Source organism: Dasypus novemcinctus, chromosome X (genome assembly GCF_030445035.2).
Source record: "Dasypus novemcinctus isolate mDasNov1 chromosome X, mDasNov1.1.hap2, whole genome shotgun sequence".
NCBI classification, from domain to species: domain Eukaryota; kingdom Metazoa; phylum Chordata; class Mammalia; order Cingulata; family Dasypodidae; genus Dasypus; species Dasypus novemcinctus.
This window is the reverse complement of record NC_080704.1, coordinates 18,218,577-18,290,154: the sequence shown is the minus strand read 5'-3', so window position 1 is coordinate 18,290,154 and position 71,578 is coordinate 18,218,577. Positions and strand designations below refer to the sequence as shown.

The following is a 71,578-nucleotide window of genomic DNA, read 5'->3' as shown; positions in this document are numbered from 1 at the left end:
TGACTCATATTTTTGCTGCTCTGATTGAACCCAGATTGATTCAGATCTCCTAGAGGTGATTTCACTTCTTCTCATTAAAGACTTCAGCAAGTCTGCTGGTACATTATTTGGAATAGAATCATGAACATTTTATATATTTTGTGCTGTAAGTTAAACATCAACATTAAAATTGGTTGACTCTTCTTGAGGAGAATCTCTTTCCTTCTCAGGTGCTCAGGAATTATTTTTTTTTCTGAGGGAAAATGGTCTCCTGAATGGAAGCCACTGAAATTGTTGATTTTTTAAAAAATTTATGCCTCTCCCCTCCCCCACCTGTTGTCTTCTCCCTGTGTCCATTCGGTGGGTGTCCTTCTGTGACCGCTTCTATCCTTATGAGCTGCACCAGGAATGTTTCTTTTTATTGTGTCATCTTGTGTCAGCTCTCCGTGTGTGCGTGGCGCCATTCTTGGGCACACTGCAATTTCTTTCACGCTGGGCGGCTCTCCTTCCGGGGCGCACTCCTTGCCATGCGGCTCCCCTACGCGGGGAACACCCCTGCGTGGCAGGGCACTCCTTGCGCGCATAAGCACTGTGCATGGGCCAGCTCCACACGGGTCAAGGAAGCCCGGGGTTTGAACCTTGGGCCTCCCATGTGGCACGCGGATGCCCTATCCATTGGGCCTAGTCCGCTTCCCTGAAATTGTTGATGCTGTGTGTTGATTCAGCAACTCTAATAATCAGATTTTGGTGAAATTATTACACAACTGTCTCGGGAAACCCTTGGTCAAATTGCCTCTTGTGGGAATTTAAATTGTCCTGAAACGTCCTGATTTTCCTGAGCACTTAATATACAATATACACAGATGAGGGATTCGGTGAAAGGTTTCTCTCAGCCCAGAGATGGTGCAAGGTTGCTGTATGATGTTGGCTTCATTAATACCTTAGAGAAGGCCCTACCAATTCGAACTCTCCCATATGAGAATAGAATGGTATTTGGCTGAGAAAGTAGCCCATACTTTCTTCTCCCTCTACTCTTGGAGGAAGTCATCCTCTCATGGGTAGAACTCTCTGGGTTCATCATGTGCCAGAGGGTCTCCACCTCCGCACCATCGACAACTATCCTGGTTGGGTGAGTCTGCCTGTGTATTGTGGGATGTTTAGCCGCATCCTTGGCCTCTTCCCCTGGATGGCAGCAGTACTCTCCCCCATCTACACCCCTCCCCAAGTTGTAACAGCCCCCGAATATCTCAAGGCATTGTCAAATGTCCCTGGGGTACAAAATCCCTCCCGGGAGACATCCTGAGCATTTCATTTCTGCCAGTGAACCAAGTGAAAGATTCAGATGCATTGGGAAATGGGGGGGGGGGGGGGCTCCCAAATGGAGGGCTTAAGTCCCAGGGGAGCAGTCTTAACTCCGTTTACTATTAATTTATTAGGGGAAGAGAATGAAGAGACAGTAGGGGCTCTCTCTAGAGAGACTGCTCTACCAAGTCAGTGCTGTAATCTTCATTATTGCCACGCGAGGTGGGCCAGTAGGCCGTGGGACTAATAAGTACTGGTGTACTTAGGATTCTCTCTGTTTCTCTGCCTCAGCTTCTCCAGGAAATAAATAAGCTAGGACCTGAGGGTTGCTAATTATATTCATTGACTACATGACGCGTGTCACAACAAAAAAGAAGCCAAGTACAAAGTAATTATACAAAAATATTGCCTTTGAATTTTGGTTTCCAATAATAGAGATTGGCCCTCTGCGGTCACCCCTCGGGCTGAAGTGTGGTTTGCTGGCCTGGCGGGGGAGCAGCCGCGGCAGGCCAAGCCGCTGCCCCCATAATAGGGTGGCTGGTCGGACTCACCGCCACCCCTGAAGGGAGCTCGGCATGGGCGCAGAGTGCCCTCGGGTCTCCCCTTCTCGGCAGCCATGCTTCCACGGCCTCCCCTCCTCCCGGATGGCGCCACACGATGCCTGTGGGGCGGCACCCTTCTTCTTCTTTCTCCCTGCGCAGGCGCAGGGCGGAAAATTCCAGTCTGCCCTTTTCCCCTCCCCCGACAGCAGCAACAGCCAGGCGTGGGCGGAGAAATCCAGTCTGCCCTTTTCCCCTCCCCCGACAGCAGCAACAGCCAGGCGTGGGCGGAAAAATCCAGTCTGCCCTCCACCCCAGCAACAGCAGCCACCAATCCCTAAAACCTGCCCCTTCCCCCAGCAACAGTGACAGCCAATCCCTAACCACCACCCCTCCCCCATCCAGTACCGCCCACTGACCTTTCGCCGGCAACCAATCAGAACAGGGTGTGGCTTCGACCAATCAGCCTTCCCCAGCCCCTATAAAACTGTTGCCTCTCCCTCAGTAAAGTGGACTTGCGTGTTTACCTTGTCTCCGCGGTAGTTCTTCTGCCGTGCGCCCTCCAGTCCTGAGAGCCCCCGACAAGGGCCTGGCCTCCCTTGTCCCCAGTTCCTCGCCTGCTTCTCCAGGCGACCCCTTCATCGCCTGCTTCGCCGGGCGACCCCTTCGTCGCCGGCTTCGCCGGGCGACCCCGTCAGCCGAACCGCGCAACCCCTTGTGAGACCGATCCCCCGTCTGCTGCCGGACCGAACCCTCGTCCCAAGCGGGACCGACCCCTCGTCCAGAGCTGGACCGACCCCTCATCCAGAGCTGGACCGACCCCTCGTCCGCAGCCAGACCCCACCTCTACCGACCGAGCAAGCCGCCGCAGCCCTCCTGCTGAAAACAACTAAAAATATTGGATTACATTTTTTTTTAAAAAAATTGATATCTGGCAAGAAAGCAAGAAACACACAGGTAAAGAGATTACGTGAAGATGGAAGCCCAGAGAAGTAAGCAGCGCACTCACAAAGCCGGATTTGACACTGAGGATGCTGGCCAAATACATGTGACCTTGAACTTCAGTGTCTCTCTACTGCACGACATGGATTCAGGAGAAGAAACCCAGGGTCTGCCCAAGGGGAAGAGTCTAACAAGAGCTTCATCACCCATAAACCCTTGGCCCCCAAAGGGCTATAATGTCAGGGACTGCAATGAAAATTGCTCTTGAACCTTTGCAAGCTAAGAAGAGTGGGATGAGGTCCTCTGGATGTTGTAACCATAAGCAGGCTCTTTAGTGTACTGGCAGCCCAACTTCACAGTTCTTGGGTGTTCAAAAACCAAACACCTGGGAAGCAGCTGTGGCTCAATCATTAATCAACTGGGCTCCCGCCTACCATATGGGAGGCCCTGGGTTCGTGTCCCGGGGACTTGTTGTGAAGACAGGCTTGCAGCACGCTGTGGGGTGCCGCCCAGCCGACAAGCGCTGCGGAGAGCCGACTCAGCAAGGTGACGCAACAAAAAGGCAGATAAGCAAAATTGCAGATGAGCAGGCAGCAAATGGACACTGAGAGCAGACAGCAAGCAAGCTGCAAGGGGTAGGGGGTAATAAAAAACAAATAAGCAACAAGAAAGAAACCAAACACCTGGAAGCAATACTCTAGTGGTTTTAGATGGACTTGCTAAGTGTCTACAGTTGGCAGACAGAAGCAAAAACCAGCTCTCTCGAGATTAAAAACTTCATCCCAGTCTCCTGGGATTCCAGCAACTACAACTTTCAAGGACTACGAGTACCAGGCAGAGAAATCACAAAAAATACAAGAAAATAAGGTACCACAGGTGAGAAATATCAGAAAAATAAGACGAAAGACAAAGAGGCCTACAAAGATGTCATATATTTGTCATGGACTATAAAATAGCTAATCATTACCATATTTAAAGAAATAACAGAAAACTTTAAAAAAGACAAGCAGTGGACAAGGACCCATGAAAAGTGGCCAAATAGATTTGAAATCGAGCTTCTAAAACATAAAAAGGAAAATAAAAACTCAAAGGAGAGGTTTAGCAGGAAATTAGACCCAGCTGAGGAAAAAAACACGCAAAAAAAACTGGAAAATTAATCTGAAGAAATTAACCAAAATGCATCAGAAAGAGACAAACACATGTAAAATATGAAAAAGAAGTTAAAAGTCATGTAGAATAGCAGAAGTCAACCAACACATTAAATCAGAATTAAAGGTGGCAGAGAGAGAATGTGCACATGTAATATTCAAAGACACAGTATAAGAAAATAACATCACAGGACAATCTCATTCCAGAAAATAGATACAAAATATTAAATAAGAAATGTTGGGTTTAATGCAGAAACGCAAGATTGTTTTAGTATTTAGAAATCAGTGTAATCCACCACATTAACAATAAAACATTAAAATGTGTGTTAACTCGCTAGATGCAGAAAAGACATTTGGAAAAAAATCAGCATCATTCATGATTTTTAAAAATTACCTTAAACCTTTAAAATATATTGGAATAGAAGGGAACTATGTTTAACTGATAAAGGCATCTATTCAGTAGAAACATGTGAAATTGCTGTTTTTGGAAGTAAAAAATTGTCGAATGACACCAACTGTCTATCATTCAACTTAATGTATAAAAAAAGCTACAGCAAGCATCATAGCCAACGGTGAAAATCTGAAAGCCTTCCCTCTGAGTTCAAACACAACATAATGAGCTCACGAATCATTTCCATTCACATCGTGCTGATGTCCTTGTCAGTGCAGTAGACAAGAAAAAGAACTAGAAGGAAGAAGAATTCTAAAGAAGAAACAAATATCATTATTCACAAATGATGTGATTATGTTTTTAGAAAAGCCTAACCCATGTACATATGTACATATGAATGGAAATTCATGAAAAAAAGGAAAAATGAAAAAAATTACTGTTTAATAAGGCTACTTGATACTCTATATTACATTCAGTTTTTAAAATGTTTAAATTTTTTTAATTTAAATTTTAAAAAAATTTATTTAAAAATACATTCACGTGGACGTGTTAGTACAAGACTGCAGGATGGGGAGAGGATAGATTTTCCCATAATTGGTGTTGAGTATGGATAAAAAAGAAATCTACACATTTCTCATAACTTCCACAAAGACCTCTGCCAATTGAATTAAAGACCTCAGGTGAAGGGCAAAATGAGAAAACTTTTGGTAGAAAGTAAGAGCAAATATTAGCATCTCAGGGGAGGGTTGGGGAGTTGAATTAAGGTGTTCTTAGTTGCTGTGCACATTCCTGTGGGTGTGAACTCAGGTGTAAGAGGCACCTCTGGAAGAGGCTGTTTTTGGTTAGGGTGTGGCCAGCTGCATCAGGGTGGGTCTTGACCTCCCTTCCTGGACACCTTAGAAAGAGGACAAAGCGGGAGCCGGAGAAAGCCACAGGGAGGAGCCCGAAGCCCGAGGTCAGAGGAACCGGGAAGAGCTGACAGAGGAAACGAGATGGCTGTGACTGGAGCCGGGACACCTGCCAAGGAGCTGCGGCAGGCCCGCACCACAGCGCCCCAAGACCTGTGGGGAAGAGCATAGTCTTGCCTATGCCTTGAACTTGGACTTCTAGCCTTCCAAACCGGGAGCCAATAAACTCGTGTTGTTAAGCCGACTCATTGTGTGGCTTTTGTCTCAGCAGTCAGGCACACTGAGAGAGTAGGGCAGGATTTCTGAAATAAGAAATAAAAATCACAGCGCTTTGAGGAAAACATGGATAAATTTGCCAGAACGTCTTTAGGAACTCACCACAAAAATTATGAGAAGACAAGTCATAGAGACCACGTTTACAAAAACAAATGAACTGTCTGAGGATTATATACGGAAGATACAAAGAACTCAAATAAGAGAACAGACGAATGGCACAGCGTTTAGTTTAATCTTTTGCTTAGCAAAAATAATTCCATATTCTATTTGGGGACCCCTGGGGTCTGACTCGCCCCTCCCTGGCCCTGAACCCCCAGCCCAGCCCACCCAGGCCAAGATCCCACAGCAGGGGGCGCGGCGGCGGGGGCGCGCCAGGCCCCTCAGGAGGCCCTCTGACGCCCCCAGACCCCAAAGTCCCATGGAGCCGGATTTTCTTGCCGCTCCGTGCCCAGCACCCCAAGCGCCCTCATTGCTCGTGGAGCCGAGCCCCGGCTCCCCAGCAGCCTTGTCTCCCGAGATGCTCCCTCCCAGCCCCTCCCCCTGAACTCTTTCCCAGGAGGGCACTCCGGGCGAGGGCAGGGCACAGAGGTCTGGCTGTGCCCGGGGGCGAGCGGGAGGTGGTCGTGCCGACCGAGTCAGGCGCTCCAGGGGCCGAAAGTGGCCGCAGAGACCCTGGGCAGCGACGCGTCGCCCCAGCAAGGATGGGACGGCCGGGGCCCTGAGACCCGGGGTCCGCGACACCGGCTTATATCCCCGAAGGCCCTGCAGTTGGGGGGTCGCCGATGGGCGGCGGCCCCGGACCTGCCCGGGACCAGGAGGGCGCTCCGGGCCGCGGCGTCCTGCAGGCGGCGGCGCGCTCGTGCGCGGGCACGGCCAGGCCTGCTGGCTGCGCTGCTCTGCCGCCCCAGGCGCTCGGGGACGCCGCGTGCACCTGCCGCGCCGCCAGGCAGGCGGGTCCCGCGACGGGCCCCAGGGCCTGGGCGCCCTCGGGCAGCAGCACGGCGCCCTCGGCGCGCCGGGACAGCGCCCGGGGCCGCGGCTGGCCCAGCACGTGGCCCTCGGGGTGGCGGGTGAGGGCGCTGCCGCGGCGCAGGCCACGGGCTGGCGCCAGGGCGGCTCCTCCCCGCCGGCGCTGGCAGAGCGGCGTGTCTCACCGCTGCTCCCGTGGCGCTCCTCGCCGGCGGGGCTGGCTCCCCGACCGCACACAGATTTGTACAATTTAGTCTTTATTATTTTCTTATCGTTTTTTTTTAAAGATATAGATCACACACACAAATTATATAAAAAGTATAAGAAGCAGAAGCAGCTGCGGCTCCCGTCCACCGTATGGTGGGCCCTGGGTTCCTGTCCGGGGCCTCCTTGTGAAGGCAGGCTCGCCCCCACCCGGGGAGAGCTGAAGGCGCAGGCCCGCAGAGAGCAGGCATAGCAAAATGACGCCAGGAAGGGAGACGAGCAGACAAGCAGAAGAACGCCCAGCGAATGGACTCAGCAGACAGCAAGGAAGCTGTAAGGCGGGGAAGCATAAATAAAAATAAATCTGAAAGAAACAATGTATAAGAGGTTCCCATATACCCCACACCCCACCCCATCCCTCTCCTCCAACATCAACAACCTGCCCTACTATCGTGGCACACTCATTGCACGTGGGGAATACGTCTTGGAGCACTGTGCACTGCAAGGATTATAGCTTACGTTGTAGTTGACACTCTCCCCAGGCCATTCCGTGGGTATGGCAGGATAGATACTGTCCTGCACGTGTCCCTGCAATATCATTTATGTGCACACAGATTTTAAACAGCTATCTCAGGAAAGAGGATACCCAAGTGGTCAACAACATATGCAGAGGCCCTTCAGCCTCATCAGGAAACAGGGGAATGCCGAGTAAAACTCCCTGAGATGCCCCTGCACACCAAGTGCACCAAACTTTTATAGCCGAAAACACCCAGCGCCGGTGAACGGTAGGGAACGCCATGTTCCTCCCACTGCTGGGGAAAATCAGTACGACGCTTTGGCAAGAGCCTTGCCTAGTGAAGTCGGACCTGTGCGTGCCCTGTGTTGCTGCAATTCCACTCCTACATGGGACACCTAGACAGCCTCTTGCACGTTCGTCCCGGCAGTGCTGCGAGATGGGGAAGCTGCTGCACCAGGCAGGGCCCAGGACAGGAGGCTGGGGAGAGAAAGCAGCGCATCGCTGCCGCCTCCTCGCCTGCCACACTTAGGTTCTTTTTTTATTAAGATTTATTTATTTCTCTGCCCCACCCCCCAATTGTCTGCTCTCTGTGTCCATTTGCTGTGTGTTCTTCTGTGTCCACTCGTATTCTCATCAGGCAGCACTGGGGATCTGCGTCTTTTCTTGTTGCATCATCTTGCTGTGTCAGCTCTCTGTGTGCGTGGCACCACTCCTGGGAGGGCTGCCGTTTCACGCCAGCCCCGGCTGGCTCTCCTTTGCAGTGGCCTCTCCTTGCGTGGGAGGCAGCCTTATGCAGGGGCATCCTTGCGGGACCCAGCACTCCTTGCATGCACCAACACTGCGTGTGGGCCAGCTCACCACACGAGCCAGGAGGCCCTGGGTGTCGAACCCTTAGACCTCCTATATGGTAGGCGGGCGCTCTATCTGTTGAGCTACATCTGCTTCCCCACACTTAGGGTCTTATGCAAGCTGGGTTCTAATAGATTCTCTTTCTACGGAGAACAGGCGGAAGTAAATTTTTGTGAGTCCCCAGGCTTTGGGGTGGTCTGACACTGCATATAGTTGATGATATTGTCACCAAGCGTTATATGTTTATTTTTCCTCCTTCTCATTTATTTAGGTACTCTTCTCGTTCTGGCCCTATAGTCCAAACCAGTAGTTTGGGCACAGATTCCCTTTTATTGCCTGGGATACATTTTGGAGTAATGGGAAGAAAAGTGAATTAAGAGACACGAGTCTGCCTACGGCTGGGAGGGGCAGAACAGTGAGGGCTCTAGCGGATGCAGATTAGGTTAGTCCCAGGCCTGTCACTTAGCAGCCATGTGACTCAAGACGCTTACCAAACTTTGTGAGGCTCAGTTTCTGCATCTGTGAAGTGGGTTTGACGAGCTGGTCTTATGGGACTGTTGGAGTGCATGTAGTGTAGCACACTAGGCCCAGGGGCTGCACTGCATTGAGATTTAAAGAATGGCTGCTATTTCTATCATTCATGTGACCCCAGAGGATACTACACAGCAGACTCGAAAAAAAAATTTTGTTTTTAATTCAGGAGAAGTCAGAGAATGTGCAGCATTCTAGAACATAGAGAACGGAATCAGCCCAAACTCTGCTTAGCAAGTCCAACTAACATTTTCCCAGGAGATGAAGTCATTTCATGAGAATACGAGGTAGACTTCCCGAGCTAGAGACAATGTAAATCTGCTACAGTGTGTGTCAATGGCTGTGGCAGTTTGAGGCTTTTGTACTCCCCAGAAAATGATGGTCTCAAATTAATCCATTCCTGTGGCTATGAACCTACTGGAGGTGGGACCTTTTGTGTCGATTCACTTAAGGGCCATGTGATTGAATCACTTCCATAGGGCATGGCCGAGGGTGGGTCTTTTTTTTTTTAATTTACTTTTTACTTCTCTCCCATTTCCCGCCCCAACGACCCACACCCCCATTTGCCTGCTCTCTGTGTCCATTTGCTGTGTGTTCTTCTGTGTCCGCTTATATTCTGGACCTCCCATGTGGTAGGTGGACGCTCTATCCATTGAGCCAAATCCACTGCCCCTACGGTGGGTCTTAATCCTCTTACCCCACGGAGTCCTTTACAAACAGGATGAATATATAAAAAAGCTGCAGAGAAAGAGAGAGAAAGCCACAGGAGCACAGAGAATGCCATCAGAGCAAGAGGCTGAAATCAACAGAACCCAGGAGAGAGGAAGCCAGAAGCTCAAAGCAATGAGACCTAGAGAAGGAGGGGAGCCCCAGCAGGTGCCTCCGTGTGCTTAGCCAAGTGACCGGAGACTCTGGCGGCCAGTTTTCTGATGATGCCCTCATTTGGACATTTTCATGGGCTCAGAACTCTAAGTTTTTTGTTTTGTTTTGTTCTTTAGGCACCAGGGGCCTGGGATAGACTCGAAACCTCATACGCAGGAAGCAGGCACTCAATCACTCAGCCACATCAGCTCCCCTGAGTTGGACTGATCATTTGTTGTGCTTGTTGTTTGTTTTTAGTTTTTCAGGAGGCACTGGGAACCATAGCCAGGACCTCCCGTGTGGGAGGCGGGCACTCAACGGCTTGAGCCGACTCCACTCCCAAACTGGAAGTTTTTAAGTTAATAAATCCCCACTGTAAAAACCAACTGCCTTGGTAGCCTTTAGCAAATGAAAACAATGACCAACAGCGTCCCTCCCTCCCGTCTGCTCTTCCTCTAAACCGCCCATTTTCATTCATTTAACCACCACTAAAAATCTAACCCTTGCTCAGATGTTGCCAAAGGACACACAAGACAGGCGAATCTGCAGCCCCTTTTAATGGAGTGGGCCCCCACTGCCCCAGACCAAGGAAGGGAGCCCTCCCAGTGGCTGCTGTGCACCCCACCTCCGGGAAGCGTCCCCCTTGCGTCCCTGGAACTCTCTGCTCACGATGTGCATACACGCCCGCTGTGCTCACTGTGTTCACCAGCATAGGGGACAGGAACCAGGACCCCTCCCAAGCTGCCACAGGGGGACTTCTCGGGTTGACCCACCATCCCTCAGTAGCCCTTAAGAGCAGTTTCCACCCCAGGCTTAGCCCGGGAACACGGAGCCTCAGCAGCCCGGTGGCCTCATCTAGCTCACCACAGCACCTAACCACTAACTGCCTCCCAAAGCCCCAGACTGCCCCGTGGGAGGGCACTGCCCACCCCACCCCTTAGTGTTCTCTAGGCCTCGGAGCCGATCTCCCATCTTCCTTTCATGATCGCTGCTCTTAGGCTCTGGAATGCTAGGAGCAGGCGTGCGTCTTCTTTGTCTCAACATGCCCAGTCCTGGCACGAAGCCTCCAAAGGGCACATGCTCAATGGACGTCCGAGGAACAAAAGAGCCAGTTGACAAGAGGTCAAATTCAACAGGGTTTAATCTCTTGCCCATTCGTGAATAAGCTCAGCCAATCCAGGCGTGTATCTTTTAATGTTACAAATGAAAGACTGAAAGGAATAAGGAAATCCAAGAACAGACCAAAAGACTAACAGGAATCAAGGAAGCCAAGGTTGCTCTATCCCGTGATCCTCACAATTGTCCAATGGGGGCCTTGTACGTTTCCAAGCACAACCACAACAGCACCGTGCCATCTTGGTTTGGCTCGCTAAGAAGGATTCAAGGATTTTCATTTGTTTTACAAAACCTCAAACTAGTATGCAAAAAGCTGACAAAGGGCAGTAAATGTGTGAGTCATTTCATGCATCAACTTCAACTGCGAATCTAAATGAACAAATCTCTATGCTACTTATGTATACCCGCAACACAAGGAAGCTAGGCGCGGGGCCTGTTCCAGCCAGGGCACTGCTTGCAGCTTCGCAGGCTGGCAGCCCCAGTCAACCTGAGTGAAAACCTGCCTCAGACCTGAGGGTGGCAGGAGCTGCTGGCGGCCTGGCTGGGCTGGGCCTGGGCCATGGCCTTGGCGGTAGCACCAGCCCTGGCCGCAGCGCGGGCTTGGGCCCTCTCTTCCTCGTCCTTCAGAGCCTCTTCGTAATGGGAGTGGAAGGCACTGGGCACGGTATCGTTGACCTTGGCCAAAAACTCTAGCACTTTCATCTTGCTGGTCACAGCGTGGGCCCTGGGGCCCCACAGGAACTCATAGCGTGGAGGGCTGCTCTGAGCCACCTGCCGGTACTCCACGTAGTTTTCGCGCACCAAATCTCGGGTGATGAGCTTCCAGGGATCCCCGAAGATGAAGTGCCTCCTCCCCTTGTAGATGCCCAGCAAACTCAGGAACTGCCAGATCTCCTCCTCGGGGGCGCAGTTGCCGTTCAAGAAGATCACCCCCAGGAGCGGCAGCAGGAGGCCGTTCCTCGGCAAGCCCCAGCCGCCGCTCAGATTGGTTTCGCTGGGATCCAGCTTGCTGACCAGGAGGTAGGACTGCGCGCTGGCGTCGTGCTCCTTCAGGTCGAGGCCAAACACCAGCTCCAGGCGCTCAGAGCACATCCTGAGGATCTCCGGAAACTGCTCCTTGTACTTCCTGCGGATGAGCTTCAGCATGTCGGCCTTCAGGATGGGCTGCTTCAGCTTGTACTTGTTCAGCAGGAACTGCAGCACCAAGGCGGCCTTCCTGGAGAGCGGGTCTCGGCGAGAGTGGCGGGTAGCGCCCCACGTCTGGAGGGGGCTGCACGTCTGGGGAGAGCTCCACGTCTGGAGGGAGCGCCACATCTGGGGGGCGCTGCACGTCTGGAAGGAGCCCGTGGCCTCGGGGGAGCCCAGGGCCTCAGGGGAGCTCAGGCCCTCAGGGGAGCCTGGGGCTTCAGGGGAGCCCGTGGCCTCGGGGGAGCCCGGGGCCTCAGGGGACCCCGGGGCCTCAGGGGAGCCCAGGGCCTCAGGGGAGCCCGGGGACTGAGGGACGCCCGGGGACTGAGGAGAGCCCGGGGCCTCGGGGGACCCCGGGGACTGAGGGGAGCCTGGGGCCTCGGGGGAGCTGGGCCTCTCAGCCTCTTCCTCAGCTCTGGGACCAGAGACCACCGCAGCCAGGGTGAGGGGCGACAGGGACCTCGGAGGCTCCTCAGGATGGCCAGCAGCAGGGGAGCTCTGCGGGGACCCCCCAGAAACGGCAGAGGGGGAGGATGGAGCCTCCTCTTTCACCTCCACAGAGGCCTGAGCCCCGTGGGGACCCTGGGTCTCCTCTCGGGCCTGGCGGCATTTCTCCCGGTAGCGGAGCTTACTCTTCTGACTGCGAGGCATGATGGGCCTGGTCAGGGACAGCAGCAGGAGGGAAGGAAGAAGGAAGATGAGGCTGGCCCTGGAGGAGGGAGGACGAGAGGGTGAGAGCCCCTCCGGCAGGGACAGACCCGCAGGGCTTGAAGTCTGGAGGGAATGCGCCGGCGGGACCCTGCAGAGGAAGCTCGAGTGTGCCTGAGGCTCGGCCTGTCTGCCCTGTTGGGGACTTACGGGGGTGACCACGGGGCTGGCAACGGGGACCCTTGTTTTAGGGTGGGGGAGGGCCCCTGCCTTCCCATCCAGCCCCAGCAGATGGACTGTGGGCAGCTGGGCCCTGCCCACCCTGCTGCTCTCAAGCTGACACCTCTCAGCTTGGGACCCGCCAGAGAGAAGGGAAGGGATGCCCCAGGCCCCACGCGGGCCGCGCTGCCCAGGGCTGACGCTCCGTGGGGCCCCTTCTGCCCTGGGCTCTTGGGTTCCTCGGTAGTCACTCAGGGCCTCCCCTTAGTGCCTCACTTCTTAGACCCCCTGAGGAAGAAGGGAAGGGCGGGGCAGCCCGAGGCCTCTGCGGGGCCTCCGATGCGGGCCACAGGGAGGGGTGCGGTGGGTGCCTGCTGCCCTGGGGAGGGCGGTCCCCCACCCTTCAGGGTCATTGCCCTGACTCCCGGCACATGCTGGGAATCCTCAGCTCCTGGTCTGGGGCCCTCCCATCCCAAACAGGTCCTCACCTCCCTGAGACCTCAGAGGAGGAAGGAAGCGCCAGCTGCGCCCGGCCACCCCTGTTCCTGGACTCCCTGGACTGGGAGCAGGGGTTGGACTCCCCAGGCACCCACTGTCCTGGGATTGGGGCTCCTTTAGTCCTGCCCTCGGGGACGATCTGGGACTCCTCCTGCAGCCCACCTGAGGCTTCCCGCCTGGGACCATGACCCTCACCTCCCTGAGTGGCCAGGCCTGGAAGTTAGAAGTAAACCCCACTGGCTGTCCCAGCTGGGCTTCCCAGGGCTGCGAGGGGGCAGCACTTTGTGGGGCCGTCTATGCTGGAGGGAGGCCAGGGGGCTCTGCTCATTCTACTCAGAAGCCCTAAGTTGCCTCATCTGGCCACATCTGCTCCTGGCCTCCCAAGGCTGACAGGAGAGGGAGGGATCTGTGGCTCCCACTGTTACGGGCTCGGTGGTCTCCTCAGTCGTCAGCGTCCTCACCTGGCCTCCAGCAAGCTCTGAAAGCCCCCCTTCTGCTGACCTGAGGCTGCCCCCTTCCACCAGGCTCCCCACCTCCCTGAGATGGCCGCGGAGACGTGCGCGAGACTCATCCTGTCCACACGCCCGGGTCTGCCCGGCCGACGGCAGGGGCGGGCTCCGCACAGCCTGCATGGCCACGCTGCCCTCTCCCGCGGGCCTGGTATGGACTAGGCCCCTCCCTCTGCTGATCGGGGCCTCTCTCTCTAGTCCTGGCGCTTCTCATCTCTGGGACGCCTCTGCCCCCGCGAATGACCGGCACCTCAGCCTGACGGCCTTGGCTCCCAGGGCCAGGAGCAGAGGCAGAGCTTGGTACCTCGTCCTCTGTGCTGGGCTGGGGGATCCCTCATTCCTCATATAGCCTTTCCTCCTTCATCCAGCCAGGGCCTGGGGCTCCCCACTCTGCTCAACTGGGCGTCCAGCCCTTAAACGCGGCCTTGATCTCCCTGAGACCGTCCGGGCTGAAGTCAGGGTCAGGGGAGCCCTTCCACTTCTCGCCGGGTCTCCCGGGACTAAAGCAGAAGAGGGGCTCAGAGCCGCCCTCTCCACTGTGGGGTGGGCGAGTGGCTCCCATTTCCTCACTCAGTGTCCCACCCTGACACCTCATCGGTTCTGGGGCTCCATCCTAGGCTGTCGAGGCCATGCTCCTCGCACCAAGCGTCTCACATCCGGGGCCTTAGAGCCGGAAGTCGGGAAAAGCCACACTTCCTGCCAGGGCTGCTTGGGGCCCACGAGGCCCGACGGCAGGGGTGAGGCCCGGGGCACCCACAGTTCCCCAGCAGGTGCTCCCCTCAGCCCTGACTCAAGGTTCTGATCTTGGCCCCGCGTAGGGCATGGAATTCCTCACTACTGAAGGCCTCAGAGGAAGGCCTGCCTCCTCGAGCCCCGAGCGGGGGAAGGCGGGACGCCATGCTGCACGCCATGTGGCACCGCCATTGTCTGGGGCCTGCCAAGCCGAGCAGTAGGGGCCGGGTTCTGGGAAGTCGCCTCCTTAGCACTCACGACCCTCGCCAGGGCCCCAATTAGGGTCGACGCCCCCTCCCTCTGCAGACTCGGGCGACTCTTCCAAGGCCCACCCTTCCCTGCGGCCTCCAGTCAGGAGTCGCCCCCCGGCGAGCGCTGCTGGGGTCCCCCGGGGTCCACCAAAGAGGCAGGACTTTGTGGGCCCCTTTGTTGTGGGTGGGGTGATCCCTTCCCACTTTCAGGGTCCTCACCTTGGCACCTGATGCGTCGTGAACCGCCACCCTCCGCTGACGTGAGGCCGCAGTCAGACGCCCCACTTTCTGGACCCTCCCAAGCGGAAGCAGGGGGGCCACATCCGGCTTAGGGGGTTCGGGTCCTCCCAGGGCTGACAGCGGGGACGGGGTTTTGCACAGCGCCCTCTTGTGGACGGGCTCCCTCGTTAGCGCTCAGGGGTCTCATCTGCAGGTCCTTTCGGTCCTCGGTCTCCCCCCCCCCAACACACACACAGAACTGGGGCCGTTTCCACGAGACTAAGATCCCCCCTTCCTGTAGAGACCGTCCAGGGGAAGGATAGGGACAAAGACTCAAGACAGAAGAGGTAGACCTTAGACCCCGACGTGCCCGTTCCCGTGACCCCTAAGGCAGGGGGGGCGGTGCTCCCCTGACAGCCCTGTCTCGGGCTCTCCAGGCCTGAGAGCTTCCCTTTCCTTTGGGGGGTAAGTCTCCCCACTCCTCCTGCCTGGGGTCCTCATCTACGCTCCTCTCTCTCTCTTTGAAATAAAGACTTTATTAAAGGGATCTCAACTGGTGGCGCAGTTTATGTAAAGCTGGTGCTTCCACACTTGGGGGGGACCTTGCTCCCGTCTCTCTGATGCAAAGCTTCCTGGGAAAGGCCCCATCGCTCCCGACTCTTGACCACTCTCCCTCCTGCCCAGGGTGCAGATGACAGGTTATGTCCCAGGACTGCTGTGAGATGGGCCAGGACAGGAGCGGGGTAGGGTGGGGGGCTAGTGGGGAGAGTCGCCCATCACTGCCTCCCTCCTCACTCCTCACCAGCCAGACTTAGGTTCTACTACAAGTTGGCTTCTAAGAGATCAACTTTCTACAGGGAATGGGCGGAGCCAGGCGGGTTTGTGAGCCCCGGGCCCTTGGCGGCTGGGTGACACTGTGTAAGGTAGAGGATCATATTGTCACCAAGTAGTAGCTTCCTTTTCCTTATTCATATATCTTCTTGATTGCTCTGGCTGCGGATGCCAGAGATTCCTTATGGGGTCGTGGGGAGAAGAGTGAGTTAAGAGGCACAAGTCTGCCTCGGCCTGGGAGGAGTGGAATGTTGGGGGCAGAGTTTGCTTCTAAATAAGCAATCTTTGGGGCTTATCGTGAAATGCTCCCCTTTTGGTTTTTACATGGCTTTCCTCAGCTTACTTGCCAATTCGAATGCATCACATGCATCAGTGCTTACAGGCTGGGGTCCGGGGGCCTTTTTCTCTTGTCTAGTGTGGGGTAATTTTTTAATGATGGTTAATTATGTCACCACTACTGGGTGCTGCTCATCAGCATACTTTCCCACAGTCGGAGCTCGTACATTGGACAGCTACCTCCCATAGACACCGGCCTTGATGCAAATGCTCGCACCGTATTACCCTTCTCAAGCCGCTCACCAGCCCGCAGCCAGGGAGAAGGATATCGAGGCACAACTGGGAAAATTAGTCCTGGCGTGGGAATGCATATCAGTGTTGATGGGTGACTCTGTGCGTCACAAATGGAGGTCGCTTGACAGTTCTATTGGAAGTGGTATACAGGTAAATATTCATAGGTGCTTAAAAGGCAGACTTGATGGGCTAATTCATTCCCTGCTTCTCTTTGGCTACCCATGCTCCAGGCCGTGGTTGTGAGCGACAGATAACCTAGGGCTCCAGAAAGGGAATTTTGTGTTTTCCGCATTGATTCAGGCCCTGAAATAGGCAAAATATAAGTAAGAGAAGGGAAGGAGGGAGGGAGGGAGTAGAGAAGTAAGGAAGGAGGGAGGGAGAGACAGAAAGAAAGAGAGAGAGAAAAACAGGAAAGGTTCCCATGCCCAGAGAACTTTATTAGTCTCATGCAGGGGTCAGGAAACTACAGCTCCCAGGTGAAATCCAGCATCTGTTTTTGCAAATACAGATTTATGAGAACACAGCCATATTCAGCAAGTATTTTCTATGGTTGCTTTCATTCTGCAGGGGCAGAATTGAGTAGTCGTGGTGGAGACTGGATGGCATTACTTTCTGGCCCTTGACAGAAAATGTTTGTCAACCCCTTTCCTGGGGGAAAACCCAGCATTCATACATCAAAATATAATTCAAGGCAGCATAGGATAAAAGCCAGGACCCTTAGAGAAAGAATAATCGATTGCATGGTGAGAATGAACAGGACGCTGGGTTGATCTGGGTGAGCAGTCCTGCAAGGCTAATGTCATGGGATCTTGCACTGCCAGTCCAGGGACACTAGGGGACTTTGCCACTCTAGGTGGCCTGAGCTTGTGTTCACCACATGGGCTACACCAGAAAAGGGATTCCAAGGCCCTCGACCCAGAATGCCTCGGGGAACGTGTAGACGCTACTGGACGGCAGAGAGATGGTACAGGGCCCTAAAATGAATTTCATCACAGCAAACGATGTCCTAGGTCAGTGACCACAAACTTAATATGCATAAGAATCACTCAGTGATCTGTTAAAGTGCTGATTATAATGACGTAGGAGGCACAACTTGTGCATTTCTAATCAGCTCTCAGGTGATGTCAACACAGCTGGTCCAGGGACCACACTTTGAGCACGAGGTCCTCAGTGATTCCCCAAGGCTGGGCACAGCAACGTAGACTGTTCCAGAGCACACTGGAGAGTCAGAGCTAGTTCAGTCCATCTGAGAAGCACCGAGGACCACTGGACTGTTGTGGAAGGCAGGAAGGGGCAGTGGGGAAAAGCTCTGAGAAGTCAACATTCACGTGTGATCTGGAGCAAAACCCTTGATCTCTTGGACCTGGCTGGGGGGTAGATCAGAAACTCATTTTTATAATATTGAACACAGTGCAGTTCGTAGCAGAGGGATAGGAGACCCTTGACAAATGCTAGCCCACCTCTTTTGTATTAGAACCCGCAGTTTACCAATATTGTGCCCAATGAATGGAAAATTCTCTCCCTGGCAGGCTGCAGGACGGACCTGTGTGGATTGGCCCTCCTCCCCAGCAGAAGGGCCTGAGAAACCTCTGTTCACCTCCCCCCGTGTCGTCTCCATGCCAATGAATCTTCTTCATTCTCCTAAAGGCTGATGGCCATTTGGAAACAGAAATCATGCAAGTTTCTTTTCAATTCCTCGTTTGTGAAATGTGAGGGTGTGTCTGGGCATCCTCTGGGGTGTCTTCCAACTCCAACAATCCAATGGTTCTAAGACAATGTTAAGCTTTTTATATTACTGTCTGTGCAGGAATAGTGCTTGCCTTTCTGACACTGTAGGCAGCGTGCTTCCAAAGAGCAGGTCCCAGCTTTCTAATAGGAAATGTCCCCTGGGCTTTGGGTGCCGCTCTGAGCAATTAAAACGGATCAACCTTAAATGTCATTTGACCTTTTTATGCCTGGTTGTCTCTGACACTTTAGTTTTAGTCTGTCCATCTTTCCACCTACCTCAGGAAATCTATAGATACAGGGTCTAGCATGGGCACACTGATGAATGATTCACTTTTAGCTATTTAAAGTGATGACACTTGCGGAGACGCTTTACAGTTTAACTGCAGTCAGTACGGGCCGCCCATCGAGTGAGTGGGGTGTATGGCAGGGGAAGTGGTGGGAGATCTGCAGAGAAGAGAGCTTTCTTCCAAGATGGCACCATGGAGGTGGTTGCACTCATGCCCACATTTGGGGGCCCCTTCCCATGGCTGTCAGCATGGCGTGTGAAGAATTTGCTGACTGCATCCGCTGACTGCATCCAACCCTGGGGTTAGCTCTTCTAACCTGGGGTGCAGGGAGATTCGACAGCCTCTGTTTGCATCCACTGTGCCTGGGTCACTCCATTGCTGTCAGCCTCCTTCCTTTACAACTTTGGGATTGTGGGCGTCTCTCTTACTCCCTTACCGTTGCTGTTGAATATTTTAAATATTCCCAAAAACTTGAGCACTGGCTAAGCCAACGAGTGCACCAGCTTCACAAGAATGGCATTGGTGAAAAAGGAGAAAGAATTTGTTCCCTGACAATTAGCCCTGTAGGAATGGATGAAACAATTCATGAACTAAATGCCAACCATCCTCGCTGTCTTTGGAAATTCAACCTTAGAATCTATTAACGTTTCTACATAGACACACACACAGACTCTCCTAGAGGGAAAGAAAGAAAAGGTAGACTTCAGTCAAGTGGTAGGGTAGACAGCCTGAATTTTCAGCTAAATTTTCTTGTTTCAATTCATAATTCTCAAGGGTTTTCCTGCTCTGTGATGTTTAGGATTATCACTGAAAGCAGTGGCTCTTAAACCTCAGTATTCAAACCCTAAAGAGAGCAATTTGGAATAACTGTTACAAAGATAAAGTTATATGCATTGTGTTTCTGCCATTTCACACTTAGGATTTTTTTCTACAGCGACTCCAGGTCATGCAAGAAACAATCTCTGTTCTTCATTGCAGCAGGGATCATGATAGCAAAAAATTGGAAACAACTTACGTGTCCATCAGTGGGGGCCTGGGTAAAGAAATCAGGGACTGCTCTGCTAATTCTAAGAAAGAATTAGGACACACTTTATATACTGACCGGGAAAGACGTCCAAGATAGTGAAGTAAGCAAGGGGCTAAACAGTGTATACAGTAGACTACCATTTCTGTAACATGGTGGTGAATGCAGGAAAAATACCTATTTGTATTTACTTGTCTATGCGTAAATATGTGCAGCAGTCCACGCAAGAAACTGATAACTGCCACCAGTTAGACGGGGGTAAAGAGGAGAGGGAACAGTGGCAGCAGAGTGACTTTTCACAGAATACCTTTCTATTTTGAACCATGAGAATGGCTTAGTTAAATACATATTTTAAAAATGAAATAAAACACTCCAAATCTCTACTGTTCTGAAGAATCACCCAAGGTGCTTGTTATAAAAATGCAGCCTTTTGCGTGTGTGTGAACCTGTAACTTATCTAATGCAGGTTTTCAGGCCATTCTCCCGGGAGTCCTAAGTCAATGGGGGACTGGAGGAATCCGCATTTTGCAGCAAGCAGGATTCTGGATGATTCAGCTGTGGGTAGGTCCAAGGAACTCAGGAACCGTGGGGCAGCAGCCAAGGATAACTTTTATGCAACAGCGTTTGTTTTTTATTTAACAGTAAATACATGGATCTGTCCATTGCATAAATTCTGCTTTATCATATTAAGGAATAAAACCCATTTCTTCTCTTCTACAACGTAAATAATCAGCTTAGCACAGAGCATTTAACAATGCCACACAGATTGCCATATATCGTGATAGAGGCATTTGATGACATTTCTTCAAAAAGAAGAATTCAATTGAAGAGCACGCTTCACAGATAATTCTACAAGGCCACATGTTGAAGTTTGCACATTTAAAAGGAGGTGAATCACTCATATTAATACTGGGAATTTTTTATGAATAATTCATTATTCTGAGGAGCCTAGGCAAAGCCAAGCCAAGACATTATTTATGCTGAGGACCACACCTGGAACTTGTTCCAAATTACTTAACACAGAGCACATTTTTTAATGCAATAAATATTTACAGTTAATAGTAATGAGCACATTTATAATTTACAAAACATGAGTATAATATTTAAAACAGCACACAGAATGACATGGAGTTTGGTGCCATGTATTTTTATACCCCACTGCACGATTGTTTCAATAAATTTCATTGCACAAAACTCTGCTGACTTGAAGACAAGGGAGGTCATATTTGAATCAGTTAAGCCTAAATTACAGATACAATTTCTTTTTCAAAGAAAATTAGCTCGACTTTCTTAATGTTGTACGAGTAGTATCCAAATCAATAGCTACAATTGAAGCAAAGTGATGAGAACATTTGGATTCACAGCAGGCCCAAATGATAGAATGTGCCTTAAACATTGGCATCCGGAGTTACACCAAAATGTTCACGCTTGTCTGGGAATTAATGACGTCTTGAATGAACGGGTTTTACTGGACGTTCAAATGATCCTTTTTCAAGGCCACAAAATTAGGTAAGCCCGACCCTGTCATTGCATGCCTCTCTCTGGGAGTGAATTTCAGATTTGGAATAAAAGGAAAGTAATCTCATCTTCTAGAATCGTGGGCTCAGAGAGGGTCATGTCTGAGTTTGTAACAGGGCACTCAGATACCTAAATCCATGCTGAGCTCCTACCTGCCCCCTTAGTCCAGCGGCTACTTCCCTCCTCATGCCTCTTCACGTTGCCCGGGGCCTCAGCCTCCAGGAAACCAGCCATTGCCATGTCTTAGTCTTTATGGGGGTTCTGGGGAGCTGTGGGGAAAGGGTGGTTCCACCTCTTCCCAACGCTTTTTTCCTCCAATTAATCTGAATTCAAAGAAGCTTACCTGGATGGACTGTTCTCGCTTGGGTCCTCTTTTTTTGCACCTGGCCCTTGCCAAGACTTTCCTCTCCTGGTTTAGACAGAGAACCAGATGGGAAAAGTTCCCTGAGATTCTGGTTGAAACTGAATTGTGTCTCTGGGGACAAGTGAACCACGGAACCTCCCTGCCCATCCAATATATGCTGCATTTCAGCCTCTGTTTGTGAGTCTTAACCTACATACTTGGAATCATCTTCAAAGACCTTTGTGCATATTTATTTTTATTTATTTCTAGTTTTTATTAGAGAAATTGTGAGCTCACAAAGCAATCATGCATCATGGGCAGAATTCCCACACCTCAGCCCTCCATCAATGCCTTGCATTGTTGTGGAACATTTGTTACAGACTGGGAAAGCACATCATCAGACTATTGCCATTAACTGTGGTCCAGAGCTTACATTGGATATATTTTTCCATACACCCCCTAAGATTAACACCATGTATTAGTATTGTACATTTGTTATAGTTCATGAGAGAACACTCTCATATTTATACTGTTAACTACAACCACAGTCCATCTTCCACCCCATGGTTCACTGGTATATAGTCCCATGACTTGTACGATCTATCCAAAGTGTACACTCAGTGGCTCTCACTTTCATGAGAGTTGTGCAGTCATCACCTCAGTAAATGTTCGAACGTTTTCCTTAGTAAAAAAATTAAAAATCCCATATGCCCCTATTATTGACCATTAGTGTTGCTAGAGTACCTTCTTTGACATTGATGCAAGAATATTACAATATTACTAACTATAGTCCATAAGTTACATTAATTGTATTTTACCCATGCATCACTGTATACTTACCACCTTGTAATAGTGATGTACATTTCTTCTAGTTCATACATGAATATTCTTGTATTTGTACTATTAACCGCAATCCTCATCCACCTGCAGGCTCACTATATTATTCAGTCCCTAGATTATTCCCGAGCTTTCTTTCAATTGACAGTACATCCCTAAGTTTCCCCTTTAAGCCACAATCTTGTTTATAAGCCAGTCATGTTAGTTATAGTCACTATGGTATGTTACCATCAATTCTATCCAGTTCTACACTTGTAAAGTCAAGCTAATTAAAAATTCTACATACAATGAGCCAATACAATATTTGTCCTTTTGTGTCAGCTTATTTCTCATAGCATCATGTTCACAAGGTTCATCCGTGTTTTCATATGTGTCCCAATTTCGTTTCTTCTTACACCAGCATAGTATTCCATCAATGTATATACTACATTTTGTTTATCCATTCATTGGTTGATGGGCACTTGTGTTGATTCCCATCTTTTGGTAATTGGGAATAATGCTGCTATGAACATGGATGTGCAAATGTCTATTTGTGACACTGTTTTCAGTTCTTCTGCATTTATTCCTAGTAGAGGGATTGCCAGATCATACGGCAATTCTGTATTTAGCTTCCTGAGGAACTACCAAACTGCCTTCCACAGAGGTTGCACCATTCTACATTCCCACCAACAGTGAAAGAATATTCCTATTTCTCCACATCCTCCCCAGCACTTGTTTCCTCTTTTGTTTTTTAATAATGGCCATTCTATGAGGTGTGAAATGATATTTCGTTATAGTTTTGATTTGCATTTCCCGAATAACTAATGATATTGAACATTTTTCCATGTGCTTGTTCACCATTTGTTTACCTTTGGAGAAATGTCTGTATAAGTCTTTCACATTTTTAAATTGGATCGCTTGCTCTTTTATTGTTGAGTCGTATGATCTCTTTAACTAGAATGGAACTCAAACACTTATGAGATATGTGGTTTCCAAATATTTCCTTCCACTGAGTGGGCTGCCTTTTCACCTTCTTGATAAAGTCCTTTGAATCACAAAAGAGTTTAAGTTTGAGAAGGTCCCATTTATTCCTTTTTTCTTTGGTTGCTTGTGCTTTCAGTATAAGGTTTAAGAAACCACTGTCTACCATCAGGTCTTGAAGAAGTTTCCCTATAGTTTCTTCTAGGAACTTTATGGTTATGGAATTTATATTTTGGTCTTTGATCCATTTTGAGTTAATTTTTGTATAAGGTAAGAGATAGGGACCCTCTTTCTTTTCGATATGGAGTTCCAGTTCTTCTGGTACCATTTGTTGAATAGACTGTTCTGCCGTAGTTGGTGGGCTTGACAGCCTTTTCAAAAATCACTTAACCCTAGATGTAAGAATCTGTTTCTGAACCATCAGTTAGGTTCCATTGATCTATGTGTCTATCTTTGTGCTAGTACCATGCTCTTTTTAACTATTGTAGCTAGGTAATGTGATTTAAAATCCAGAAATGAGAGTCGTCCAAATTCATTCCTCCTTTTGAAAAGATGTTTCTGGCTATTCGGGGCCCCTTACCGTATCAAATAAATTTGCTAATTGTGTTTTCCAGTTCTTTAAAAAATGGTGAGATTTTTGTCAAGATAGCATTAAATCTGTATATCAATTTGGGTAGAATTGACATCTTATTGATATTAGTCTTCTAATTCTTGAATGTGGAATGTTCTTCCATTTATTTAGGTCTTGTATGATTTCTTTTAGCAGTGCATTGTAAATTTCTGAATAGAGATCGTTTACATCCTTGGTTAAGTTTATTCCTAAATATTTGTTTCTTTTAGTTGCTATTTTAAATGGAGTTTTTCCCTGAATTCCTCCTCAGATGGCTCATTAGTCGTGTATAAAAACACCACTGATTTTTGTATATTAATCTTGTATCCTGCCACTCTGCTGAGCTTATTTATTAGCTCCAGTAGTTTGTTGTAATCTTTTCAGTACTTTCTAGGTATAGGTTCATACCATCTGTGAGTAACAAAAGTTTTGCTTCTTCCTTTCTAATTTGCACATCTTTTATTTCTTTTTCTGCTCTAGCTAGAACACCTATCATAATATTGAACAACAGTGGTGACAGTGGGCATCTTTGTCTTGTTCTCCATCTCAAAGGTAAATCTTTCAGTCTTTCAACATTGAGTACAATGTTAGCTGTGGGTTTTTCATTTATGCCCTTCATTATGTTGAGAAAGCGTCCTTCAATTCCTATCTTTTGGAGTGTTTTTATCAAGAAAGAAATGCTAGATTTTGTCAAATGCCTTTTCTGCATCAATGAAGATGATCATGTTATTTTTATTCTTCAATTTACCAATGTGATGTTTTGCACTGTGTGAATTTCTTGTGTTGAACCACCCTTGCATGCCTGGTATAAAACCCACTTTATCGTGATGAATAATAATGCTTTTAATGTGTTGCTGGATTCAATTAGCAAGTTGTTGAGAATTTTTGCATCTATTATCATTAGGGAAATGTGTCATAATTTTCCTTTTTCATAATATCTTTGTTTGGCTTTGGTATGAGGGTGATGTTGGCTTTATAGAGTGAGTTTGGTAGCATTCCTTCGTGTTCAATTTTTTGGAAGAGTTAGAGTAAGATAGGTATTAAATCTTCTTCGAATGCTTGGTAGAATTCACCTGTGAAGCCATCTAGTCCAAGGCTTTTCATTTTGGGGAATTTTTGATGACTGTTTGAATCTCTTTATGGTGATTGTTTTCTTGCGGTCTTCTATTCCTTCTAGGGTCAGTGTAGTTTGTATGTTCCTAAGAAGTTGTCTATTGCATCTATATTGTCTAGTTTATTGGTGTACTGTTGTTATAGTATCATCTTACAATCTCTTTTATATCTGTGGGGTCAGTAGATATGTCCCCATTTCACTTCTCATTTTATTTATTTGCATCTTCTCTCATTTTTTCTTTGTTAGACTAGCTACGAGTCTGTCAATTTTTTGCTCTTAAAGAACCAAATATTAGTTTTGTTAATTCTTTGTTGTTGTTCTCAATTTGACTTATTTTTGCTCTGATCTTTGTTGTTTCATTCTTTCTGCTTGCTTTGGTAATAGTTTGCTGTTCTTTTCTAGTTCTTCCAGACATATAGCTAGGTTTTTTATTTTACCTCTTTCTTCTTTTTTAATATAAGTATTAAGGGCTATAAATTTCCCTCTCAGCACTGCCTTTGCTATATTCCCTAGGTGTTTTTTTTTTCTGCCTGGTTGCATCATCATCTTTTTGGTGGATTGCTTCTCTGTGAGGGGGCCTGCACCTCTCTGCACTGTGCAGCAGCCTGCACCTGATTGTCCAGGTCTGGGATGCCTTTTCTTTTTTTTATCAGGAGGTCCTGGGAATCAAACCCAGGTCCTCCATATGGCAAATGGGAGCTCAATTGCTTGAGCCACAGCTACTTCCTCCCATAGGTTTTGATACATTGTGCTTACATATTCATTTGTCTCAAGATATTTATTTCTCTTGCAATTTCTTCTTTGACCCACTGATTATTTAAGAGTGTGTTGTTTAATCTCTCTCTATATATGTGTTTTTCCCTTTCTCTGGCTGTTGTTGATTTCTAGCTTTCCGTTATGATCAGAGAAAGTGCTTTGTATAATTTTGATCTTTTAAAATTTACTGAGATCTGTTTTGTGACCCAACATATGGTCTATTCTGGAGAAAGATCCATGAGCACTTTAGAAGAATGTCTATCCTGCTATTTTGGCATGCAGTGTTCTATATATGTCTGTTAGGTTTAGTTCATTTATCATATTATTCAGGTTCTCCATTTCTTTAGAGATCCTCCAACAAGACATTCTATTTGATGATGAGGGTATGTACCAAATTGTCCAACTATTATTGTAGAGACATCTATTTCTCTCTTCAGTTTTGCCAGTGTTCACCTCATGTAGTTTGGGGCACCCTGGTTAGGTGCATATAAGTTATGATTGTTATTTCTTCCTGGTTAATTGCCCCTTTTATTAATATACAATGTCCTTCCATGTCTCTAATAATGGCTTTGCTTTTAAAGTCTATTTCATACACTATAAGTATAGTTACTCCAGCTTTTTTTGGTTACTGCATGCTTGGAATATCTTTTTTCAGCCTCTCATTTTCAATTTCTATGTATCCTTGTGTTTAAGGTGAGTCGAGTCTCGTAGACAGCATATAGATGGCTCATATTTTCTTATCCATTCAGCCAGTCCATGTCTTTTGATTGGGGAGTTTAATCCATTAACATTCCATGTTATTACTGTAAAGGCAGTTCTTCACCCATTTTGACCTTTGGATTTTATCTGTCATATTTTATTTTTACCACTCTTTTTACACTTTTAGCTACTTTTACTAATAAAAACTTCATTTCTGGACTCTCTTCCAAGCCTCTCTTCTGTCTTTTCTTTTCAGGCCATAACACCTGTTTTAGTTTTTCCTGTAAAGCCAGTCTCTTGGTTACAAACTCCATTTCTGTTTATCTATGAATATTCTAAACTAGCCCTCATTTTTGAAAGACAATCTTGCCAAGTATTAGATTCTTCGCTTTCAGTTTTTCTCTTGCAGTATCTCAAATATATCCTACAACTGCCTTCTTGCCTCCATGGTTTCTGATGAGAAGTCAGCAGTTAATCTTATTGGGCACCCCTTGTATGTGATGCATTGCTTTTCTCTTGCTGCTCTCAGGATTCTCTATCTTTGGCATTTAACATTCTGATTGGTATGTGTCTCAGAGTAGGTGTTTTCAGATTTATTTAATGGGAGTACCTTGTGCTTCTTGGACACAGATATCTATGTCCTTCAATAGGGTTGGGAAATTTTCTACCATTATTACTTCAAATACTCCTTCTTCCCCTTTTCCCTTCTCTTCTTCTGTGACACACATGACATGTATGCTTGCATGTCTCTTGCTATCATTTAGTTCCCTGGGACCTTGTTCAATTTTTTCCATTTTTTTTTCTTTATCTGTACATTTGTATGTTTGCTTTTGGAGGCCCTGTCTTCAAACTCACTGATCCTTTCTTCTGTCTCTTCAAATCTGCTGTCATATGCCTTCTGTGTATGTTTAATTTCATTTATTGTGACTTTCATTCCCATAATGCTATTTTTCTATGTATGCCTTCAAATTCTTCTTTGTGCTCACCCAGGGTTTTCTTTTTTTCTCTCTCTCTTTCATTCTTTTTCTTTATTTTCTTTTAAATGTTACATTAAAAAAATATGAGGTCCCCATATACCCCTCATCCCCCTTACCCCACTCCTCCCACATCAACAACCTCTTCCATCGTCACGGCACATTCACTGCACCTGGTAGATACATTTTGGAGCACTGCTGCACCACATGGATAGTGGTCTACATTGTAGTCTACATGCTCCCCCAGTCCACACTGCTGCACCACATGGATAGTGGTCTACATTGTAGTCTACACGCTCCCCCAGTCCACCCAGTGGACCATGGCAGGACACACAATGTCCAACATCTGTCCCTGCAGCACCACCCAGGACAACTCCAAATCCTGAAAATGCCCCCACATCATTTCTCTTCTTCCCTCTCCCTACGATCAGAGCTACTGTTGCCACCTTCTCCACAATAATTTCTCCCCAGGGTCTTCTCAATATCCCTAATTTCTTTAGCCCTCTCACTGAATTTATTAAGGACATTTATTTGGACATCTGTAATTAGTTGTCTCAACTCCATGCCCCTTCCTCCCCTGCCTAGGGCAGGGATGGAGCCTCAGGTGTGGGCCAAAAACCAAGTTGTGTGGGTCAAAACTGACCACAGTTGCCCAGATAGACTGATGAAGCACTGGCCCGCCTTCTTCCCTGCTAGGGTTGGGGATGAAGCCATAGTTATGCGCAACAGTCTTGTCCTTATAGGCCAAAGGCAAATGCAGGTACCTGGAGAGGCTGAGGAAGCACTACCCCTCCTCCTGCTCTGTCAGAGTTGGGGATGGAGCCACAGATGTGTCCAGCAGTCTAGTCCATGCAAGGCTGAAGGCACCTGTAGTTGCCTAGAGAGGTTGGGGGAAACACCCTTCTCCCTCCTATCCTGTGGGGGGGAGGGCATGGAGCCACAGGTGCCCAACATTCTAGTCTGTGTGGGCTGAAAGTGCCTGCAGTTTCCCAGAGAGGCTGGTGCAGATCCCTCCAGCTTCCTCCCTGCAAGAAGTGGGGTTGGAGCCTAGGCTAGGACAGCAATCTGAGCTGGGTGGAAAGAAACCAGTCCCTACTGTTGCTGTGATTTTCAATTAGCTCTGCTTCCCCTCATGCCAGGGGTGGAGTTAAAATGGAGACTCAAACTTTAGTTATTCTTAGAATTGGACTTTAGCCAGCCAAATTTACTAATCAGTAGCTGAAGTCAGTGCTCAACCATCTCTTCCTCCCTCATTTTTGGGAAATGGAACTTCCAACTCCAGCCGGGGAATAGTTCTTCAAGCATCTTGCACTGTCAATGGGGTTGGGCACCAACCTCCCTGGCATGGAGTGCCCTACTCATGAATCTTTACTGCAGATGGGCAGTCTCCTCCTTCTGTCTTCCATAGATGTTGCAGGATTCTCTTCTGGTCTCCTGGGCCCCCCAAACCTGTGCTTTAGATAGCTCTCGGTGATTACTAACTGCCCTGTAGGATGAGCTGACTCTTGGAGCTCCTTACTCTGCTTCCATCTTGCCCCTCCATTACCTCCTGTATATATATTTTTACTCTATCACTAGTTTAGGCCTTTGGACAAAATCTAGAGTAGGGAAGAAGGCTTTGTATTATGTATGGTGAACTTAATTTCTCACATGGCCTGGTTTTGGGAAGCCATGCTGAGCAGTGGGACAGACCAGGACTTCAGAGAGACCCAGATGCAAATGTTAATTTTGCAATTTAACTGTCCCATGTGATCTTGGACTCATTATGGAATTTCCCCTAACTGCAGCCTCATCATCTGAGCATTTTTGTTGAGATTGACATAAATGTGCCCAGTAGTGCCCTTCGCACAATGCCAGTGCTTGGTGATGTTGAGTCCCTTCCTTTCTAGCCCTCGCAAGAACTACTCCATTCAATTTCAGACAAATTCAGGATTCAGAGAAAATCCAAGTGCTGGCCATTGGTCAAGTGGCTACAGCAACGTTGTCCTCCTAAGTGTGCTGTGTTTCACGGCCTGTGGTTTTACTCCCATCAGTCCTGTCCTTCCTTGTCATCACCCTCCACTTTGTTGTGACATGGAGTATTGTTCCTGCTAATATGCCTCTCCTGGGGCAGCCAACAATGACCTCATTCATCTTCTGGTGCCAAGTCACTTTGGGGCAACAGAATATCCTAGAAAATGGGGAAGCAAGGATCTGCTTTGCCCTTCAGTATCATAGAACATGCCATGAGAATGAAGCATGGTTAATTCACGGAGGACCCAAATTAAATCAGATAAAGCCGAGCCATATGAAATCATCTTTTTGCAAGTCAACTATGGCCCAATATTGGCAGTTTCATGTATGTAAGCCTCATGGGTCTTTTAATCTAATAGTAGATGGTCGATAGTTAGTGAATTTGACATTTATAAATTTCCACAGTAAAGAACGTAAAGTAGCAAACTGGCCAGCAGGGAAGTCTTGGATTAAATGAAGCAATGAGTATAAAAGCGATTTATAGACTGTGAACACTAGGTAAAGGCAAAGTATTTTTTTATTTTGGCTATATCATCCACATAGAATATTCTAACCCAGGGGTTCTTAAATGTAATACATGTACATCGTTGGAACTTGTTGTAAATTTAGATAAATTCCGTTGAATGCATTTCTAATGTGAGGTTTCACAAGACAAAAGTCTGTTTTTGGTATGCTTTTGGTCGATTGCTCTGGATATATCAAGTTGGAGTTTATGATTAGTGCCTGCCCCTGCCCCTCTATACCCCCACCCCCACCAAAGGGCATCTTTGAAGGGGAAATCCAGTATCCATGTGGAATCTAAGCCCCCTATTGACATAGATGTGGAATGGACACAACCAATCCAAGGTCCACAGGATGGAGGAATACAGTAAGGATTAGAGTGGACTTACTGATATTCTATTCATGAACTATTGTGGTTAGTAATCAAGAAAATGTGGCATTGGTGTGGAAAAAGTGACCATGGTGGCTGCTGGGTGCGGGGAATGGGAGGAAGAGATGAGATGTGGAGGCATTTTCGGGACTTGGAGTTGTCCTGGGTGGTGCTGCAGGGACAACTACCAGACATTGTAGATCCTCCCATGGCCCACTGGATGGAACGTGGGAAAGTGTGGGCTATGATGTGGACCATTGACCATGAGATGCAGCGATGCCCAGAGATGTATTCACCAAATGCAATGGATGCCATGATGATGGGGGAGAGTGTTGCTGTGGGGGGAGTGGTTGGATGGGGGGGTGAATGGGGACCTCATATTTTTGAATGTAATATTTTTTAAAAATGAATTAAAAAATTAAATTAAAAATAATAAAAGTAATGGAGAAAGTAAAAAAAAAAGTTATTGGGTGTTTGCATTGGGGGGGGCAGTGCAGGGGCAGTGGGAGCAGTGACTCTCCAGATACAGAATAAAGTGAGAGCTTGTTAAGACTTGGTTTAATTGAAGAGCTCGCACAAAGCCTGGTCCCAGAAGAGTGAAGAGTTCCTTTGTTTTCAGCTGTCAATCTGTTTCATGCAAATGCTGCCAAATAGCAGACAAATGCTCGAAATGTGTTCCGTTCCTCCCAACAGCCCAGGGCTAATTGGAAGCTACTCTGTAACCAGGCTTCTCTAGGGGTGTGGATGTGAAGGCCATAAATTGTGAGAAAGTTTGCAACCCGCCCATCCCCGCCCCAAGACAAGTGTGTGTCCTATTCATTCAGTTTCCCAGGGAAGTGGCTTCTATCTGCCTTCTGGGAAAAGCGATTTAGCCACCTTGTAGTCCACAGATTGAGGATGCCATCTAACTTGAAGTCCCCAAACAAAGCTAATCTCTGTTACCAGAAGCTATTTGGTGCATGGCAAGACTCTGAAACCGATAAATCTATTGCTACCTTTGGCATAAACAAGTACTTTCTAACTCAAGGATGCCTGTGTGCTACAGGCAAGTTCATTGATTTCTGTTCATTGTGCATGTCCATTAACAAGCTGAGCTTGGTTCATCTACAGCAGTTTCTAAAAAGTTTATTTACCTAGGGGTTCTCCGTCCTCCACGATGAAACCAAATTGGGGTGGGGGTGAGCCAAGAAGGAAAGCCAGGGCTTGTAATGAGCTGGAGTGAGCGCAGCCAGAAGGACAGGGTTCATCCAACCACGTTTATGGGGAATCCTCAACTCAACGAGAGGAGGAGGGGATGGGGTGCTCTCCTCCCGAGTTGGCACCAAGCAGGGAGGATCATCTTACTGCCGAATGTCACCGTTAACAGCAGCGGCACCTTTCCTGCCAGCAGCAACCGTTGAGGGGAAGATCGCTTTGTTGATTGCTTAATATATCACTGTTGAGCTGCCTGCCTCAGGGAGGCTCAATTTAAGATAGATTGAAAGGTAGTGTCTGTCAATTGAATAAACACAGATGGTTTTCCACAGCAAAAATTGATTTTTTTTCCCTCGCCAAAGACATAAGCACTAAACGTGATTATCTTTGGAAGCCAGGCGTGAAATGTCTCAGCTCCAGCCCCTGCTGCACTCGGCCTTGGCAGATAGGTGATATAACACCCACGTGGTGGCTTGGTTCCCTCTCGCCATGATTTTAGGTTCTTGAAGTGCAACGAGGATTTGACTTCCCTAGAGAAGGGCCCGACTAAGTCCTTCCCTGTCTGTGACAACCCATCAGTTCGTTTACAAAATAGTTTTACCCGTCCTAAGTCCCTGGCTGGCAAAATCCTCCTCTATCCCTTTTATTTAAGAGGTTCCCAAGAGCAATAAGATTTGCCCAAGGACACAGCTGGACCTAGACCTTGATCTCCTCCCTCTGTGTCCAGAAGTGAGGAAGGATACCAGACATAATCGATGCCACAATGTTCAGAGAGGTTTAAACAAGCCAGGCCTGGCCTCTAGAAGGCTGTACACCTTAGCAACTAACTATGCATGAAGCAATTTCTGCTCCAAGGCTTTGAAGCAAGCCTAAGGGAGAAACTGGAAGCCAAGGTAACAACTGTGGGAAGCCTGTTCAAGTTAACAAGCGCACGGAGGCTGAAGTGGGGGAAGGAGGAGGTGTCCCTTCTGAACAACGAGGGGGCTGAGCAGGACATTTTCTTACGTCTCTCACAAGTTTAATCCCCAAATGTAGCAAGCTAATAGAACACCATTCATACAAATGGTGCCATGGAGGCCCTGGAAGCAATAGAATATTCAGTTTCCTTTCATACCCTTCATATGCATGTGAACATCGAAAGGCAATTGAAGAGATTTCCAAAGAGTTGTTGTTGCAAGCATAGCTAGCAGAAGTGGGACAACCCTGAGCAAGTAGGCTACATAAATGCTTTAAAGACAGGATTAGAAACAATGAAGAGACTCAGAGAATTTTAGAGGTAGAGGGGGCTCTAGCACTGTCCTCTCATCCTAGAGATGAAAAAAAAAAAGGACCCAGAGAGGGGAAATTGATAGTCAAGGTCATACAGCTAAAGGCAGAGTTGGGGTGTCGAGCTAGAAATCTGGGTTCTTTCCCCTATACCACCTATCTTATTTTCAAACTGTGTAACTTAATTATGGGCCGCCAGGAGAGCCGGTGTGTACAGTGCATAAGAACATGTAGCAGGCGGAGGTGAAGAGGCTTTGCTCCAGCTAATACAGCTGTGAACACGGAGCTTTACAACTGTCTTGAACCTAATTCTGAAAGCTCTGCTGACATTTTATAATTTGTCCGATTATACATTTTGAAGTGACATGAAACCTTTAAAATTTGAAAGGGTCTTTAAAGTGAATACTTCCTCAGATCAAGAAGCAAAACTCTTTTCATGTGTGCCATGTGGTAAAAAGAGTTGACTGTGCCACCTCCCCTGGAGAGAGAAAACCAGAACTAAGGTTATTTTGAGATGGAAGGGATACACATCAGGGCACATTGTCAGAATTTGGATTTATCTAAAAGTGGGTGTTATGGGAGGACTTGTAACCCCTAAAAGGATCTGTTGACGCTCTAAGCCCCTATATCTCAGAATGGGACCTTATTTGGAAATAGGGTCATTGCAGACGGAATGAGTTACAACGAGGTCACACTGGAGTAGTGTGGGCCCTTAACCCCCTATGACTGCTGTCCTTCTATGAAGGGGAGACAGCACACAGGCAGACACAAGAGAAGATGGCCACGTGTGGAGGGAGGCAGAGACTGAAGTGCTGCAGCTGCAAGCTCAGCAACCAAGGGATTGGTGGCCACTGCCAGAAGCTAAAAAGGCAAGGAAGGATTCTCCCCTGCAGGTTTCCAATGGACCTTGCTGACACCTTGATTTCAGACTTTCAGCTTCCAGAACTGTGAGATAATACATTTCCATTGTTTTAAGCCACCAGGTTGGGGGTTATTTGTTCCTGCAGCCCTAGGTGACTAAGACAGTGGGTTGGCATGTTTGTAATTGGTCAGAATTGGCCTGTCCTCAAGTCAGGGAAAATTTGTTTCAGGGTTTCTAAAATAAGGTAGTCAAGCTGCTTAGAGTCAACTTTCCTCACTTAGAAAAATATTTCCGCCCGTCTTTCTCTGCACGTGGGCCATTTTCTAAGTACTCTTCTTCAGTAGAAATAAAATAGGTGTGTGGCTGTTTTTCAATCAGTTCCTAAAGTTAAGCACCCTGGAACTTTCTCATACATATTCAGACAGAAATCCATATTACTAGAAATTTAATAAAGGGGTTCTTTAAAATTCTCAAGGCAAAGCAAACATTAAGTACAAGCAGTTTTCATATTTCATATTTCCAATTGAATATGATCCCTTCCTTCTCATGTATTGGAGGAACTGCTTCAATGTTGCAGGCAAGAATGACCAAATCTAAGTATTAAAATTATGTACTGAGTGTTCCCCTGATGTCCTCAGTAACATCTTTTAAAAAATCAAATCAGAGCACAGGGCTTTGTTTTTCATTCAGGTGGCTTTCAGGGGTATAATTTAGGGTACGGTTTGTCTTGCACACCACTGGCTTTTCATGTCAGCAGTGGAAATAAAAGTTGGTCCTTGGTTTCTGGATTATAGCTAGCCCTGAAAAATGAGACAGATTATGTTTTAAAAGCACTAGTTTCTGCTTAAAGAAATGGCGGGGTAAAGTCTTTCACAAAGCAGTTATGCAAAATACCACGTCTCTTCTCTATCAACCTGACTTTTCACGGATTTTCCATGACTTCAATGGCCATGGTTGTATATCCGGCCTTGACACTTAAAGTAAGAATTCCCACTTTGTTCCTTTTTCTAAAGAAGGGTAAGTTTGTCCTGTATCAGAACAGGCATTCACAGGTTGAAAGGCAAAACATAAACCTAGGGAGCACATTTGAAACACAATAGTGATCCATTTGCTTACCCCCCACACACACACACACCATTCGTGAGCCTTCCAAAGGGTCTTTGGAGGGCACAGGGACAACAAGAGATGTGAGGGGCCAGCCTCAACGCAAAGCCAGGGATCTCCGGGGGGCAGAGACGAGGATCAGACTAGACATACCCCTCGTGACAGATGTTGCCATTGATGAGGCTGAAGGTGGCCACGGAGGGGTTGGTGTGCTTGAACGAGGTCATGCAGGTGGTGCTTCTGCCCGTGCTGGGTGAGCGGGACATCAAGCCAGGCCGGCAGCAGAGGAGTTGGGTGTTGAACTGTTTCCTGAAACTCTTGCTCAGCAGGTAGAGGGCAAAGGGGTTCACACAGGAGTTGGCGAAGGCCAGGAGGCGGGCACAGATGCTGGTGATGAAGTGGAGCATGGAGGTGTCCACCTGGGAGTAGTGGTAGGAGCGGTACAGGTAGATGACGTGGTTGGGCAGCCAGCAGAAGGCAAAGAGGCCCACGAACACCAGCACTGTCTTGGCAAGTCGCTTCCGGGATTCCATCTAAGGAGAGAGCCACACGGAGAGAGACGGACCAAGGGGCAGTGTCAGAGAGATGCAGAGAGACAAAGATGCAGACAGAGAAAGAGACAGGGAAACAGCGTCAGGCAAACAGAGGGATGGACTCACAAGGCCACAGACAAAAAGTCCAATTGGAGAGCACAAGAGAGAACCAGAGAAGACGTGAGAAGCACAAGAGAAACGGAAAAAGAGTCAGACTCTCCGAGATGGAGGAGCCAGGAAACAGAAACCATGAGGCAGAATTCAGTTAGAAGACGCCTCTGAGAACGGATCTTTAGACAAAGTTGATTACACGCTTGAATGGATTGCACAATGAAATTCTAGCAGGTGCCCTCTTTTTCCACAGGAGAACGTAGGTGTGGTTTATCAGCCAGGCGACTTCACATTTCTCTTTGCTCCTCGGTTAATAATTTCTGATTCCCTCTGATGCTTAAAGCAGCAGCTAGCTGTGTTCTTCCCCACTGGCCAAGGCAAGATAACTCCCTATTATTATTATTATTATTTTAAATTTCTAGTTATTTCTGAATAGGCCTTCACTAACTCCTCAGACGAAATGGGCTGAGCAACCCCGTTCGTTCCCAACTCTCTGCCATCACAAGGGAGACGTGTTTCTCGTTAAATAACCTGGGCGGGGGGCAAGAGATGTTCACTAATGGGAGGTCTTTGGTGGAGGGAGACCGTTTCGCTGTGAACGGCCACTCTCCCCCACAGCTGGGGTGAACTCTACAGAGTGACACCTCTCGCTGAGCAAGCGAGGCATTTAAATGGGGTGGGGGGTGTCTTTCTGACTACCCCTGAGCTAGGCAAGGGGAACTCACAAAAAGCAGAAAGCCAGAGACCCTGGTTTCTACCATTACCACCTCAGGGATGAAATTATGGGGGGGCGGTTGGAGGTGGGCAAGGGATTATGAGGCGTAGGGCAGGCCCAGAGACCTCCGGTGTCCCGGCCCCTCAATTCTTCATGTGCGTGCACTCTTGTAATCCTCCAATGGGGGACCGTTATCCTGCATTACAGAAAAGCGAGTTGAGGTGCAGGGAGGGGCGGCAGGTAAGTGGCAAAGCCTGGGTTGGAATCCAAATCAGTGTGAGTCTGTCTTAATCCAGCTGCTTGTTTTGCTTCCATCAACCTCCTTTTCCTACCCCCACTGCTGGTAACCGTCTTCCTATCTAAATGGTAGGATGGGGGTCTAAGAAAGCCACATTCCTAGGAGCTTGAACGTCCCAAACCCCACCCCCAGACAGTTCTCAGAAAGAGGCCCACACTTCAGATCTTTTAGGTCTCAACCGCTCCCCATTTAGGTCTTTAGCAAGAGAACAAAATGATAAAGAAAACCTGAATTCCTGGCCGCAGGTAACCGACCTCCTCTAATTGCAGAATCAGGCACCTAAATACTGCCCTTGTCAGTGGGGTCTCAAAGAAATGCAAGGGGCCAGGTCCCCAAAGAGGAAATGAACCGATCCTTAACACCCACCTGCTTCTTGACGTGTACGTTGCCTTCCACGGGCAGATTGTAAGCGCTCTGGATGAGGTTTCTGGCAATGAAATAGTAGTAGACGGAGATGATGGACAGTGGGATGATGTAGAAGACCAGGAAGGAAGCCATGGAGTGGATTTTGGGGTGCAGCTCATTGGAGTGCGGGTACGGGGCACAGCTAATGAAGGTCTGGTTGGTGCTTTCCTCGTGGAAGGGATGCAGGTCAGAAAACACGGCCTCTGGGATGGCCAGCAGCATGGAGATGACCCAGATCAGGGCGGCTTTGAGGCAGATCTTCATCAGGGCGTGAGATGCCTGGATATCCATTGGCCTGACGATGGCTTTGTACCTGGTGCGGGAAAGAAGGGACATTCTGCGTAAGCTGCCCACTGTGGTGATGGAGGCCAGGGCCCGGGCTAGGGTGAGGCAAACGAGGCGCCAGGGATGCAGAACAAGGAGCCGTTTGCCCTCTGCTCTGCGCCAGTGCCGATGCTGAACTGGCACGGACCTGAAAATGAGCTCCCGCCTTGCCTCACTCTAGTCCTGGCCTTGATGGAGGCCTCCCCCTTCTCCAGCAGTGACATTCTGCCCAAATTCTCTCTTGATTTTAAGGATCTTTCTCAGAAAAAGAAAGGCCTCCCTTCCTTCATCTTAATTCACAAAGCATCTTGCTGCTCAAAGAAGGACTCAGGGACAAAGTGGTCTTTTTTTTGGCAAAGCCTTCATTTTCAGTATTCAAATACAGCTCAGGGAACAGCTTGAGTCACTGGATATTTTTAATATACCCCGTTACGTTTTCGAAGGAGGCAGAACAGTGGCCCACTGAAGAAGTTATACCCAGGAGCCTTCCAGCAGTCTTCAAATCCGTCTTCCCTTTCCCCCTGCGCACTTCCCACCTCATCTTCTATCACAGGTTCCTTCCTGGTTTGTGTGCTGGTTGTGCTCCTGTCTTGGGTTGGGTGCTCTGGGAAGCAGGCACTGAAATAGAGTCAGGAGTGCAAAAGGATTCCTGGGGGGTTATGCCTGGGAAGGGAAAAAGGGAGGAAGCAGGATTGGGCTGAGGTTGCTGTCACATTTGATGCAGACCTGATAAAGTCTCCATGAGCTACAGTGACCAACTGTCCTGGTTTGCATGGAACTTTCCAGATCTTAGCACTGAAAGTGCTGCATTTGGGGAAACCCCTCACTGTTGGCAAATCAAGATCCAGTGGGACATCTGGGGGCAAAGATTGCCCAGTGGACGAGTCCTATCCTGGGTAGAAAGGGCCAGGCCCTTTTGCCACCACCTTGCTTAGGTATTGGCTGAGGGGCACCTCCAAAAGAGTGTGACCTCAGCTACTAGCTGGCTCAGTTATTGGGTGGGTGGGGTGGGGGGCCTGAAACAGAGCCTGAGGAGCTGCTAGCTGGAGGTGGCCAGGTTGCCACGTTCCCCACAGCGGCACAGCGAGCCTCTTCCTGACGGCGGGGCTAGGCAGCATATCTGTGTAGCTTCCACAGTCTCCCATACACGGCCTAGTACAGTGGGTTGCACACCTGGCTTGGGTGCATGTGTCTGCAAACCAACTAGAGGATGAGCCTCTGCTGGGCAGAGTGTGCATTTCTATCTTGGCATCCCCCAGCAATATGCCTTGCACACGCTCCATGTACATTTGTCCAAAGTCACATGAGCTGCTACAGTGTGGACGTCAGTTTGAGGGGAGGTTTTTATTCCTGGAAATGCTGTGCCAAAACCGGATCCTACCTATGACACTCTATCGCGGACATCAGTGATTGAGAAGCACTTATTGCCTGCTCCTCAGCTTCCCATGGTGAGAGACTTCCGGAGGGTTCCCGCTCATGGCCAGGCCTTCTTCCTCACTCACTTTTCTCTTCCTTCCAGGGAAGGGGGGTTGAGTTATTCAGTAGTGAGTTGGGGAAAAAGAACCCAGCATATGCTTTGGACTCAGGGAAGTCTGTGGTTGTCCAAGTGGCCCCAGTAAGGGGAATGTTATGTCTGATACGGACAGAAAGTGTATGCAAGCTTCTTGTTGCTGCAGACCTAAGGCACATTCTCCAAACAGGTTTACCAGTCATAAAACCAATGATTTTTATCACCATCTGATTTCTTTGAAAAGAAAAAAATCTCTATCTCCCTGTTCTAAACTCAGGTAGGGGAGACAGGAATGTTATTTATTGGGTACCCCCCAAACTCAGGATAATACCATAGTCCTGCATCAGTGTACCTGGGCTGGCTTTTCCATCCATAATGTGTATTAGTTCATTCTAAGCAATTATAAAGAACACGTAACATTTCAAAGGAAGTTTTTTCTTCTAGTATCTTCTCCAATCACTCATCAATTCAAACCATTTTATTCCTGGGTTGGAATGTAGGCAAGGAATTAATATATCTAATTAATGTTATGTGAACATCTTCAGTCTAAGATGTATATGACTAAATATATTTCTAATGAATTGATTAGAGCCAGAAGGATGGTTATGACTTTTATCTGTATTTTCTGGCAGAAAATACAGTCGTAAGTGCTGTTAACTTTCCAAGTAAAGGTGATTGATTCACTCATGCATGAGTCAGAAACCAGATGGAACAGCTTTCCCCTTCCTTTCTTCGGAGTCTTGTACCCCTGTGAGAAAAATAATTCAAATCTAAATCTAATTAAACCTCTAGCTCTGTGTACCCATTTTCAGAAAATATGGGGATAAAAGAATCTGTTGAATGGTGTTATGAGGATACAATCAACTAAATCTGGAATTGGAAAATTCCCCAGGAATAATGACCCCATTTTTTCAACCAATGCTTGGCTTAAACAAAAAAAAAGCAGAGAGAATGGTTACAGACCAACTGAGATGTGGAAGACATGTCAACTAAATGGAATGTATGGGCTTCTTTTGGATTTGGGTTCAAACCAACTAACCATAAAAATTTATTTTTGAGACTATATATTGAGATTGAACACAGATGCAGTGCTAGTGATATCAAGGGATTTTTTTTTCATGTCTCAGGTGTGATAATGGTATTGTGGTTATGTGCATTTTAAAAGACTTTGTCCACTAAAGATACACACTAAAATATTGGCTAGTAGAATAATATAATGTCAGAGATTTGTTTTAAAATATTCATATATATTCATATATTACATATACAAGTAAAGTAAGTAAAAATGCATTGCAAATAATATTCTGTTATGAACTATTCATAACATATCAATGAAATGAAAGAAACCCCTTTTACCAAGCTCTTGCCTTGTTTTAAGCAGAGAATGCTATCTACATTATCTCATTTATGTTCCAGACAACCCCTATTGGTAAATGCTATTATCCCCATTCTACAAGTGGGAAGTTGAAGTTTAAAAGAGGTGGTGGAGGGAAACGGACTTTGGCCCAGTGGTTAGGGCGTCCGTCTACCATATGGGAGGTCCGCGGTTCAAACCCCGGGCCTCCTTGACCCGTGTGGAGCTGGCCATGCGGAGTGCTGATGCGCGCAAGGAGTGCCGTGCCACGCAAGGGTGTCCCCCGCGTGGGGGAGCCCCACGCGCAAGGAGTGCGCCCGTGAGGAAAGCCGCCCAGCGTGAAAAGAAAGAGCAGCCTGCCCAGGAATGGCGCCGCCCACACTTCCCGTGCCGCTGACGACAACAGAAGCGGACAAAGAAACAAGACGCAGCAAATAGACACCAAGAACAGACAACCAGGGGAGGGGGGGAATTAAATAAATAAATAAATCTTTAAAAAAAAAAATAAAATAAAAATAAAAGAGGTGGTGGAGTTGACATTCAATTTAGTACTGACTCCTTTCAGGATACCACAGCTCTTATGGAAGAAAGCTCTAGGTAAATCCTTCCTAGAAACAAAGAAACAGACCAGAAGATTCCAAGTGTTCTCAGGTAGTCTAATGGTTCTATACAGCATGGGGCATGCACATGTATTTCCTCTTCTGGTTTAGACTGCCTTGCCTGGAGCTCCCAATTCTGGGAGATACCACTGTGTTGCTCCTGTTTAGAAGTGTTGGTTAGTCTGGACTTGATACATGTACAAGATGAATAAGCAGAGTAGGTGGAGAGAGAGATAAAGAATCAGGCAGACATTTGAGGAAAAGTTAGGATGGTGTGGCCCTAAGCCATTCAGAGGCCCCTTGGTTCCTGGCTCACGAACCACTTATGAATGTCCAAAAGCTCACCTGTGATCATCTTACAATATTCCCATCCCTTTTTCCCTTTTGGGTTAGTTTGAGTGGTTTCTGTTCTTCGCCAACAAAGGAACCTCATCTAAAGCAATTAGACATGATGGCCGGTTAAAGTTATCATCACATTTATTTCCAGGCTCATTTTGCATAAATCATACCTCACTTTTTTTGCCCTTGCAAAAAATGAACTGTCAGCTTTCCGTTGTGCTTGAGACAAACTAATCTGCACCGTTCTTAAATTCTCTATTACTTTCCTGCTTCCCTCCTTTCTTCATGCCCAGTCACAGAGTCTCCATTCATCTGAATCTCATCCTTCCAGAGTCCAGCTTAAGTGTCATCTTGGTGAAGTTTTGGTGGCAAATGTAGGCCTCCATAGTTCCTGTTCTATCTCCCAACCCATCCGACTTTTACGACAGGATTTTCAACTCTTCTCATTTTATGTTTCCTATACACTGTCTTGGTTTGATTTCTAGCTTTCCATGGGTGTATGTTTTCAACATGACTTTCTCAGCATTTTCCTGAGGGCAGGGGCTCACATCCTCTCCTCTTTTCTTCTTTCTGTATTCTAAAAATGCCCCAGGTGCCCTGTTCTACATACCACTTGTTTCAAAACAGGGTTCAGCAAATCCTTGCTAATTAATTGACTAATGACATATGACTTGCAGAGGTGTCTCCTATTTCCAACTTCTTGTAAAAGAGAGAGCAGATTCAAGTTTACATTCTTGATCAGTAAGAATCATTCTTCCTTAGGCTGACAAATGAATTAACTCCTATGATAATATGGGGCTTGAAGACAATTGCTTTCCATTTCTGAAAACATCTGTGCTTCACTTTTCTTATGCAAACATTGGGAAGGTCATAAAAATGTTCCGTGTAACAAGATTAATGTGTCAAAGAGATTCTTGGCAAGTAGAAGCAGCTGGCTCCCACACTCAGGGTTGGAGGCCTTTGCCCACAGAAAGGTATGTCTTTTATTCAAATACGAGCAGTTTGTTTATTTTCAAGATCCAGCATTTCAGCCCTTATTTGTCCATAATTACCTACTGAAGCCCGTAGGAATTGTTGAACAACAACATATTTAAACCTCCATTATGGTTCGAATGCACACTACGTGGAGAGAACTGAGGTGAAGAAAAAAACTAAATGAACTAAATGGTCTCTAGGGTAACTGACACGTCATCTGCATTTAAATTAGATTTCGATTTATTAAGACTTGACAAAATATTAAACATCAGCTTTTTTTTTTCTCCTGAGAATAACACCAAGAATTTTTCTGAAGAAATGTAAAGTGATTCTTAGCTGGCTTGTAATAACCTTTGAACGATTACTCTGCAAATGTAGAACTTGCTGGTCCTTGGTGTCCATCCAACCATTATCATCAAATACATAACAGACAACAGCCATCATTTTCTGTTCTCCATGCTATATAACCCTGATGCCCTTCTCCATCCCATCTTAATGTACTCTTGTTTCTCTGAGCTCTAACGTGGACTTGGGGGTAGAAAGATCTGGTTCCTAATGATGACTCTACCAATGAGCTTTATGATCTTGACCAAATCATGGACATTTTGCACCTCAGTGTTCTCATGCCTGAACAGGAGATGATATTTTCTTAATAATGAGCTGGCAAGTATATACTAATCAAATAACTAGAAAGAACTATGTAGTTTTTAGACCTTACATTCTCCATATCTTTAGGAACTGAGGCACTAAGCCCTGCTGAGGACCACAACGGACTCACATTTCGCCTTACTCCTTCCCCCTCCACAGTGGACCTGCACCTTTTGGCCTCAGGTTTTGGGGGGAAGGGATAAAGAGAGGTGTAAGGAGTCATTGTGGTAATTTCAAGTAGTATTGACAACATCAAGGAGAGAAGATAGGAGAAGTGGAAGATTGCCACATCCTGTTAGAGGAGGTGAGAGTTGAAAGGGGTTCCTTTGGTAGGAGGGAAGGAGAGCCAGGAGATTCTAGAACTTTGGGTGGCCTGTTGGATTTTGGGGGTATCAGTGATTTGGGGTCTTCAAGTTGACTGTTAACTCTGGGATTCCTCTCACTTAGGACTCCCTTTCTTGATCTCTCTTGATTTGTGCTACAAGCCCCAACTTCTTTTCAAAAACCTCTATGGTTCGAAGAGGTTGTGGAGGCAAGAAAGGTTGTAGAAAAAGAAGAGACTTGTCTTGAGATTTGTTTTTGCCTTAACGGGGAGAGGTAAAGACTTGGAGGGCTGTTACCTCCTCCCCACCCCCACCCCCACCCAGGCCTCCAGGATACAAAAGAGCAGTGATTGGGGGTAGGAACAGATTTCTGTTCTCATCTGGAGGGAATGGCCTGTGTGTTATACAGCTCAGGGGGCTGAGTGTGTGACTGTAGGGCATGGGCCAGGTAAAGAGCAAAGGGACAGTTAAGCGAAGAATGGCCCAACCTTCCAGCTCCCTTGCAATGGCAGAGGAGCTCAGGGGACTGGAAAGAAGAGACTAGAGCTCCTGAAGAAGTGAGGTGAGTGGGAAGAAGGGAGGAGAAAAAAGAGAAGGAAGAAGAGAAAAAGAAAAGAAATGGAAGGAGAGGAGAATGGGAATCAGGGGAGAGGAGAAGTGGGGAGAACAGAAAGGGTAGGGAGAAGAAAGAACCAAAAGTTCAGTTCCTTCTAATAACACTATTCTATGGTAGATGGGTCATTTTCCAGCAGACATATTCATCCGGACCTTGTCTGTGTACTCTGCTTCCCAGGAGGAAGTGGGAGTAGGGTGTAGGTGGAAGGAGGGAATTGGGGCCTCTCAGGGAAGTACACCAACTCCTTTTCTTTAGGAATCATGGGCAAGACTTTAACCAAGAATGTAATGTCTTGGTGAAGGACAAACTCGCCTGGCAGAAAGCAGGCTTCTAGGGCTTGTGGGGAGGGACAGATTTCAGCAGCGTGGCTGTAGACCTGGGAGCTTGGAGAGTTGACACCACTGTAGCCCTTGCTACCCTGGCCAGGGCTCGGTGGATGCAATATCTTAAATAAGGACGGTGTGTATCCATGTTAAACCTGGAAAAGTTGATGAACAAAATGAGCCTAGGAGCTGCCCCTCAGCCTCAAACCCAGGGTGAAGACACCTCTCATTGCTTCTCTGTCCTCCCTATAGTACATTGAGCCATGTTTGTGGTCTCCCTTTACTGAGGGCACCTGACTCAGTCAGTAAAAAGAAACTGAGCATGCCCCTACATCATATGTGTATTTAGATGTATACATAATACACGTGGCCTACTGTACTAATATATTAGGTATAATTAAAAAGTAGCCTAAATTTATTACCAACTAAAAGAAAACAAGGTTCCTTGGAAAAGTGGTTGGTCCAATATTTTCAGCAGGAACTAAGATGAACCTGGAACATCTCATTGTGCCAGACAAAAAGGAAGTGCTTAAAGAATAATGGGGTCATATCAAAGAACATAGAAGCTGATAGTGAAGGGTCTTCCCTGTCAAATTTAGGATGATTTGAACATCAAAATAATGGAGGTGATGGAAAACCCGTTGAATTTTAAATAATCCATAAATCCATACCAATTCCTCAGAGAATTAAGGGAGAGAAAGACCAAAGGAAAAAGAAAAATGCCAGCTAATAAATGTAAAACAAATAATAGAAATAGATCTGTCCCTTATATTGAACCTGTGGTTGGCGCTGGAGTTGGTGTACACCCAGGAGACTTGAATCTCTGGGCTGTCCACGTGCCAGCTGGGACCTGAGTCTCAGCAGTGTTGCAGTACCAACTCTCCAGTTTGTTGGACTTACCCAGGTCAGCTGACAGGGAGGTGAGGATGGACAACCACCACACCAAGGAACTGAGAGTCTACAGCTGCGGTCACGAGAGTCCCATCCACCAGTCATATGGGATCGAAGCTCCCTCTCAATTGAGAGGTGGAGAGGGCATCGCCATCCCAGGGTCCTCAGGATGGAGGAATAAAATATGGATTAGAGTGGACTTACCAGCCCTGCTAGAGAATTATTGTGACTCTAGCAATGGACTAGATGTGGCCACGGGAGTTGCTGAAGGCAGGGAGAGTAAAAAGGAGGTGATGATATGGGGGCATTTTCGAGATTTGGAGTCGTCTTGAATGACATTGCAGGGGCAGAGGCAGAACATTATATATCCTGCCATAACCCACTGAATGGACTGGGGGAGAGTGTGAACTACAATGTAAACCATGATCCATGCTGTGTAGCAGTGCTCCAAAATGTATTCACCAAATGCAATGAATGTACTACACTGATGAAAGAAGTTGTTGATGTGGGAGGAGTGTGTGGGGGGGGCAGTGGGGCATATGGGAACTTCCTATATTTTTTAACGTAATGCTTTGTGTGATCTATGTATCTTTTAAAAATAAATAAAAATTATATTTAAAAAATAATAATAGAAGTAGAAAATCTCCATTTGCAGCCTTCAATGTAATAAATGATTCAGGCAAAGATGAGAAAACCTGGGGAACAGGATATCCACACAGTCTCAGCGTATCTCCCCATGACTTACTAATTGCAAAGGGGAAAATGTCCTTTTACAATGAGGAGATCCAAAGGTCACCCCTTTAATCGAGTGATCCAACCCAAGATTAACTTTTTCATTGACAGAGTAGGCCCAGGGCCTAGGGCCTGAATTTCTTTTGGGGGCCCAGGAAAATGTTTCCATTTCTTTTGAAATCAGAAGAAAATAAATGAATATAACCCTCTTGGATTACATTTGTCTTTACACCAGCACAGTCATAAAATATGATTCTAAATATTTTTTAAGGAGGAAAGGTCCTATGAGAGGCACTGATCAAACTTAGCATCACCAAGAGTGAAACATTCTGAGATCAAGTGCCTCATGCCATGGGAAGAACACATCTCCTATGCAGTATTCTTGCCAAAAACATTTCACCTGAATCTAACCATGAGGAAACAATTGGATAAATCCAGAATCTGGCATATTCTATGAGACAACTGGCTTGGACTCATCAAAGAAGACTATATCTTTTTTTTTTTTTTAATGGAGGAGGGCTACTGCTGCAGCTTAAAGAGGGATTAAAGAGATATGGCAAACAAATGTAATACATATGCCTTGATTTGATCCTGGATTTCTTTTTATAGCTACATAAGACATTTTGGGGAAAATTTGATTATGGATTACATATAAGGAATTATTGTTATGATAGTGTTATGATATGATATTAAGGAATTATTGTTAACTTTATCAGGTGTAATAATGGCATTGGGGGTATGTGGAAGAGTATCCTAGTTCTTAGGAAATACATACTGAATGGAAATAATTAGAGGGGAAAGGTGAGGATGTTTGCAGCTTACTTTCCAAAGTTCAGCAAAACAAAACAAAACTATACATATCTATATATAGTTTTGTCATATATATATATATATATATATATATATATATACACACACACACATCCATATGTATACATAGAGAGAGAGAGAGAGGTAGGAAAATGTGCATTGTTAAGTGTAGATGGTAGTTCATGAACAAGTTGGGGAGAAAACATGGACTAAAATGTAGAATTCCAGAAAGGTAAAATAAATATGTTAAAGTTATATTTTATATATTTTGCTCTATTTTAGTAACAGCAAAAACCTCTTTGCCACAAGAAAAACTTTAGTATAATTAGAACTCAGATGTGATTGACTGTGCCCTATCTGATTAGCACCCATACCAGGAAGGAGGTAGGTGCCACTGTCTCCCTGAGAAAAACACTGCTTGGGGGAAGGGAGTGGATATCAGTCCCACACTCCTTAGTGTGGAGTGAAGTCCATGCATTGGTCTTCCTATCTGTAAGGTCTAACCTACGATTATGGAGGGAAGGCTCTATTTCCCAATAAAGGATTTTTTTTTCACTCCTCCAGCAGTGAGAAAAGACATTTGAGGGGCCAGGGGCTGCAGGGTATATATTTACTTTCTCCAAAGCTCTCTTTGCAGCTAGTCTGTGGGAATTTCTTTCTTGCACAGATTACAAAAGAATCAGATCACTCTGTACCTTGGTCTCAAGCAGATTGATTCTATTAACAACAATAACAAGAACGGTAACTAAATCTTATTGGATATTTACTGTGGACCTGACAGCTGTGCTACAAGCTTTGTTTCCATTCTCTCTCTCTTTTTTTTAAGGTTTTTAAAATAATGTTTATTTTTTTCAAACTTTTAATTGTGCAATATAGAAAATTGAAAAATACATGAAGCAAAGAACACAAAAGTCATCCAGAATCATAAGCAGTTTAGTTTGACATAAGCTTCTAGGTCCTGTGTGTGTATACACACAATGGAGCATGCATTTTTATCTGGTCAGGATCACACAGAATGTATCATGCTTTTTCACACATCATGAGTATTTACCAATTCAAAGCCCCAAAGCCATGAGGTACTGTGATAACCAAGAATACATGACACCATCCCAGTCAGGGGGAAAAAATGTATTTCTGTCTTTCTTGGGCACAAAAATTTCCTAAGATGAAAATGGCAACAGGCCTCTGCAGATATTTGCAGAGTTACCGATACTGTGCTCCCTTAATAATGCTCAATTTAAAATGAGACATAAAGCAATAGAGTACAATAAGTATAATGCTTCTAAGAGAATTCATTATTAGATCTATATAGAATTATTAGCAAGAACATGTTTCTATTGAATTATTTAACAATGTTTTCCTAGCCAAGAGATACACACGCACACATCGATAGTTAGCATCAAAATGGAAATATGAACACATCTGCACGCATGCCTCCCCCTGCACCTCCCTCTGCCCCTCTGCAGCCAATGTAATGAGCAGGTCCTGGTGCACACTGCTCAGAGGTGGTTTAACAATTTCACCTCAGAAATGCTTCTTGTCCATTAATTTTAACAAAAAGATATTTATAAATTCATTAATTCACTAGCTCTACTTTTTATCATACATTGTCACCTCAAGATGGCTAAAAAGCTTAGATGTGAAGCAAAGAATGAACCAACTCCACAATCAACACAGGTATTTTACCCAAAAAAGTGCACCTATTGAACTATGGTTCTAGTCTACAACTGCCTTCTAGATACAGAGGTGCTACCAAGGAGCCCTCCCCTTTGTCCTTCCTCTTCCTCCTCATCCGCTGTTTCAATGACTAAGTACAGGAATCGTCCAGCTCCAAGAGGTGGATGGACAGAGGTCACTGCCAGAAGATAGTCCATCCTTCCAGGCCCGTTAAGGCCTTTGCCCGCCGTTGTCGGGATGAAGTGGCATCTCGTCCAGTTGGGAAGGAGTGGTCACCCCAGGCGCTGGCTCCGTGGCCTGAAGAGGGGCCGGGCTTGAGCCCACGCAGATCCGCCCTCTGGGCCCTCGAGGCGCCTGGCAGGCCCTCCGCCGCCATCGTCACCATTCTCTCCCTGCTGCACCTGCCACCCAAGGGGGCCGCGTCCTCGCCAGCCTGGCGGGGGGTTAGCTCCCCCGGCAAGTTTGGGACGGAAAGCGAGGCTGCTGGAGTCCAGGCTGGCAGAGGCCACTGCCGCCTTTAGGACATCCTCCCCGAGGAGAGGGCAGGGCCCGCCGCTGCCTCAGGGCCTGGTCCAGGCCAGTGAGCAATCGCGGCATGGGCTCGGAATCTCCACAAGGCAGAGACCACAGGCCACCCCGCTGGCCCGAGGTTGGAGGGCCCAGAAGGCTCTCTGCCAGAACTCCAATTCTCACTTTTTATCCTCACAATACTCCTATGGCTTTTTAACACCTGAAGAAACTGAGGCCCAGAGAGGCTAAATAACTTCTCCAAGGCCACATGAGCTAACCACTGGAGACAGGATTTGAGCCCATGCCCCCTGAACCTACACCAGCTGTCGTGATGGTCCTGCAGCTGCTGACTACAGCCGTTTTACTTGTTATTGTCACAGTTACCTTAGCTTAGTGCTATTCCTTTACATGATATTGTAGTCATTTATACTTGTTACTGGAATGGCTACTCCAGCTTTTTTCCATTCCTTTACTTGATATTGTAGTTGCTATCATGTTTACTGATTTGTGACACTGCTCCGTAACAACTCTACCTCCCCTTGTTTGAATCCCATATAACCTCTCAACTCTTTAGACTCAGGGAGACAGATTTGAGCCAGGGGGCTCCATCTCCATGCCGGTCAACCTTGCTCTTTCTTTTCTCGAAATCTCAATGTCACGGCATTGACTTCTGTGCACGTTGGGCAAACAAGCCCATTTGCTTGGTAACAGTCCTGAGGATGGCCAGGCAACATGGGCTTCCTAGTGTTGGAATGAAGGAAGAAAAGCCAGGAAATCACCAGAATGTCCACTCCCCACCTGCTCCACCCGTGCTGAAAACAGCATGCTCCTAAGCAGACACAGAGCTCCTTTCCTTTTCTTTCTGGAATCTGTTCCGCTGAATCTCCTGCCTCTTTCACCACCTGTTAAGCACCCTGACATTGCCTGTGGCTAAGGCCTAGAGCAAGGGCTGGGCTCTTTAATATATTCAGCCACCTCAGGGTCCTAAAAGGGACATCTGCATGATTCATTGAAGCCGGTGTGAAAAACGGCACAGGGAAGGACTAGAGACCGCAGGCTGGAACGAGGCTAGAGAAAAAGCCATTGCCACCAGGAAGGTTTCAGACGTCAAGGCACAGATTCTGGGATATAAGAGATGTAGAAGCTGAGGGTTAAATAGGACAGATGCAATTGATTATTGCACATCTTAACCAGCACTTTGACACAAAGAGTTGGGCAACTGTTGATCCTAGGGCTAAAAATGAGCTTCAGCAGGATGATCTAATTCTAAAGGTCAATGCTAATCCTGTAAAGGAGCCCTTCAGAAGGGGTATAAGCAGGATGGATCATTACAGCCACTGGGCAAGGGAACTGGAAAGGGAAAGCAGGAACACAGTTATATTTCAGTAGTGTGCAAACATCCTGGCACAAGTCCTCTGTGGGCAATTCCTCAAAAATGTTATGGAAGGAGGAATGTATTTGAATAACTTGTTAGACTTTTTCAGCAATTTATGAGCTCCAAAGCTTGAAGAACATTTAGAAATCCTGTTTGTAAACTGTTTGTTAAAACATGGGCTGCACATACGTTACCGCATAGCATAGAAGATGCACAGAAAATGGGAAAAACACACAAAGAAAAATCACCCATGCTCTTGGGTTGTAATAGTTTTAGTTGGCATTCACCCCCCAAACAGACCCAGAGAGAAGGAGTTGGGTGCGAGCAGTTTATTTGGGAGGTGAGCCCAGGAAGCACAGGGAGGCTGGGGGGTTAGCCTCCAAGTCCTCTCACTCTTTGGTGGAGGATTGCTCCCTGCTTTGAGCCTTCCCTTGGCCAGAGATGGCCCTTAGCCAAAGAAACACAGGAAGCCCAGGTCTATAAGTGACTGCCAGGGTGCACCAAGGGACACGGGTGAGGCACTGAATGAGTGTAAAAAGAAAATTTCTAAACTAGTTTAATAAAATGCATTATCTTTTTTTGTCAGATAAGGGATCATTAACGTTCAAAAATATAAAAATACAACCATAGCACGAGTCATTGTGTCTCATTACAAAAACTTAACAGTATTCTATTTAAATGAGCTTTCCTCAGAGGATTCATACATGACGAGATGGTGACCCAACTCTGTAGGTCTTTGGGCCCAGGGGCCCAGGAGGTTGATCTCGGCAGCGCCAGGCGCGTCACCACGTGATGGAGGAGCCCAAGGCAGGGAGGGGGACTGGACGGAAACTAGGAACCCAGGGTTCTGCTCCAGCTTCCATAATTAGCTATTATTGCTCAAGCAGGCTGTCTCAGTTTCTTCTTATTTTTCCTCTATTTAACAAAAACTTATTTTTACCATTTACTACATGCCTTGCACTGTTCTCAACACTTTCCAAGAATTAACTTTGAATTCTTATAAGACTACTAGGAGGTCGGGACTACTGTTTTCATCCTGATGTTACAGATAAGGAAGCCGAGACCCAAAGAGGTTAAGTAACTTGCCCAAGGTCAAACAGCTAGCAAGGGGCAGAGCAGGGGTTTGAACCGAGGCCATATAGCTCCTGAGTCCAGACTTTAAAGCATGAGACTTCAGTGGTTCCATTTTCTTCATCTGTGAAATGTAACTAATGATACCAACCTTACCTAGTATGATGAGCAGCTATATGAGGTGCTTCAAATGCCCTCTGAACTATCAGAAGCACTATTTAAATAAAAGGTTATTACTGTGTATCTTGGGAAAGAATGGCTGTCCACTGCAAGGTCGACTCAATGAGATTTAGACAAAGACCTCTCTGTTCCCTTATGAGCATAGTAAACAGCAGTCATGCTAACAGTACACTCACTCTTGGACTAGAAATTCTAGCATTTCATAAAGAAGTTCACACGTCTTATTTCATTTCACCATCACAACAATTACGACATTGAAGGCAGATATTCTTGTCCCCATTTCACGGATCAGAAAACTGAGGCTCAGAGAGTCCCTTGCCCAAAGTCACAAAGCTGACAGAAGAACCAGGGCTAGAACACAGACGTCTCTTCAAGTTCAATACTTTTGAATGTATCCCTGCTATGAATAGTGTTTAAAAATTTGACCTCTCCAAAATCAATAAAACAAACAAACAAAAACACTAGGGAAAAAGAGAAAAACATAGCAAAATGAAAGGAAGGAAGGAGAGAAAGAAGAAGCACAGTTTGTAAGCCTGTCATCATGAAACTTTGTGGGCATCTTAAAAACCAATTGAAATGGTTTGTTTGAATCGGCAAAATATCAGCAAGGAAGATGGAGTTTTGTTGAAAGTTCTTCAGTTAAAAAATTTACCATTAAAGAGCAAAGTGTTCACTGTAAGAATTTAGATGTAGAGAATCATTTAAAAAATTAAAAAGAAGAAAATTAATCCATGTCTTGCATGTAATGTTTTGCTATATTTCCTTCCGATTCTTCCTTTGTCCTTTGTACAGAGTTGAGAGCATATTTTTGTATCTTTCTTTGCAATCTATGTCGTAAGCATTTTCCCCATCTCCCACAGATGCCCGGGACCCTTCGAGCCAGCAGGAGGAGCTCTACAGATGCCAACCTGCCTCTCTGGGCACCATGTCCATTCAGCCTCAAGGAACTCCAGAGGTCACTAGAGGGTAATGGTTCTGATTTCACAGGTTCTTCCTAGGATTAACTCCAGCCCTAGCCCGTCATTCTTATTCACAATTCAATAAGTTGTTAAATAAAGCAAAGCACTCCCCCAACCACCACCATCAACAACAACAACAACTAACACGTCTAACAACACAAAGAATATCCCAAGTGCCTATTTTGCATGGTTCTGGTTCTGTACTAGGTACAAAATGGTTCAAAAGAAGCATAAGCCCTGAAGATGCTCAGTGACATACTAGAAATTAAGAAGGCAGATCCACCCCAGGTCACAGGAACATGAGTTTAAGAGTAGGGTCTGTCTCATTCACTTTTATTCCTGGTCCTCAACCAATATTTTTAAATAAATAAATAAATAACTACAGAGTGAAAGTTCTAGAGCTGTCTACCCAGTTAGTCCTTTGAGTCTACCGTGTGATGTCTTCCTTTCAGATAAGGAGGTGGGTTCAAGATACTCAGGTTACTTAGCCTCTTTGTGCCTTAGTTTCCTCATCTCCTGCCATGCTCCTACCCAAACACACTCCTCGTCCCCACTTCCGGGAAATCCCTCTGCACACTATTGTATCAGCCTTCTCCCAAAAGATACCTGGGAGGGAACTCTTCCTGTTTCTCAAACCCTTCAAGCCCAGAAGAATCGCTGAGGGGAGCTGAGGAAGTGATTCGCCCCAAACACAACTCCCCTTTCTAACAATTCGATGGCAACTTGTTTATCTAAGACTGTGATGGAAAGACCTTAGAAGACACACCCCATTCTGATGGTGAAACATCTGATGGTGAGGCATTGAGAACGTGGTATCTGTTTACGCCTTTACATTCCCAGAGAGTAATAGAGCTGGTCTTGCCCTCAGGGTCCCCACTCTTGGAAGTTAGAACCTAGGTAAGCCTTGATTTAAAACTGTCTCCTTTTTTTTTACTTAAATAGCTGTTTGCAACACAAAGCCCCCACGGCTTGGTGGTGGTGGTGGGGGGAAGACATTTGGCTTAAATCCTGAGCTCAACTGATAGAGTGTCAGTCTACCACATGGAGGGTCCAGGGTTTGATCCCCAGGACCTCCTGACCCATGTGGTGACCTGGCCCATGCACAGTGCTGCCACGTGCAAGGAGTGCTGTGCCACAGAGGCGTGCCCCCGTGTAGGGGTGCCCCATACACAAGGGATGTGGCCTGCAAGGAGAGCTGCCCTGCATGAAAAAAGTGCAGCCTGCCCAGGAGTGGCGCCATGCAACGGAGAGCTGATGCAGCAAGATGATGCAACAAAAAAGAGACATGGTTTCCCAGTGCCACCAGATAATGCAAAGCAGACACAGCAGAACACAAAGTGAATGGACACAGAGCACACAATGGGGGGAAGAGAAATAAATAAAATAAATCTTAAAAAAAAAAGACTGAGGGTTGACTTTCAATTTTACTGTGTTCCTATCACATGCTATAAAACCTCATTTCACCATTGAAAAGCAAGGCTAATGGGAGGGTTCCTGAATGTCCAAAGCATTGCTATTCCTGATGACAGTGCTTGGTAACTCTAAAGCAAGGCTCAGATCTAGGATTCTTTTTTTTTTTTAATGTCCTTTAGGAAGTCTGTCCTGCCTACCTGGAAGGAGGTCACAGATTCTTGTAAGTCTCACTCCATTTGAACAGAGCCAGAAAACTGTGGCCCACTGGCCAAATCTGGCTCTTGCCTGTTTTTATATGGCCTGTGTGCTAAAAATGGTTTTTATGTTTTTTGATGGTTGAAAAAAGTCAAAAGAAGAATAATATTTTGTAACATATGAAAATTCAATGAAATTCAACTTTCCATGGCTGTAAATAAAGTTTTATTGGCATGCAGCCATGTCCATTTATTTACATATTGTCTATGGCATTGATGAGCAGTTGCAAGAGAGACAGGCTGGCCTGTTCAATCTGTCCCTGTTTACTATTTGGCCCTTTCCAGAAAAACAGTGCTGGCCCCTGGGCTATGCGCACTGAAGGTGTGAACGTGGCGGAAGTTTCTCCTTTTTCTCTGCCTGTCCACATGGAAGCTCTTGGCTCCTTCTTTAAACAGAGGTAAGCCCGTCTTACACCCCACGCAGCACTGCCAGGTGGACTTACTCATTTGTGATAATGAAGACAATAGGCCACCCACCCTTGTTGCTGGCCTTTCAGTAAAACGCTCATGGCTCAGGACGCTTAGTCAACTCATCAGCAAGCACATTTAAGCACTAATTTGGTATCTTGGACTGTGCTTGGCACTCTGGATATAAAAGTCCCTGACCACAGAGGATTTAAAATCTAGTTGGGGAAGCCAGGTATACTCAGGTTAAGCTCTTAAAGAACAACATGATGTTCCTTACATTGGCATATTCCTCTTTATCAAGTATTCTTGAAATAGATACTAAGTTGGCACATAAAGTGCTGTTCTCATGGTCTAGACAAATGAGAACATGTTTAATTACAAGCCTGTTTTGTACATAACTATAGAATATAAAATTTATAAGTCAAGTCCCATTTCCTTAATTTAAAGAAGAAGAAACAGGAGCTCAGAGAGGTCCCCCAGTTAATTAGCAGAGAACCACAATTAGAATGTAGGTCTCCGGGTCCACAAGTCAGTGGTGATTGTTATATTTGGCTATAGCATTTCATATTCCTGGGCCGTTTTAAAGCAGAAGTAAAGAAGACTTAAAAACTGCATAGTTATTATGCTTATCTTCATCCTATAGTACGTAAATACCTTAAATCGTTAGTTTAACTTTCAATTTCACCTCTGTTGACAATCTAAAAGCAAAATGGTTCCAAATTCTGGCTTTTCTCCTCTTCTGTGCTGTTTCCAAACTTTTAAAGTATGAAAAGGGGAGAAGAAAAGAAAACTGCAAAATTCTTAAGAATCTGTTTTGATCACCTTTACTTGAAAATAAGCATTTTCCATATGTTCTCATGATGAAATTACTGTAATTTTGTTTTTACATAATTTACTATTGTTTTAAAGATATTTCTCAGGAACAGAGGGCTGACCCTGGCATGAAATGGTCTGACTCATTAAAAACAACCATCGCCAAGGCGAAAAAAAACCTTGAAAAGATTAAAATTAGCTATACTTATTTTATTTACATGTAGACAGCGTAAAAAAATAGATGAGGAACATGGAACTATTATTGTCACAGTTAATTCTCTTATAGTGGAAGATAAATGTCTTTATGTGCTGAATTTCACATTTATTCCCCCTGGCTTTCCTGTGTAATCTTTAGTCACTACCAATGGCCAACTGACATGAGTACATGTACTAAAAAGTAAAAAAATAAATAAAATTTAAAAAAGGTAATAAAGAAGTGAAGTTGAAAGAGATGTGCCTTAGGAACATTTTGACTCTTAACTTCCCATGAAATTTCATCTATCATCAATTACTGCATAACTAAATGTCAGCTCTATCTTCTGCTTATTGGGGCTAAGAGTCCTGGGCTAGTTTAAAGATCCCAGAGGCTTTGATGTACCCAGATGCTTGGCAGTATACACTGCTGCAAGCCTCAGCTGAAATTCCTGACTTATTCACTTTGAGGTTAGCCAGAGCTCTCTTCTTTCTAATAGGTTGAGATAATTTGACGCTCTGGATGCCGAGGCCATAGGCCCAAATAGGTGGTTCTGCACCCCTCTTTAAAGGAACCATGTTGTGTAGAGCTTCAAGGCAAGTAGATTGGGTCTTTAAAAGAGAGGTATAAGAATTCTCTGGTTCTGATCATGGCAGAGTAGCTTGTTGCCGACCAACTCTACTGACTTGAAAAATTGGAAAAGCTCTTTGAAAGCATCAAAGAAATACCTAAAGTGTAAGCATTTGAAGGACTAAAATCCCAGAGAGAAGGGAAGTGCAAAGAGATGAAGCTGCTATTCATTATAATTTTTCTCTTAAGGCATTTACCATACTTCAAGCAGCAGCAGCAGAGAAATTGGGAGCTGACCAGAGCATCTAACAGTTTTATGAGGGGGGGATGGAAATACCTGGATTCCAAGTCCCACCTAGGGACAGAGTGAAAAAGTTCTGATTTATAGCAATAAGTCAAGCATGGAGGTTGTAAACTCTAGATTGACTCCTAAAAGAATATTAAAAAGAACCTGTATATTTATGAGCAAACTCATAAGGGGGGGAGGGAGAGGAATAGAGTAATGAAAATATTTAATCGGTTTGAAAGAAGACAAGAAGGGAGGAATAAAAGGTCATGAAACAGGTGAGACCAATAAAAACCAAATAATAATACGGTCAATTTAAATTCAAATAGATTAGTAATAACATTAAACAAAATAGACTAAATACTCCAATGAAAATAGAGATGATCTAGCTTGGTGGTTAAGAATCTGGATTTAGGGAAAAGGCCGTCTCTGCCCATTGCTGACCCTGCCATAATTGTTAGCTATGTTGCCTTTGGCCAATTTCTTAACCTTTCTAAAGTTCAATTTCCTCATCTATAAAATAGGGATAATCTAACTATTCAGAGGAATAAAATGAAAATAGCATATCTAAAGTCCTTAGCACAGTGCCTGATGCATTTTAAGCGATAGACGTGAGCTCTCATTATTAATATAAAGGATTAAGCAGCATGGCGAAAGAACAACAAGAATGGATATGAGTCAGTCACTATGAAGCCATGTTACAGAGCCAGAAAGAGGCAGCATATTACAAGAAAACTGCAGGGCAGCAGAAGAAGCAGGAGCTGGAATCTCAGGTCGGCTGTAGCTACAAGGGGTTGGCGTAGTAATTATTCCAATAGAGTCCAAAGAACTCTGCCAGTCTTTCAAGCAAGGTGGTCCCAGCTCCAAAGTTCTCAAACCAACCTGGACAAAAATACCTCTCAAAAAATTTGTCTTCTTGCTATGGCTCCTTCCCTGAAAGTCCCAAGATGGAGCAAAATTCTTCATTTGCTGATTTGATGACTCTTTACTTGAGTGTTCACTAAGTGCCAGAATGGGATGAGGCAGGGGAAGACAAACAATAAACGATGTGTGAGATAATGACAGCTTCCACCAGGCAGAAACTTGCCTACATGGCTCCTTTACTGACCTGCCTCCTCTGGGCAGGCCAACCATTCAACAAGCCCATTGTGCCTTCATGGGATTTGAAGAATGATGCAGCGAGGACTGGATGGCAGCCCCTGCTTGTCCCTTAGCTGGGTACCTATGTGCTAGACACAAACTTGTAAGCCAGCCATGCATAATTTTAAACACCACCTGAAAAGATGATAAAAAGCTCCAGAAATGGAGGGGGTGCTATTTATTGATCAGAGAAGAACTCACTGATCAATGATGGTTCATCATTGGTCTACAGAGAGGGAGCGAGGGAGCCAGCTGGCAGAGGACACGGTCAGCCCAAGGACACAATAGTAGGCACGGACTAGGTATGTTCCAAGGAGGGGAGCAAGTGAGGGAGAGAGTCGTAGAACATGAGATTTAAAAAGGGACTGGGAAGGTCAGATGGTGTAGCTGAGGTTGACAAACTTTTTCTACAAAGGGCAAGAGGTATTTTAGGCTTTGCGGGCCATCCGGCATCTATGGAGACGGTTCAACTCTGAAAGCAACCAGAGACGATACGTAAATGAACAGCCATGGCTGTGTGTCAATAAAACTTCATTGACAAAAACAGGAGGCAGGACCAATTTGGTCCGAGGGCCAGTTTGCCAATCCCTGGACCATCCCCTGGACCACCATCAGGACTTTGGCTTTTCCTCTGAGTGACGTGGAAAGACCTATTTTTTAGTTCAGAGGAGTGACATGACTGGCCTCATGTTTTAACAGCCTCACATGGGCTGCTATGCTAAGAGGCTGCAGTTGGTGCAAGAGCAGAAGCAGGCCGACCAGACAGGAGGCTGCTGTAACTGTTCAGGTGAGACTTGATGCAATGTGCTGTGCCCTCGAAACTGGGGTGCCCAGCCTCTCACCTTCCACAGGGCCAGCATCCGGTCAGGACCTACTCTATTGAGCCATACCTTTCAGTGAGAAGGTCACGTAATAAAATACATGTTTTGAAAGGTTGTGAGAGAAAGCTTGTCATCAATAACAGCACCCCGCACCCCAAGACTAGAATCCCATGGTGCTTAGAGATGGAAGTATGTGGGTCGTGGAGGAGAAACACAATTGAAAACGTACACAACCATAAGTCTATGTAAAAAATTCCTGTAGTTAGACTCATAAAATTATAAGCAGAAAATGGGCTTTAATTCATGTTTAGTTAAATGGAAGTTTTCTCTACTTGGGAATACACTTGGGACAACATTTCCGTGATGAACATACTGTACTATCTGTTTTTTTGTTTTTTGTTTTTCCTTTTTAGATGGGAATCAAGCAAAAGAGACCTTATCAGTGTCTGTGCTTATAGAGCACAAACCTGTAGCCAAATTATAAACAGCAAGTCACTCGTGCTATGCACACCCCAAAATATTAACTTGATGAAGATAGCAGAAAACTCCTAAGATGAGTTAGGCTCATCAATTGAATAAATATTTAAGATTACTGAAGTCCCAAGAAAACTTGGAATGCTGTGAAATTTCAGAGTCCATATGGGAAAGAAACTTGAGAGTGTTTTTTCCAAATTTGATAACAATCTGCAACATTTATGTAACATTACCAACAATGAGTTATAAAGCTGAAAGACTTCTTTTTATTAATAAAAGGCTGATTTTCATCAATCATGCTGAAGAAAGACTGACTTATTTTTCTAATCTCCCTTTAGAAAAGGATTCTATCAGATTGTCATTCTAAGAGGAAGCAAAAGGGGACGAAGCCAAATATTTAAGAAAACAAGCATTAGAGTGGCATGACAGGCAGTTAATTCATAGGTATTATGTTATTTTTCTGGATTTTGTGATGTTTCTGGAATTTGTCAGCTTATTTAAATTTGTAATTTGTTGTGATTTTAAATCAATGAATTCTAGATATTTTAAAATATTCAGTTCTCTACCTAATATTTAAGTCATAATTTTGTTTGGTTTTTCTTTAAAAGCACCTCCAAACAAGCCCCACAAAACCTGGACTTGCTCTTGTCATCTAAGTTTCACCACTGTTCCAGTGCAGTCACTCTATTAACCATCAGAAGAAATGACTGTGTTTCACAGACTATAATCAGTATTTCAGGTTCACCAAGTTGGACATACCAGAATTCATCCAGCCCTTTATCCCTTACTTCCTGCATCCATCCAATCATCTATTCAACAAACATTTATCTAGCACCTACTACAGGTTAGGGACTGTTCTGGTGTCACAGAATATGCTAGTCAATGAGATATCCTTCCACATTTTGGGCGCTTATGTTCTAGTGGTGGAAGGTAGTAAATGAGTCAATAAACAAATGAACAAAATAATTTCTTAAGAAAATAATACTGGATGACATTTACCCAAGAGAAATGAAGACATACGCATACAAAAACTGCATGTGGATATTTATAGCCGTTTTTTCTAATCACCAAAAAATGAAGGTAACCCAAAAGGACATTAACTGGAGGAGAGATAAACAAACTATGATATATCCTTGCAATGGACTGCTACTCAGCAATAAAAAGAATGGGCTACATATACATGCAACATGACTTGAAAGAAGCCAGAATCAAACAGCTATATACTGTAGGATGTCATTCATATTGATATTCTGGAAAAGGTCAGTGGTTGCCAGGAGTTGGGAATGAAGGGAGGGGATTAACTTAAAGGGATATGAAAGAACTTTTGAAGGTGATAGAAACGTTCTATTTCTTGATTGTGATGGTGGTTACATGACTGTATATAAGTTTGTCAAACTTTATAGAAACATAGAGCTAAAAAGTTACTGTATGTAAGTTATACCGAGTAAACCTGAAAAAAAAAAAAAAAGAAACTAGAAGATGGAATGGTGTTGGTTATTCCTGTAGGTCAAATGACCTGTTAGAGAAGGTGATATTTGATGTTTAAAAACAATTTAAAACCAGCAGCTTCTTAGGGATTCTGAGACAGATCGAATCCTTTTTAAGTGGCAGCAAATAGCAGATGCTAATCAACAGAATTGCAAAGATGACTAAAAACCAAAATCTCCTGTTCTATTACTGGGAAGTAGGAAAAGAGGAATAGAGACATTTTTTCCCCTTTTATTCTGCAAAACACACGTTTTAATCAGGAGGGGGGTTATGCCAGCCTCACACACCAGGAGGAGGATTTGCAAGTGCAAAAATGAAAATCTTGACAAGCACAGTTCAAAGAAAACTTCACCTCGAAGCCCATTCAGGCTAGGCTTTGTGTTGCATGATCAAGTTGGTGCTCTTTTGTCTCCAGTCATATTATATTGCCAAAATGATACTTAACTAACCACATAAAATTCCACCACTTTGAAAGAAAATGCATGAGAGAGAAGGTCAAAGTTCTTTGCTGGCCCCTCCTCCCCCACGGCACTCCAGCTGGAAGAGCCTTGCTGGGAAACCCCACTCCCACTGCACCTGCCCTCTGGTCCCTCCCAGAGTCTGTCAGCAGCTGTGGCAGTTCTGATGCTTTGGGGAGACACCAGTTGAGTTTCCTTCCAGAAACGCAGCATATGCTTCAGAAAATCATTCTACAGGGAAGCGATGCACCGATGGCTCATGTCAACTGCTCCAACAGGGGAACCTACTGGAAAGGTGCTTTACAAGAAATTAAATCTTTTTTTCTCTTGTGAGAAAGGGACCAACCAGACAATCTCCTTGGAATCAGAGAGGCTGGACTTCTAGAAAAGAAGAGGAACCCTTGGAATCACTGGGATGACCCCTTCCTTAAAAGGGAACCATTCTGGAGTCACTCAGGGTGTCACCCTTCAGAACAGGAGGAATTGTGGGCAGTAGTTCCCACTGTTTAGAAAAGGGAAATGACATCAGCTCTGACTGTTTTTTTTAATCCTCTCTTTTTTTTCTTTATTCCCTGCCACCCCCCCAACCCCCACCCCTGAGGTGGCTCCCTCGTCTGTTTGTACATTGTTTTTGCTCACTGTCTGCTCATTGTTTTTGCTCATTGTCTGCTCATTTCTTCTTTAGAAGGCACCACTGGGAAGAGAACCAAGGACCTCCCATGTGGAAGACAGGTGCCCAACTGCTTGAGCCACATCCATTCGCTGCTCATTTTGTTTTTGCTCGCTCTCTGCTAGTTGTTTTTTCTCACTGCTCATTGTTTTTGCTTGATGTCTGCTTGACGTTTGTTTGTCTTCTTTAGGAGGCACCAAGAACCAAACCCGGGACCTCCCATATGAGAGACAGGCACCCAATTGCCTGAGACACATCTGCTCACTTTTTATTTTTAAAGAAGTTATAGATTACATGAATGTTACATTGAAAATATAGGTGATTCCCATATACTACACACACACACACACACACTTTCCCCCTTTAACATCATTCATTAATGTGGTACATTTATTACAATTGATGAACACATATTGAAGCGTTGCTACTAACCATGGTCTATTGTTTACATTATGGTTTACATTTTACACCACACAATTTCATGGGTTTTGACAAAATGTATAACGGTCTGTATCTATCATTGCAATATCATGTAGGGCAATTCCAATGTCCCCAAAATGCCCCGTGTGATACCTTCCCTCTCCCTCCCCTCAGAACCTCTGGTAACCACTGTTTTTATATCAGTGTTACAAGTTCTTCCATTACTAGAATAATAAGTCTACTTTAGTGCATAGTTGCATTCCTGCCTTATGTTTGATGTTCCTCAATCGTGTGGATTTAGGGATGGTGATGTCCACTCTGCTTCCCATTGAGAGGGCAGACGGATAGAACTGTCTTGCTTGCACCTGTAGATAATCTCTGTTTTTTGGGATGGGCGTTGTTCATCATCATTCTTTTATTAGTTGTTCCGGGTGAGTCCAATGAACTGGAGAGTTTGTCTGGCTACAACTCTGCTGAGATTCAGGGCTCAACTGGCATATGAACAACTGGAAGATTTACGTCTCTGGGAAATATATTTAAAGGGTATAGTGCTAATCAAAGGTTCACATAAAAGAGGCATAATAAGAACAATGTGTATGAAAATTATAAATGAGTCTAACTCTGATACATTGGTGAGATAGGTTATCATATATTCCAAGGTGAGGCCCACCGACAGAGTGCTGATTTCTGGGGTTGCCTGCCCTGTCTAGAGTGTCTGGATGTCTCCAGAACCCTCAGGAGTCCTGCTATTTGAGGCATTGTTTACTGTGGCAGTCAATGAGATCCTGCTGAGACGTGCATAAGCATAACCTTGGAATGACCTCCTGACTCACTCTGAAATCTCTTAGCCATAAAAACTCATTTGTATTTAGTATTTCCCCCTTTTGGTCTAGGTCTTTTTCGAAATGCATCTCTAGTTGGCGCTTGGTAATACTCTGTTTTGGTGGTTCAAATATTTTCATCTCCTCTGAAGGAACTGGGACTTAGAATAAGGAGAGCAGGGTTCTAGTCCAACTCTACTCTGAATTTGTTGTGACAAGGTCAAATCCCTTCACCTTTTTTGGTCACTGTGTCAAACAGGTTTTGGACCGGATAAGCTTTAAGATGACTTCTACTTCTAGTAGCTGGGCTTTATCATTTTGCCACTTGCCAAACATCAACCAAGTTGTAGTCATTGTCCTTTTATTAGCTGTAAGGTGTGGAGCTGGGTGTCATAGAGGACACAGCCCCCAAGGAACTTCCCATTTGATTAAGGAAGTAGAAGACACATCTATAAAAAAGACCTAGTAATATAAGGTAGGGTAGATTCAGTATTTAATGAACAATAGAGGCAAAAACATCTCAGGATAGGGGAAAAACAGTGAAAGCAAAAGATAAGGTTATGCTTCATAAAGGAGAAGGGACACGAAGTGTCTTGAAGGTGCAGTAGGATTTAGCCAGATGGAGAGAAAAGGTCTCAGCTATCAGGGAGGCCAAAATGAAGTCAGGGAAGTGAGAAGTCTGGTGATGCCATGTGGGAGGCAAGGAGAAAAAGCGCTTGGCTAAAGCAGTGCTTATTCTGGCAAGTCTTGGGGCAGGAGGCTAGAAAGGTAGACTGGCAGATGGAAGAGAATCCGCAAAAGAGTATGGAAAAAAATCCAGAAAGTAGAAGGATCGGACAGAAATTCATTACACTGGCTTCTAATGTATCCCACAGTTGGGAAGGACCCAGAAAATGGGCCCCTTGTATATTTTTCAGAAGGTCTCAAAAACCACATCGATGGGGTACCCAAATTCCCCAAGTCTGTGCGTGGTGATTGTATTGGCTTCCTGGTTCCTTTCCTCTTCATTTGTAGGTTCACAGACAGGAAGAGCCTGTGCAGCTGGGAGGCATTTCATATTTGCCTACCTCCCTCTCTAAGAGATTGCAGCTTATGCGGATTCTGAAAAGGATATTTGAGCCCCAAGCCACAGAGCAAACTCTCTCCAGAGCCTTCCAGCAGGATTTCAGTGATGATGGACGTGTTCTTTATCTGCATAGTCCAATACAGTAGCCACTCACCACATGTGGCTACTAAGCACTTGAGATGTGGCTGGTACAACTGAGGAAGAGAATTTTTAATTTTATTTAAATTAAATTTCTTTTTAAATAACTACACGAGGTGAGTGGCTCCCACGCTGAACAGCACAGTTCTAGGTGTCAAGAGAAACAGAAAACCACATTATCTCAAAAACTCCTTGCAGGGAATTCAAAGACTCTGTACTTCAAGAGGTTGGCACAGGCATAAAGCTTTCCTGTTTCTTTCCACATTCCAAATCACAAGAGAGGGGGAGACTTGGTTAGTCTTTCCATGGGCCTGAGGAAGGAGCATGTTACAGCAGAACCGCCATATAAGGCTGTCCTCAGGATCCATTTCATTCTAGCAGAAATAACACTATATATACTTAAGTGGGCACAATATAACTTGAGCATTACACACTGTCAACATTAAATCCAGTTTTAAACTTAATACTTACTGGAAAAGAAAACACAAACTCTCCTTAATCTTTTCCTGTTGACAGTCCAATTCAGGTCTTAAATTCTATTTATAGGGAAGCAGACTTGGCCCAGTGGTTAGGGTGTCCGCCTACCACATGGGAGGTCCAAGGTTCAAACTCTGGGCCTCCTGACCCATGTGATGAGCTGGCCCACGCACAGTGGTGATGCACTCAAGGAGTGCTGAGCCACGCAGGGGTGTCCCCTGCATAGGGGAGCCATACACACAAGGAGTGCTCCCTGTAAGGAGAGGTGCCCAGTGAAAAACAGTGCAGCCTGCCCAGGAATAGTGCCACACACACGGAGAGCTGACACAGCAAGATGACGCAACAAAAAGAAACACAGATTCTGGATACCGCTGACAAGAATACAAGCATTCTGGAGAGCAGGTGGGACACAGCACAAACTAGGAAGTGGAGCCAGGAGCGGGACAACGTGCCCACCATACATGAGGACATCAGTGTGTGTGGAAGGGACAGAATGCGTGAGGGGGGGGCGCGGGGGGAGGAAAGGGCAGTGAAGGGGCTTGCACATGACCCTGCAGCCATGCAAGTCCCAGAAGTCTCATCTCTGGGACTGCCTTGAAGTCTCCTTTTGATGCTGTGGCAGTGGTGTAAACTTTTCTAGAATGGTGTTATTCCTTTCATATTGACAAAGACAAGTTTACATAGGGAAGGGGGGACCACAGAAAAGAGTTTGGGACAAGAGCTGGCACCCCCTGGTTCAGCATATTTAAGATGGGTCCTGGGGATCTATGTCTTGAAAGCACCCTGATGGTTCTGGTAATCGTGCAGTTTGGGGGAAGTTCTTCTGGCCCGCCCTTCTATCACATGACGCCTAGATAAAGGTAAAAAGGCTGAAGATCATTTTATGTTCCTATTAGTAATGTAGCAATTGACAAATATTTATTGAGCATCTGCTTGGTTGGGGAAGGGAGGGAAAGGGAGAGGAGGGAGGGAGAGAAGGAGGGAGGAAGGAAGGAAGAGAGAGAAAGAGAAAGAGAGGGAGGGAGGAAATCCTGCTGACTATTTCTATGAGAACTTCCTTTTGTTTTGCCCAAGAGATGAAAAACCTAACATGAAATTATTAGAGAAGGAAAAAAAAACCCAACCTAGAGCATTTAGTTATTTATAGCTTGCTGCTCTCCAAGATTGTAATGTCGATTCAAAACTGTAATGATTGGTTCCAATTTGATGCAATGAGAGGATAGGGAAATGGTAAGTATCAATAGAGTATTCCAATGGCATAGCAACAGATGTGTTAACCTGTAAAATGTGTCACTTAAGGTGCCCAGCTGGATGTCTCTAATTTAGGCTCATATGCAACATCTGGGTAAACTATCAAACTCTGACTTGACCCTTAATTGGATCTGCCAAATGATGTTTGTTTAAAAGCCTCCTCCTCCCAAGTCAACCAGTTTGGGGGTCCTCCCAGTTTTTCTGGGATTGAGGGGGTTCCCGGGATAAGAGACTTTCAGTGGAAAAACAAAGAAAGTGCCAGGCAAACCGGGAAAAGCTGGTCACCCTAACTCTGAATAACTCACTACTACCTCTCCCGCCATCATAAAGATTGCCCCCCGTGCCCAAGGAACAGGGACCGTGTCTGTTCTGGCCCTCATGATATCTGTTTGGAGTGGAAGTGAAGCACTTTTGAGACTACAATAACTCTTCCAAGACAAAATTCCCAGAGTTGGGTATTGAAACATTAAAAAACTGCAAGTGTGTGTCTGGGCTCCTGGCCATAATCAGTTCTTCGGAGCCCATCTTGGAATCATTGTTTCTCTAGCATAAGGTGGGTCTCCATCTAAACCTTCTCCTATGCTGCGGATTTCACTCTCTTTATTGAAAGCATAGCTAGGTTTCTTTCAACACAGCCAATCCGAAGTATCAAGATAATACTAATAAGCCATAGGACTTCAGAGCTGTGGCATCCAGGCTTACATTCTTCCCTGAGGCAGGCATCATTTTGTCACTGCTTTGTAATGGCTTCAGTGGTAATAGATAAAGCGAAATACAGCAGAGCCTCATAGAAAGAGCCTTGGACCAGGAATCAAAGTTCTGAATCAGGGGTCAGCAAACTCCAAATGGGGGGCCTAATCCTGTGGCTACCTGTTTAGTAAATAAACTTTATGCAAACACAGCCACGCCCATTCATTTCATCTGCTTTCTCACGACAACAGCAGATCTGAGAGGCTGCGACAAAGACAGTAGTGCCCGCAAAGTTTAAATATTTACCAGAAGAACTTGGCCGATCCCTATCCTAGACCCTAATTTCGACTCTATCACTTTTTAACCATGTGACCTAGGAGAAGTCATTTAACTTCTCAGAGCTTCACTTCCTTACTGAGAAACAGACTTCAAAAACACATACCTATTGAAATGGCTAAGATGAACCCAAATGGCAATATCAAGTATTGGTGAAGATGAGGAAAAACTGGAACTCTCATACATCACAAAGGAATGTAAATTGGTGCTACTGCTTTGACAACAGTCACTAAATATATGCCCCTTTATGACCCAGCAATTCCATTCTCAGGGAATGAACACAAAAGGCATGAATAAGAATGTTCAGAGAAAGTTATTAAGAGCCCCAAGCTGTAAACAATCCAATGTCCATCATTACTAGAATGGACAAAGAAATGGAGACATACTTATCCAATGGAATACTACGTGGCAATAAAGAGAACAAACTATTGACATGGATGATAGCAAAGATGTAATGATTAGCACAAGAAGACAGACAGAAAGGACTGCTGGCTAAACGATTCCACTTACATGATATTAAAGTCCTGGCAAAAAGAATCCATGGTGATTGAAACCTGAACAGTGGTCGCCTCTCTGAGGGCATAGCAATTGGGAAGGGGCCTAAGAGAAACTCCCGGGGCCCTGGAAGTGTTGTATTGCTCCATCTGGGTGGTGGTGATGTTGGTTTATACACATACTGTAAAAGTATACTGAGCTGTCCACTTGCTCAGCTTACTGTATATAGATTATACCTTCTTTAAAAGAAAAAATATATAGGTGTAAGAGTATATTTGCCCTGCCAACCTCATGAGGTTGTTATAAGAATCCACTAGCTTTGGAAATGGGATAAATAGAAAAGTACAGTCTTATTTAAATAGGCCAATACCTGTTCTTGTTGTTGAAGTGTAACAGTTAGATGTGCTACCTGTAATTCAGGTGATTCATTTGCTTTTTGAGGCTTAGCAAAAAAAAAATTAGTTATACAGGAGGGCATCATAATTTCTGAACTTGGCAAGGACAGGCAGGAGCTATAAACTTCCCGAGAACACAGGGGTGCTGTCAAAGTGTGCAACCCGATCTTTGAAAAACCCTTCCTCTTCCGCGGATGGCAAAGCTGGTCTACTTTGAGTTCCCTGCAGCTGCATCTTTCCATGCCACTCCCTCCCTTTCCTCTCCAAGAAGACAGTAAACACCATCTGCACCACTGCTCCCGCCAACCCGGAAACCAAAACCTCCTTCCCATCAAGGAAATTACCCTCATCCTAAGGTGCCCTCGGCCAGTGGTAAGGAGCCGCAGACCTCTGCCAGCTCCAAAGGAGTTCGCCTGCCCTGCCTCAGCAAGCCAAAGTGTCTGGCATCGGTAGTGCCTCGTGGGCAAATGCGCGGGGTGAGAGCAAGCTGATGGCAAGTGGAAGGAATGGAGAAAACCCTGTCCAGTCAGGAGGATGTGCAGCCCTCGTTTCAATCTTGGAAAATGTCCTGTGTGCTGAGTAGTGTACTCCAGGCAGCTAAGTATAAACACCTGTCTACAAATACTGATAACCCTATCTCTATTTGTCCATACTCAGCAAAGCCATATCACCTGGGGACTGTTTGTTCCTCTACAAAATGAGAATCCAGCACCTTGTATATTAAAACTTGGGACATTTTCGTCGGACTCTAAACTTGCAAGAGCTGCTTCTATGACTTTCCTGGTACACCCCTGAATTCTTATGTATCTTTAATACAGCATCATATAGTTCACTTCAAGGCAAAAATTTCTAATCTCTGGGTCATGGTTATGAGTTTTTCCTAATTTGACCATATGGTCTACGCTGAGTCTGAGAGTCTATTCATTACTGTTTCCAATTTTTAGAGCCAGAAACTACCTAAGATATATTCGGTAATTTGCGTGAGCAACCTGCAGATATTTCCTGGCTGGTTAGTTCAAGCAAGTGTTTTCTATATGAAAGAGGCTTGGTAAATGTTGAAAGAATGAATATGAATGTTTAAGAATGAATAAATGTGACTTTTTAAGCAATTTTTCCATGCAAAAAACAGAGTTCATAAATAAATGTATCTTCCACAATTAAACACTGTAACAGGAACTCCCACCCCCAATTAAATTCAAAGCATCGTATATAGAAGGACTTCAATAAAGTTATTAACATTAGAAATGACCTTGAATAGAACTTTCTCCCACAACAGCAAATTCTAAATGTTGCTCGACTTCATTTAAGAGATATTTAGAAACGTCAGCAGTTTCAGTCACAAGGAGCCAAATACAAACGCAGCTGTTAGAAAAGTTAGACTGTCCAAAGAAAGAGAATTTCAAAGAAATGCAGCTTGTTTTCTCCTCTTGATGCTTTCTGAAAGAAAATTTTGAAGAAGGAATGAAGTGGGACTTTACTGTTCTCTCAAGATTTTGAATGGCTTCTGAGAAACATTTGTGTGAGGTTTAAACTCTATTGGGTGTGACCGTTTTTCACACCGGTCAATAAATTTTGCAGGGGGGGAGAAGTTAGGAAGAGGGGATGCTAACTAGATGGGTCTCCTTGCCATTCACGGGCTTTTCTTTCTTAAACCAACAGGTGACACTCAAGAAGTAATCCCCAGAACAAAGCCACGCCTGGAAGGGAATTTGATTTTGAGTAAACCTGCCCTTTGAACAAAGGACTCCAACTGTCACAACGCTGTAGGGGTAGCTCGTTAGGGAAGCATCTAGCGCCCTGAGAGAGAACACGACTTTCACCCGGTACCTACCTGTCTGCTGAGAGAGCCGTAAGCGTGAAGACAGACACCCCGACCGAGGTCAGCTGTATGAAGGGGATCACTTTGCAGCCCACCCTGCCAAACAGCCACCGGTCGGCCAGGTACCTGCTGGCGTCCACAGGAGCACACGTTACCAGGAGGAGCAGGTCCCCCAAAGCCAGGCTGGAGATGAACAGGTTGGGCACATTGCGCATGGACTTGACCGTGCAGAAGATCTTGATCAGGGTGATGTTGCCAACAAGGCCTATCAGAATGATAACCCCGTAGATTGCAGGGATGGCATAGAGGATTCCAGGGTGGAACCAGTCCTCGTTCCCGGAGACATCCACACTGTGGTTGGAGACATTGCAGAAACGGTCCACTGCCAAGTTCAGAAGGAAACAATCATTTAGAGCCATCCTCTGGGTTCTTTCCCACCCAAGAAGGCCCTTAGATGCTGTTTTTTAACGTTTTGATTTTGCAATGGGGTGAAGATGAGGATGTGATCTCTGCTGGGCTCTTTATCTTCTTCAAGAACGAGATGCCGAGCACACTCCTACTATGGTGCTCAAAACTGTCTGCCACTATTTTGACAGTGGAGTTGCTTTGGTCTTCGCCTGGCCAGGGCACTACATCTCTAAATTCAGTAAGTTAACAACAACAAAAAGTCAACCAAAAAAAAAGGCTTAAAATGAAACCCACCCTGCAGCAGCTCTTTCTACCTGTATTCTAGTCCGAGTCCCTGGTTGCAGTGTACTGAGAACTTTTGGCCTGCTGTTTTCACATGCATTTCCTGTCTTCCCTGATATTTAGAACCTGAAGGTTTAAAGTGGGTAGAAAAAACTGCACTGAGAAAGCCTGACATCCTATAGGCAGGAGGGTTTGCACGTCACCGGCTTTACCAGCGAACGGCAGCTCGGCTGAGCTGAGGCTCTGAAGAGGAAGCAAGGCTACTCAAAGACAGAGAATGCCAGCCCCCTGCTGGACATTTCAATCACTGCTCAGCTGCCGGCTGTCCTCCGATGAGAATCCACCAGCAGACTGCCGCTCCTGTGTGGCTTATAAGTTTGGCTTCTCATTTAAGCATGCGGAGCCTATGGTAGGTATTTAACAAATGTTGCTAGCATCTGCACAAGCACTGGAAATCTTTCTGATCGTATCCCCATGAATCCAGAGGGATCTTACACCCCATTTTCTCATCTTTTCCAGTTCAGTAGAATGCAATGTTCAGGATACTATAAAAGGAAGTCTGTCTCTGAATTCACTGCACACATGGGTACTAGGTGTGCATGAGAGAGCTGTCCCATCCAGCCTTGTCCCCTGCCTCTTAGAATGGGGACTGCTACTGAGAAACACTTGCAGAAGATGCATCAGCAACTGACATCTGGAAAAACCAGAAGCAGAACACACACATGTTCTTTCCTGTAGATTTGCCAAGCCGTTCCTGTCTCCTTTCCCAGGGAGAAATAAAATCAGGCACTAGCTGTATTCTTAACTCTCAGAGATCAATAGTCTTTTCCAGAAATATGGGGCCTTTTCTCTCATCTGATCTCAAAATTACACCAATTGGCTTTCTTAAAAAATTTCTCTCCCCTTCTCCCCTACCTCCCACCAGTTGTCTGCTCTCTGTGTCCATTTGCTGTGCTGTCCTCTGTGACGGCTTCTATCCTTATCAGCGGCACGGGAATCTGTGTTTCTTTCTGTTGCATCATCTTGCCTTGTCAGCTCTCCATGTGTGCGGCATCATTCCTGGGCAGGCTGCACTTTCTTTCACGCTGGGCGGCTCTTCTTGCGGGGCGCACTCCTTGTGCGTGGGGCTCCCCTATGCGGGGACACCCCTGCATGGCAGGGCACTCCTTATGCGCATCAGCACTGCGCATGGGCCAGCTCCACACAAGTCAAGGAGGCCCGGGGTTTGAACCACGGACCTTCCATGTGGTAGGCAGATGCCCTAATCATTGGGCCAAGTCCGCTTCCCCAGTTGGCATTTTGATGCAGCTAATTACGATTTTTTATCGATGCTTACCACATGTGAAATTCCCTCTTAAGCCCTAAGTGAGAAAGGAAGAATTATAAAAGAGGTACAGAGTGAAGAATTTCAAGGAATTGGGGGATGGAAAGAAATAATTTATAGGTGAGAGAGTTACAGGAAAGGCTGCATTGAGAAAGGACCATTAGAAATGGCTGAGGCTTTTAGCCAACAACATACCATCATAAGTACACTGCAAAGATGTATCCCCAAAACTTATGTAGCATCAGCTCTTCTGCATTTACATAACAGGATGCTAGGTACTGTTAATAACGGGCATTGCTCTTGAAGGGCTAGTATGTCAGGATCCAGAAGGAAGAAAGAAATTTGCATTTATCACTATGCCAGGGACCACCAAGAAAGCTTCAAAGTGTGTTGTCATGGAAGTTTCCAGTGGCATGTTAAAAAATTGAGGCACTGCCATCTTCCTTCCATAAATGCAAAGGGCTGTGCTCCCCTCAGTCTGCGGTGGGGCACCTGATGCTGCAGGCCCAGGAGAGGGAGGAGCTTACAGAGAAAATCAGTTTCACCAGGAAGGAGTTGATAACCATGAGCCTAGGGGTGTTCTTTAATTACCAGTGGTATAGGCCTGTGCCTTAATTCTGGCTCCTTCATTTATTACAAATGAGACCTCGGGCAAGTTACTTAGTGTCTTTAGTTTCAGGTTCCTCATCTGTAAAGTGGGGATAATGTTATGACGTTCAATGAAATGATCCATGCCTTGTATAGTACTTGGCATGTAGTATATGCTCAATTAATATTAGCTGCTGTCTTAGTTTCCCAGGCCACTATGACAAATACCACACACTGGTTTTAGCATAAATAATGGGAATTTATTGGCTCATGGTTTCAGAGCCTGGAAGACTTGCTTCCTTCTGGGGTTGGTAGCATTCTGGTGGGCTGCTAATTCTTAGGTTCCTTGGCATTCTCATCACATTGGCATGTCTTCTCCTTTCTCTTCCCACTGACTTCTGGCTTCTAGCTCCTCCTTGTGACTGTCTCTCTCTCTCTTTTTTAA

The 71,578-nt window shown here is 45.7% G+C and overlaps 2 protein-coding genes across 2 annotated transcripts; both read right to left on the bottom strand.

Moving 5' to 3' along the window:
• Positions 1–11,024: 11,024 nt before the first annotated feature.
• Positions 11,025–12,371, bottom strand: LOC101411335 (melanoma-associated antigen B4-like). Its single transcript, XM_058291961.2, has one exon. The coding sequence runs from the start codon at positions 12,369–12,371 to the stop codon at positions 11,037–11,039; it is 1,335 nt and encodes a 444-aa protein (XP_058147944.1). The 3' UTR covers positions 11,025–11,036.
• Positions 12,372–33,681: 21,310 nt separating this feature from the next.
• GRPR (gastrin releasing peptide receptor) lies at positions 33,682–69,334 on the bottom strand. The gene is made up of 3 exons (XM_004476669.5): positions 68,544–69,334; positions 36,381–36,732; positions 33,682–34,890 (listed from the first exon to the last, which is right to left on the bottom strand). The coding sequence occupies exons 1-3, from the start codon at positions 68,948–68,950 to the stop codon at positions 34,501–34,503; spliced, it is 1,149 nt and encodes a 382-aa protein (XP_004476726.1). The 5' UTR covers positions 68,951–69,334; the 3' UTR covers positions 33,682–34,500.
• Positions 69,335–71,578: the final 2,244 nt, after the last annotated feature.

What these genes read in the sequence shown, in the direction of transcription:
- GRPR (XM_004476669.5), bottom strand. Translation starts at nt 68,950, where the DNA reads ATGGCTCTAAATGATTGTTTCCTTCTGAACTTGGCAGTGGACCGTTTC. An exon ending in ACGGCTCTCTCAGCAGACAG is followed by an intron (nt 36,733 to 68,543) that starts GTAGGTACCGGG and finishes TTCCCGCACCAG; the next exon opens with GTACAAAGCCATCGTCAGGC. An exon ending in ACGTACACGTCAAGAAGCAG is followed by an intron (nt 34,891 to 36,380) that starts GTGGGTGTTAAG and finishes CTCTCTCCTTAG; the next exon opens with ATGGAATCCCGGAAGCGACT.
- LOC101411335 (XM_058291961.2), bottom strand. Translation starts at nt 12,371, where the DNA reads ATGCCTCGCAGTCAGAAGAGTAAGCTCCGCTACCGGGAGAAATGCCGC.